This window comes from Diceros bicornis, chromosome 4 (genome assembly GCF_020826845.1).
Source record: "Diceros bicornis minor isolate mBicDic1 chromosome 4, mDicBic1.mat.cur, whole genome shotgun sequence".
Classification (NCBI taxonomy): Eukaryota; Metazoa; Chordata; class Mammalia; order Perissodactyla; family Rhinocerotidae; genus Diceros; species Diceros bicornis.
The window spans coordinates 35676924-35749012 of NC_080743.1; the positions used below are offsets into that span (position 1 = coordinate 35676924).

General features: G+C 37.3%; 1 protein-coding gene across 1 annotated transcript; it reads left to right on the top strand.

Moving 5' to 3' along the window:
• The first annotated feature begins 18157 nt into the window (after positions 1 to 18157).
• VCAM1 (vascular cell adhesion molecule 1) lies at positions 18158 to 36191 on the top strand. Its single transcript, XM_058537165.1, has 9 exons — positions 18158 to 18307; positions 18861 to 19136; positions 21378 to 21698; positions 22958 to 23224; positions 26557 to 26832; positions 28741 to 29061; positions 29954 to 30220; positions 31672 to 31938; positions 35266 to 36191. The coding sequence occupies exons 1-9, from the start codon at positions 18244 to 18246 to the stop codon at positions 35424 to 35426; spliced, it is 2220 nt and encodes a 739-aa protein (XP_058393148.1). The 5' UTR covers positions 18158 to 18243; the 3' UTR covers positions 35427 to 36191.
• The last annotated feature ends 35898 nt before the right edge of the window (positions 36192 to 72089 follow it).

Below are 72089 nucleotides of genomic sequence, written 5' to 3' on the forward strand. Positions count from 1 at the left end.
TCAGGTAGTTTTCTTATACACATGCACTGATCAGCACTATGCTGAATACTCAAGAGCGTCCCTCTTCAGATCTCTGGGTTCTTCCTCTGGATGAAACTTTCTTGTCTCCAGTACTCTGCCCTAGAAACTCTAACCACCTTGGTCTCCTGGACTCTCTGCTCTGTCTCAGGGAATTTGCTGAGCTCTGCTTGGGTTGCCTCTCCCTGTGTCAAGGCCTGAAAACTCTCTCAAATCAGTAGTAGGCGGCAATCATAGGGTTTACCTTGTTTGTTTTCCATTTTTCAAGGGTTACTATCACTCATTGTCTGATTCCAATTTCTTGAAAACCATTGTTTCCTATACTTTCTCCAGTTTTTTGTTTCAGACAAGAGAGTAAGTCTGGTCCTTGTTACTCCATCTTTGTTGGAAGGAGAAGTCCCTGTGACTCAATCTTCCTTGGTAAATATTTATCCCTCTAACAAATAGAATGCAGTAGAGATAAGACTCCTGAGGGACAATCCTCCATGAGTCTCTTGCATTTCATCACATCTTCCAAGCAGAGACATTGACCATATGTTTTTCCAAGCTAATTTTTGAAGAATATTTTTATAATGAACTGAATTAGAAAATAGAATAATATCTCCCTTTGGAGCAAAGGGCACGTTTTGCTTAAAGTCCTGGAAAATAGAGATAGAGTCTTTCCACAGTAAAGGATAAGCATGCTTACTGTCTAGTAAAATATGTATGGGTTTCCTAAGTTCAATGATCCTCTCCTGTAATGCAACCCAGTATGTGAGACGTTGTCACTTGACCCTCTTTGCATCACCTTTTGGGAACTGGAGGTCAACATATCGGTGGAAGAATATGCTTAGTCTCTGTCTACTGCTATTGCTGCAAGTAATAAATTATCCTTTGTCTCTGATCTAGGAATCTTGTGCCTTTTGCCAGCATCGGTGAAACTGCTATAGCCTAATTTGTTAGTTTGAAAGTAAAATAAAATCTCATACCCTTCATAGTTCTAGACAGATGAGATGGAACATGCTAGGTTAAAAAGCAATATGACTTCTGCCTGGCTTTCTCTCTTGAGGCACACACCTTGCGAGTCCTGAGTCAATGTTACATGTCTGGCTACCTTAAACTCCAGCCTTTGAGCCATACTCCTAAGTGGAGCAGAGATGAGCTGTCCCCATAGCCCTGCCTAGTTTGCAGATTACAGGGCAAATAAATGCTATTGTTATTTTAAACCACTAAGTTTTGGGGTGATTTATTATGCAGTACTAGACAACTTAAACACTATGTCTTTCATAGCGTCCTTCTGGATTTCTTATTCTTTTTGCTAGAGCCCTTTCTCCAAAAGGTTTTTAAAGAGGTTCTTGGGTAGTAAACTTCTGAGACCTTACAGGCATAAAAAGATATTTGTCTTTCTACCACATTTAAAAATAGCCTAGTTGGTTGTGAAAGTATAAGCCTGAAGTTCTTTTCCTTCACCACAATATCTACTGTTTTCTTTCATCTACGTTACTGTTGTAAACTCTGATGTCAGTTTTATATTTATTTCTTTACAGATGATCTACAGTTTGTCCCAGCAACATATTAGATGTTTTTCTGTTGCCTCAATGGCTCCTAAAGATGACAAGGGAGGGCTACAACATGACCAACACCTGTTCTTATTATTTTGGAGTATCATTCATCTACCTTATTCTTCTCTTTATGTCCATAAATTGTAACAGTATTTCCTTAGACACCAAAAGGGAAAAAACCTCCCTGGGCCTTTAATTTCTAACACTGGCTTGTGAATGGTAAGAACAACTGGCAGCGTCCAGCCTGGCCAACGCATTTCTGTGTGTCTCCGAGATGAATTTTCCAGTGCCCAGCAATACTAGGCCACAGGAAATCCAGGCAAACGATATAGACAGAATTTTATTCTTATTTGGACATTATAATAGAGTTTAAACTCCCACAAATGACTACAATTAAATTCAACCACTTAACACGTGGATACCAGAAATAGTGGGGCCTTAAAATCATTTGTTTTTTGAGCAACTGACAATTCAATATCTGTATCTTTCTTGGAAGTCACAGAGCACGCTGGTCATATAATTACTACAGAAATGCTCCTAAGTCAAGTAGAAAGAAAGAGAGAGAACAGGAGATGTCAATGCTCTTATTTCTTAATGCTCTTTTTGTAAACTATTTTTTGAAGATATTTTGGAAGATAAACCTCTTGAGGGCAGACCAGATACTATGCTCCTTCATTGCCTTTCAAGAACTGGGAGACTGAGTAATCAAGACTGAGCAAAGAATAAGAAGAATGTCTGCAACACTTTAAACTTCCCAAAGAAGTTACCAGGTAGAAGGGGACAAGTTCAGTGACTGATCTTCCTGACAAAATGACCTATGAAAGCTTGATGACCCTTGACATCTCATGGAACCAAGGAGTCAGCAAAACAAGGTGAAAATGTTAAAGGGGGAATACAAGAAACACAAAGAAAGATGACAAGTTAAACATAATCCACAGAATAAGAAGTGTCAGAAGCCTCCTCCGCGGTACACCTACAAACACCTGCCCTTTTGTTAATACATAAAAGAGAGCATCTCACTGTAACTTCTTCCCTTCCTTGGTGGTGGGGAGGAAACGAGATGACTAGGCAGTGTGAGGGTGCCTGGTGGGAGAGATTTTACTGGGCAGCTCTCTGGACAATGCATCCCACACGCTGTATTTTACCTTAATCGGTCTTTTATCTGTTACCGCCGGCCCATCTCAGTTATTCAGCTCTTCCAACTCCACCTCCTTCCTCCTTTATTGCTCCATTCACAGAATCTCACAGACGCTAATAAATTAAAGTAGACATATTCACTGAAGAATCCACGTGTGTGTTGGGAATGAATGGTGGAGGAACTATCTTGACCTGGAAACTTCTGATTTGAGCCAACTTTCAAAGAGAGAAGAGAATAATCAGCCACTTGTGAGATTCTTTCTTTAATTATATGAGATCTTATTCAAATTTTCAATCTACAGTCACAGATCTCTGAGGACATTTGATGTTTATGACCTGGCACCAGTGGAGTACCCTCCATGCTCACAAATAGCTCACCCATTTGCCCTGGCCTTAAATCCCGCCAAAAAGGGGAGAGCCTTTTATTTTAAGCATTTCTTTCTATTTAGTAACAAAAAAAATAGATAGAAAAGTTAGAGTGAATAAGACAACGGGATACAAAAAAAGAGTATAAATGAGTTATTCATATCAGTTTCACTAGTGGGAAAAATTGCTATAGTTAATGAATAAGGATCAGAGGAAGGGAAATTCTTCAACGAAGAGTTGAAAGAAAGAGATGAAGAGTTTGGAGCAGGATGCAACAATTATTTTCTTAACAAATACCATTTATATAATATGTTTTTTTCCCTTTCTGGACGTCAGATGCAGAGGATTGAGTTAATGATTCCCTCAGTTCAGGGCACGTTATCATCACTAGTCAAAGCAAGACCTCTCTTTTATTTTTTAATTTTTTCCATTTTATGTCTATTCCTCATTCTTATTCTCTCTCTCCACAGGTAGCCATTCTAATGTATTAAACTTATATCTTTTTGTTCACATGTGTTCTTGCAAAATGCAAATGGTTTTGTTACCTTTAATTTACATAAATAATATCATGTTATATATTTCTATCTATTTTTAAATTTTCCTTTACTCAGGACCATGTATTTAAGATTCATCTATGTTACTATGATAAATAGTTTTCCCTGTGCACTCTCCCAGTGATGTGCACCTAGATTGCCTCTGGTTACCTCACCCCAAAGGATGCTGAAGTCAATATCCATGTATACAGCCCTTAAGGACCTGTGTGAGAATCTCTTTGGACTCTATAATTCTACTCCAGGAATAGAATTGCTGAGAATAAGGTTAAAATATACTTAAAACACTCTAGTTTGGGGATTTTTTTTTTTTGCCACTTTTTCTTATACGTGAGGTTGGTATTATTGTTATCATCACAATCTAACAGTTGAATAAATGGAGGGATCAGACGTTGAAAGAGATGTCCACAGTCACTCAATGAGTAAAGAGTGGACCTTTCTCTTTTGACTACAGGGTTCTTCTCTGTTCTTCGTACCACATCACAGTGTCTGCACAAACTTGTCCTATCCTGAAACTGGAAAGTGGATTAGATTTGTCACATTACATGTCCTGTGGGCTGTCTAACCATTCTCTCCCTTGTGAATATAGTATAAATAGCAACTCGTAGAGCTAAGTTAGTGATGTGGGATATACAAGCTCCCTGTTGACTGATGGCAGCGCTAGTGATCTCGTTTAACTGTTTTCTTGTGTACTAGAAATAATACCTCTGTATTAAAATCAGGGACAATCAAATGCATGCAACTTGCTGGCACAGGCCTTAAGATGAATTTCCAAAAAGATGACCGACTCTTGAAGATCTGTCAAGGAAAGGGCAATAAAGCTTTTAATTGGTACCCCTTGTATGTGAGGCATATGGAAGGCCTGACACCATAAGCTTTTGAAAAGGGAGATTAGGTTTAAATGTGCTGAGAAAAGAAAATAGAATAAAGCCACCTTATGATAGATTACTCAAAAATATTTTATAAATACTTAATGATAAATAATCTGAGTGTTAGAACAATCGTATTATGTAATTTACTCAGTCTTTATGTATGTACTATTTGTTTTTAACCTTATTCAGCACAAGGCCCCCACATTCTTCTGATGCTGTCACATGGCAGCCCCAGTGGCCACACTGCAATACCTCTCTTATCAATGCGAGGTTCTCAGTCCCCAGGAAAGCCTGATATAGTCATTCCAGACATTCTTACACAGACATGTCTATCTTTTACAGGGCTTTGAACTTGGGTGCTAAATCAAAGAATGCTCTTACGAGGGAGAATGCATCCTATAATTCACAATGGAAATTCACTTCATCAAGAGCAATGACTGAATCTCAACTTGGGGAGAGAGAGGAGACTCCTCGCAGAGTCTCCTGGGATGCAGGTATTTGTGTTTGGGGAGTGGGAGGTTTTAAACATTATAAGCCTTTATCTAAGAGATTCTTATCCCCTTCCCCAGTGGTTTTTGATCCATCCACCTACCACCTAAGCCTACGACTTTTAGGACAATTTCCTCCGTACTTTTTGGATAGTCAGCCCCTACAGATAATAACAGTGTCACCAGTCACTTGAACAAATGTCTTCTGTAGAGCCTGTAAACTAAGCATTAGGAAACTGGGTTCAGTGATGAGCCAGATTGGAATTTCAGAAGAAAGATTCTCTTAGGTTCCCTCAATTGCTATGACATTTTTATTTTTCAAAAGTACCTTGACATATTAGTCCACTGCAAAAGCAGTGAGCTAATTTTAGGCCAGGGGCCTGGGTTGTAATTGTGCTTTCTGCTGTAAACTGTGTTATATATTGGGGAACGTGATGGCTCTTCAGGGCTTTAGTGGTCTAGTTGGACTAGACAAATGCCAAGATCTTGTCCAGTTCATAAGTTATTAAGCTATTAAACCTAGACAAAAAGGCAAACTACAATAAGAACTCAGAATATTATGCCTCTGATTGCCCTAATTTTCTAATTTTTTGAATCAGGAACATAAAATACTGTTTCCTTCCATCTTGACACTTCTCTCTATGATTTAATATTCTCTGGAGCACAACTATTAATACGTATGGAGTCTCTGTACTAAGAAGCAGGTTGGGCCACAGGAATGTGTTTCTGGTCCCCTTTGTTGGATAGCCTAGGAAGCAAAGTGGGTTTCCTTAGGAAGGACTTTTTGGAGAACAGTGGTTTTCATACTTAGCAGCATCAGAATCCCACCGATTACTGGGCCCACCCCCAGAGTTGTTGACTCAGTAGATCGGGGACAGCGTCTGAACATTTGTATTTCTAACAAGTTTCCAGGTGACGCTGATGCTCCTGGTCTGGGGACCACGCTTGGAGAACCACTGTTATAGAACATCATTTGCCCAGTGTTGAGGCAGTGATCTGAATCTCTCCATGTCAACCTTGTCCCCAGGTTACAGTATGTGATGGGCAGCCTTTGTGATGATGCCACAACCTTCTATTTCAGATTCCAAAAGATCCTGTTTTCCAGTAATAATCACCACACACACCCACACACACACACACACACACACACACACCAGCAACACAGAAAATAGAGAATAGGGCAAACTTACATACAGTCGCTCAATTTCCCCATTCTTCTTCTCTTCACGGCTCAAAACTGTACACAATCTAGTTCACATAATGTCCTAAAATAATAAAAAGATTGGTGTATTTTGGATAGTGTACTATCAGGTTTCAGCAGAATCTAATAGTGAAAGATCACAGATCAGAGTTCAGATACGACCTCCCATTCTCTCTGGAGTAGTTGATATTTACTGAGCATTTTCTGTTTAGCCATCCCTGGCGGTCCAGCGGTTAAGATTCAGCCCTCTTGCCTCCACAGCCCAGGTTCATTTCCCAGTCAGGGAACCACACCACCTGTCTGTCAGTTGTCATACTGTGGTAGCTGCATGTCGCTGTGATGCTGAAAGCTATGCCACCGGTATTTCAAATACCAGCAGGGTCGCCCATGGTGGACATGTTTCAGTGGAGCTTCCAGATGAAGACAGACTAGGAAGAAGGACCTGGCCACCCACTTCCAAAAAGATTGGCCATGAAAACCCTGTGAACAGCAGCAGAGCATTGTCTGATATAGTCTTGTCTGAATGCGAGAGGATGGCACAAAAAGAGTGGGCGGTGTTCTGCTCTGCTGTACACAGAGTCGCTAGGAGTCAGAATTGACTCAACAGCACTAACAACAACAAATTTTCTGTTTACCATGAAATGTGTTATTATCTCGTGTAAGTCTTAAAACATTCCTATTAGATGGCTATTATTTTTATCCCCATTTTGTAGATGGGGAAACCAAGATCTAGAAAGGCAAAGTAACTGTCCTGAGGTTGTCCAAAAGCAAGTGGTGGGGCCAGCCCCAGTGGCCTACTGGTGAAGCTCAGCACACTCTGCTGAGATGGCCCGGATTTGGTTCCTGGGCACAGACCTACAGACTAGTCTGTTGGCGGCCATGCAGTGGTGGCGGCTCACATAAGAAATAGAGCAAGATTGGCAGCAGATGTTAGCTCAGGACGAATCTTCCTTAGCAAAAAAAAAAGAAGTGGTGGAACTAGGATTTGCTGTGCCATCCTGTCTCCCACTATATAATACTGGAAAATTATGAAACGGCCTCTTTACTGTTTACAATCTGTAAAATGGGCCTACCTCCCAGGGATAATGCAGGAATGAATAAGATAATAGACTTATTAAGTGCCATGGAGAAAGAATATGTTGTGGCTACAAGATGTTACTTTTTGAAATATTTTAGATGTTACTCTCCTTTTTTACAACAAATCAAATGCTATATTCTATAAATTTATTATTATCTGTTTTACTCTCTTTGCACTTCTGAACCTCAAAGAATTATTTTTTGTCCTTTTCCTCAAAATGGTGATGTGTTCCTTTTTCCTGCTGACATTCAATGGAACTACTCAAAAAGTATTTTATTTTTAACTTGTAACCCTAAAGGCAGATGTTCTGGTGTCACCAGAGATTAGTGGAAAGAGAATCTTCTCAGGATTTGAGCTCCAGCCCTGGCTCTGCTGCTGTCACTGTGATTCTGGTGGTCATTGATTGCTGCATTTACATCTGATGGAGTTGGGCTTGATCAGAGGGACTCAAATTTTTCCCCACCACGGTATAGGATGGATGATTTTCACTTACACAAAGCCAGATTTGGGTGAAACCCATAAATATTTTCCAGGGATGCAAAACAAATATGATTACAGACATTTCTTACTAAGTGCAACAACTATAATAATTAACAGAATGTCAGTTATCTTACTCACCATGTCATAGATAAGATAGACTGAGGGTTATGAGCAATTCACAGCAAGCTGGCTGTAACTCCACCTCTTTACTCCCAATCAAGAAAGCACTTCAGAATGCAAGTGAGTAAGCATGATGACCATCACAGGAAATACCTGAAATCTAATCCATTTTAAAAAAACAAATCATTTCCAAATAGCATCGCTTTCACCTGATCACCATCTGTGGCTGAGAACTACAGGACTAGATGATTTTCAGTTCTCTTTCAACACAAACATCTCATTTATGGTCTTGGAACTTTCATCCAATAGATCTTCACAGTGGTCTTTCTGGATTCACTGCTTTGAGGATGACCTACACAGCACAATTACTTCTAAGTTTTGTCCAGTTTGCTAATCTGAAAAAAAGAGTGTTGTAGCAATTCCTTGAAAAAACTTAAGAATAGCCCTGAGAAGAAAATAAAATTGCTGACTCCATCATTTCTCCCCCAGAGTCCTGAGACTCATGGAACATGTCAGGTTGCCCGGTGCCTGACATGAAGCTTATGAAGATTATTGTCATCTGATCAAAGATGGCCTGAGCCCTGGGATGGAGGAAATCATAGAGCCCCTAATTCTTAGGTGCCCAAACCCTTCAAATGGGAAGTCCTCTAGGTCGAAGCTGTCTACTTTCATTTTTACATTCAGCATTCCTCCCTATTTATTTATTCCCCTTTGGGATTTATTTATTTTCCCTTTGGGATTCTTAAAAGCCTGCCTAGGAAATTTTGAGAAAATATATTTAATCTCCATAAGGACAACACAATATTTGTGTTACAATTTCTTGTTACAAATGTCACTCACTTAGCATTTACCCTATCTATCCTGGCACAAAGTCTTCAAAAACAGGATATTCTCCTTAAGTCCTATTTTAGCTATAACACGGCAAATCGCAAGCAAGCTTTTCTAATTTTTTATATGGATATCTTGGAATTTCCACAGCTTGTTCTGAGCCAACAAAAATATACAGAGATGGAAAGCAGGGAATTTTTGAATTCCGTTGATTTACTTCACAACATTACTTTTTGGAAAATACATCTGCTTAGCGTATTAGTGGTAGTGAATTTTAAGTGTGATTTGGAAATGGAAAGTTGGTTTCTGCGAAATCAGAAGGAAAAATAGTAAAAATAGTTTACAGCTGACGATACCACAACCCAGGAAAGGGTGGTGCCTAAGTTACCTACAAAGCTTTGCTCGACAGCCATCATACAGGAAGACCGAAAAAGCTCTCAGGTTGAGCTAAATTGATACTGTTTTGAAAGTAGGCAGTGTGCTGCAGCAGAAAGAACACTAACGGTGGAATCAGGAAACTTCACATCTAGTCCTAGTTTTCCTGTTACCTAGCTGTGTACCTTCAAGTAGGTCAGTTAACCTCTCTGACCCTCAGTTTCCTCCTCCATCTAATAGAGATCAAAATACTCGCCCTGCGTACTTCCTAGAATTGTTAGGAGGTTCACGTGAGAAAAATTTATTAAAGAATTTAAACAATTATAAAGCACTTCACAAATCTGAGATATCTTTATAATATCTTTCAACAATTCAGTTAATCTTTGAACATGAGATATTTAAATGGCATGGGGTGGCAAGATTAATTGGGGCATTTTAGCTAGCCAAGACTTGGTGTGTATATCATTAGTACTTGTTTACACCCTCGGAAGTCTATCCAAATATCTCTTTGGAGCAACGTCAGCAAATATTAACGATTCTGCTATGTGATTTAAGGAAAGACTACAAGTTATTCCTGTTAAGACCACCTTCCTCTATTCTGCTCTTCTTCCAAAGTTCAATGAGCTCCTGGAAATACCACCCCTCCCCTGCACATCGTAGTCTTACCACTACAAATTGCCTATGAAGCCACACCCAGAGGATGATGATAATTAGGTCTTATCCTAGGCCTTCCTTTAAGAGACCATCAGGATGAATCCTGTCTTTCCTTATATCCTTCTTGACAAATCCAAACTTCTGGACTCATTACGAATACCTCTCTGCACGTTCATTAGTCTGAGCTAATTCTGGGTCTTCCAAGACTTTCATTGTGCCCTCTAGAGTTTAAGATCAATCATCTGCAAAGTCTCTGATAGTCTCTACCTTCGCTAAGCCTTTCCTTCATCTTTTTATTCTAATGGAAGCTTGGCTTGGTTTGATAACACTCTTTCCACTGGAGCCCTGTTAGATGGTGACCCCACATGCCACTGAGCCTGGAGGTTAGATTAGGGGCCCTCTTTCTTCTCTTGCTGGTTCCAAACATTTCTCTTCTCCACTACTGCCCAAAGCCCATCTTCTTTAACCTCCTGATACCTTCTGGTGACTCTACTTAATTCATTAATGATTTTGACACCTGGTTCAAATTCTTCCTTTCCACCATTCCTATCTTTATTCTTAGTAACTTGAATATCCTCACAGACCTGGCCTCTGAATTCCTTGACCTCCTTGCTTGTCATAATCATTTCCTCTACCCAGCCCTCGTCATTCCCTCTCATAGTCATTCTCTAAAACTTGTCATTGCTCATAATATTACTCACTGAAATCTTGATATCAAGATTCCCCTTTTCTGACCACCACCTCCTTACGTTTTTCCAATTCATTTACTCTGCTACACTTATAAATGAACAGTTCTTTGACTCTGTTCTATTGTCCCTCTATACCATGTTCCAGACTCACCTTCACCTCCTGTGCCCCTCTTTTCCTTCATTGTTCTCATCTAGAAAACTCCCAACTTTGGTTAACCCAACATTACACCACGCAGAACCTGCACTGCTGTAGCTAAAGTTGGCTGAGGCCAAGCCAGGGAGGCTTTTAGGTGTGTGACTTAAGATATTTATTTATTTATTTTTAAATAGTCTGAGGAAAGGGGAGAGGGGAGGAGCAGCTTCTGAAAGAAACTCACCATCCTCTCGTTCAAACACTGTATACTTTCCCCTGGTATTTTCTTTGCTTCCCTGTCCTTTCTATCTTAACTTCCCTCTGCTATTCCATTGGCTCTTCAGGTTTGTTTATTTAGTTCCACTAGAATGTAAACTCCATGAAAAGTAGGGATATTGTTTGCTTTGTCACCACTGTATTTCTGAGTGCCTAGAACAGTGCTTGGCACATAGGAGGCACTCAATAAATATTCATTTTGTCATCAATCTTAGCTGTGGAGGGGAACTAGACATATCCATGTCCAGGGGCTCAAATAGAAACATTGGGACATACAGAGTAAATCCAAGAGCTCAGCACCTCTGCCAACAGCAGAAAGTCTGTTTAAAGTATAGAAAACAATAGCAATGACCTAAAGACATGAAATAGGATTTGCATTTCTAGGAACAAAAGAATATGTTCCTTGCAAAAGGATCTATGTTGGTTTGCTTAGAGTCATAGTGCCTGGACCAGCAGATATTTGGCCAATTTGTGTGATTCTTTAGCTACTCATGATTAGCCCAGAAATCATGATGAAGGGACCTTAGAAGTTAAGACTCATGCCCTAGACTGCCCTTTTATGTACAGAATAGAGGTAAGAATCCAGGTGTCCTTACTCCTGACTATTTCTTTTTGCTTCATGGTACCCCACAAATGTCAAAATATCTTTTAAACAGTTTAACAGTGCAGTGCTGAGCTACGGTCCTTGGAATGGCTCTAGGTTCCAAAATAAAACCTTATATGTTGTTTATGAAAATTAGAACTTTAATTTAGCATGTAAATTTATAAATCATCAAATTTTAAAGGGAGATTTCCAAAGGTGTTGTGTTTTGGGGGGGAAATGTCTATGTTTTAGTCAAATGGCAGAAAAGTTTTTTTATTTGATTTCTAAACAAAACTCTGATCATTGTAAATTATGAGATCATTCACAAATTAAATAAGCAATTTATTAGTAGATATAACACGTTTTGATTGAGGGTCATTTTCTCTCATGATATTTGCCTCTTTTTTCTTTCTCATGTATTTATTTGTCCCTATTTCCCACAAGCTCATAAAATGTCCTTTCCAAGTCTCCTCTCACAATGTAAACAGATGTTTTGCAATCATTCTGGAATGGGAGGGGACCTGAATATTTTCATCTCCTCAATTCCTTAGTGTTGCTCATGTTGCAAATGAAGAATGGAGTTGGAGGCGGGATTTGGGGGCGGGAAGTGTGGTGGGGGATGGTCTTATGGGGTGGCTTCCAGGAAGATCCCACTTAGGGCTGGCTGGATGCAACTACAAAAACATGGGTGGAAAGTGGATTTTGACGCTCAGGAGCTCCATTAATTTTCCTTCTAAGCTCTGACAAGGGGTAAAGGGAATTCCTTCTTTGGAGTTAGAGTCTTAGAGTTAGAGACTTGGGCAGACCTGGGTAGAGTGAATCTGGACAAGGCATTCCCATGCTGTCTGCCATCCCTCTCCTTCTTGTATACTTGGAGCAGATGCTGAATGGTCAGTATATGTTGTTCCAGTATTTAAATGTCAAAAATGGCCCTAAGGTGGTATTAAGAAGCTTATAGTCATCAAATTGAGAAGTGGGTGTAGTCTCCTGGATCATCTGTCATATTCATAGTGTGAGATTGGAGTTAGAGCTCATGAGCTTCTGGATCCTCTAAGTGGCATCAACGGGAAGGTGCGTCTCTCCCACACGCACTGAGACTGAGGCAACTTGGTGTAGTGCACCAAAGAGTGAGAAGAGCTGGGTTTAAGACCCAGTTCACAGTCTGTGTGATCTTGCTAAATGAAACTTCTCTGAGGCTCAGTTTCCTGATCAACACTGTGAAGATAAAAACAGCCACCTTACATCTCCCATAGGGTTGCTGTGAGGTTCACAGGCAATAATCTTAAGGCACTTTGGAAAACACTACACAAATGTGAAGTGTTATTAACAACTGAAAGAAATGTTCTGAACTATTGCCTCACTAATTATCTATTAGACAGCACCCAGCAGTTCAGAAAGCATGCGATTGTTTATTTCACATCACTTCACAGGCACTTGGGGCAGACAGAGCATCAGACCAGGGAATATGTAAAAATGGGCAAGACTTCTATACCCCAAGTGTTAAAATCTGTTGAGAAAGTAAAGCCCAGGCTGGAAATAGTAAGTAATGGAACAATTTCAAGGCAAGATGTTTTTTGTTTGTTTGTTTGTTTTGTTTTGTTTTTTGTGAGGAAGATTAGACCTGAGCTAACATCTGTTGCCAATCCTCCTCTTTTTGCTGAGGAAGATTGGCCCTGGGCTAACATCCGTGCCCATCTTCCTCTACTTTATATGTGGGACGCCTGCCACGGCATGGCTTGGTAAGCAACGTGTAGGTCTGCGCCCAGGATCAGAACCTGCGAACCCCGGGCTGCCGAAGTGGAGCCTGTGAACTTAACCACTACGCCCCCGGGCCGGCCCCTCAAGGTGTTTTTTAAGAAGGCCAGAGATGGAGATTACCAGAGAGTAAGGGAAGGTCATCCCAAACAGGAGAACTGAAATACACAAAGGCACCTTTGTCCATACGAAATGCTGAACTTAAATACATGGGATAGTCAAAGCATAAATGATTGCATTCTGGATTCTGTTAAATATATTTACAAAACGGAAAGGAAGAATAGTTTTTATACTGGCAGTCTCTTCCTATTATTATTTTAGGTAATAATTCAGTGCCAGATTAAAAATTCAGTAAATCACTCATTTCAGGTACATGTGTTTTACTAAATAGACACTTTTCCTCTTAATGATAAGTAACATTTTTCTCAAAATACAGAAAGTCACAATAAATCCATAGTGAAGTAGGCTTTTAACCAATGATCCTTCCTGTAGTTTGCTTTCCAGAAAATTTCAAATTCATATTAGCTTGCTAAAATACATTTTATTTCCTAATTACAGACAAAAGATAAATAAATGGCTGTTCTGTGAGTCACAACTTGAATTATGTGACAGTTCTTTCTTGATACTGTGCAATTCTTCTTCATTTTGATACAGGAACTGAGTCCATGTCTTTATTTACATATATATTCCCACTGCTAGCATGGTGTCTGTACAGCGGGGTCTCAACAAACATTTTGTGAACTGAACTGGATTAGGCAACTATGATTGACACTGCTAATTGCCTACCCATCACCCATCTTCCTTTTTTATTCTGAACAGAATCCTGGTTTATTTGGGGCAGTTAAAATATTCAATCTCCCACTTTTTCAATGAGATGTAAGTGGAAGTTGCCACCTGGGATTTCTTGGAAAGCTCTTTAAAAGGGGATAAACTCCACTGGCTTTGTCCTCTTGCCCTTCGCTTTTCCCTTCTTTTCCTTCCTGAAATACAGATGTAATGTTTGAGATGGAGCAGCCATCTTAGGATCTTGAGGGTTAGCCATATGCTAAGGATGACAGAACCAGAAACTAGAATCAATCTTGGTCCTCGATGTTTACTTCACATAGCTGATCCAGCTTTGAACTGCATACCCCTGGACCTCACATTATTATGTCCCTAGTAAAAGATTTCTATTACACACAGCCAAATGGAGACATAGACATACATCTTTTGACTCTATCTAAAGTAGTAATTCTCAAGGGGAGGAATTGACATTTTAGAACCTACTGAAGTGGTTTGTCACTTCCCCCACACCATTCTGATACGCCCTCCAAAAAAGGAATTGCTTTTCTTCTCACCTGGGTGAGAATCACTCTCACAATGAGCCACTGTTACTACCGGAAATGTCGCTCCTCTTAGATGTGTTAGGTCACTCAAGAAAAAAAGTTAGGAAACAGCTTCAGGGAGGCCTGTGATAAATTGACTACTTAGAAGTCATGAAAGAGTTGGAGTTGCTACAAACTCAGTAGTTAGTAAACAGGCTGAAAGAAGTATGCCTGATGCATCTCAGAGAAGCATCAGGAGATGCTTAGGATTTTCACATGGACAATGAGAAGACTGATGAAATTAGTCTAGAAAGAATGAATAGCACTGCCCACAATGATAGACTCTTAACATGGGAGGGCACCTTAGTGGCCATCCAATTGGATGTTTCATATAAGGCAAAACTTGACCTCTATCACATTGTTGGGAGATGTCATCTAACCTTGCTTGACCACTGCTAGTGACTAGGAGTTGGTGAATTTACAAGGTGACCCATTCCATTGTTGAAAAGATTTAATAACTGGAAAGTCCTTCTTTACAATGAACTAAGTATGGTTGTATCTTAATATTATTATGTGCCATTTATATAGCACTTTATGTATTTATTTAAAGAGATTTCACACAATCACTTTATTTGATAGTCATAAAAATCATGTGAATCACTTGAAATGGTACTATTATCACTATTTGAGCGTGTGTGAACAAGTGCAGAGAGGCTATCTGTACTTGTGCAAGGTTTTACAATTCCTAGATGGAGTAGCTGGATTTGAACTCGGGGCTATTGGACTATGAGTCAAGCTCTCTTTCAAATTGTTATTATTTGTTCATTCAATATTGATTTACTGAGCCCCTACTATCTACTGGTCACTATGTTAAATGCTGAAGATTTAATGGTGAACAGGACACACACATTCCTGGCCCTCCTAGAGTTAATCATTTAGTAACTGCCTACCAATGAGACCTATTTTAGCCCTTGGTATAACACAGAGCAACAAGTATAATCCTTCCTCTGCCCATCAGTCATTCAGTTATCACATAGCTTCATAGGTGTCTCTTACCCAAACAAAACATCCTGTTCCTTCAACAGCTCCTATTATGTCAGGGATTTTGGAGCTGTCTACCATCCTCATCACTTTCCTCTAGACACTCTATTTTTTCAATCTCTCTCATAAGAAATGGCATCTTGAATCAGACACCTTTGCTCCCAATATGGTCTTGGAGACCATGGCCTCGGGTGATTAGAAGGTTGAATTCTATGAGTGCAACTTGAGCTTATTGCATATATTTTGGTTTCCCATGGCAATGTTGGCTCATTTTCACTTTATAGATAACTAAAACCACCAGAGGGTCTTCCTATGGATTATGGTCAAGTCAACTCTCCTCCATATTGTACTCAAGTATTTGATGTTTTACATTCAAATGCTAGACTTTAATGCATTCCCGTTAAATTTCACTTCGTCTTCTGGACCATTATTACATTTTTTGAGATCTTCCTTATCTTGATGCTGTTGTCTCTAAGGTTCACTATCTTTCCCGGTCTTACATTATGAAAAAATTAGATAATCATGTCTTCTATGTTACTGACAAAAATGTTGAACTGAACAATTTCAAAGACAATAGAAAGTAACGATCTATGCAGGCAGATTAGTCCCAATCTGTTAACCTTACACTTGCGACTCTATTCACTCATTTGTTCCACAAATCTTAATGAATGCCTTATTCTGGGATAGATGTTAAGATGAAAAAATGAAATCATCTGAGTTTGTAAGTTAAGAAAGATAGACATGTTAACAGATAAATTCAGCATGACAGCCCCTCTGCTGCCAGTATGCATTAGTGTAGAGAGGCCACAGAAGAGAGTACAATTAATTTAACTTTAGAGAAGCAGGTAGAACCTCAAATGGCATCCAACTCAAAGATACAGTGAAGAACTTTATCAAACATTTTGCTGGAACTACTATGAACCAATTCAATAGATTAGGCATTTCTCCAGTGTTCCAAACTTGAAATCAGATCCAAACTCGGAGCTGATGTTATTTACCATGACTTGGTTTTTGTGATCCCATTTTGGATTCTATTGTCTTTGCACCTTGGAGAAATGCAATAAAACTCCATAAGCCCCTTTAGATATCTTCTAAAGTTCAGCAGTCAACATAAATGGTTCTGATCATCTCCTATGACACCAACACTGTAAAGGAGCTCTGGGTTACTTGTTTACCAGCTAGTTTTGCCTGAAGCCATTTTTCTGATCTCTAGATATTTGGTGGGTGAAGTCACGCTTGTACATCATCACAGCCCTAGAATAGCTTCTCCCACTTCTTTTTCTCCCCTTGTTTTTTAGTGGGAGCCTCATCAGTCTGCAGGAGGAGGTCCAGAGGTCTCCCCAGCCATGTAGGGACAGGTGTAGATTCCAAACTTCAGTTATGGCCTTCATCATATAGTACAGAGCTGTTTATTGTACACATCCTCATGAATCTGTGAGCTTTGGGATTTTCTTGTAGAATCCAACATTTTTCTCATGCAGAATTTACATATCATTTCTAGTGTTTGGGAAGTTTCTTTTCCAAATTTTAATTTATACTTATTATTGCACTTTTTTTGTATCCACTAAGTGCAAAATCATGCATTAGGTATTGGAAAGGCAGAGGTGGTGATGAATAAGAACTGATCCTGGCCATGAAAGCAAGTGATGATCCAGTGGGGGCAGTAGACCTGTCTGTGTATATTATAAGGAAGTGGCTATTCCGGTTTCTTTTTGATGGGCAAGCATTTTGCAAAGACTTGAGCTATGTGTGTGCAAGGCTAAAACAGCCATTTTAAAACAGCTTTCAAAAAGTAATTTCACTATGGGAAAAAAGAGCATAAAATTAGTTATCATCATTTCCCATATAACAAAAACAAATTATTTTTCATGTTTTAACTGTGTCTGTGGTAAAATCTCACAGTCCAAGAGATTTACCACTTCAGATGAATTCCATGCATTTGCATTTAAGTCTGCAAAAGACTTCCAATTATCCAGCAATTGAACCAAAGGGTTGGCAAATTTTCTGAAACAAAACAGAGAAATGATTTCTCCTGTTTTGGTAGCATTCCTTTACTTTCCACTCAATAAAATCATTTCAGAAAGTTGATGTTTGTTGTCAAAAGAAGAATTTTTATGAGTAAAATGTATAAAACTAAGTTATTTTGTCTCCCTTTTTGAAAATAACTCATCAAAAGATAAGACCTTTTTCTTTTTCTTGTAAGAGAACATTTAGTCCCTATTTTGGAGTTGCAAATATATCTTAATCAGTTCACATGACATAGTGGTTATTTAGCCACTTCAAAAACCAAAGTATAATTTACTATTTTCTCTCTTTCTCTCTCTTTTCCCCCATTGGATTCAGAAAGCCTTATTCTGCTATGAGTATTACTTTATAACTTTCTTGCAAAGATATCATTTTGGAGTGAAAATCAGGAAAAGCTTTAATTTTATACCTTTGGAAGTGTTCCATTTTCCTAGGGCGGAGAGAGTAGTTTCAGTACTGAGAGCAACTGAAGGGGTTAACACTGGACTTGGCTGGGTGTCAGTTAAAGTTTTTTTTCTGGCTCTGCTCCGGGTTTCCCCTTGGAGGGATTTCCCTCCGCCTCCACGCTGCTGCAACAAGACCCTTTATAAAGAGCAAGCAGACTTTCTATTTCACTCCTCACTGAGCCTCACTGGCTTTAGGAGCTAAAGACTCTTCCCAGGCACTTCAGGTGGGACGGAAGAAAGGGTTTTGGAACCATTATTTTCTCATCACAGAAGCAACTTAAAATGCATAGGAAGATGGTCATGATCTTTGGAGCCTCAAATATACTTTGGATGGTGTTTGCAGCTTGTAAGTTCTTCTTGATCTGTTCCAAATGCTCACATTCCATTTTAGCCCTGATTTTGGCTTCAATCCGTTTTGCTATGGTAGAGAAGAAAGGCACTAGGATTTTTAAACAGTGGGAAATTTTAATTTAACCTAACTTTTAGTGTGCTGTTGTATATTGCTGTATACCATTATATTGTCATAGTTGGAGCTGCAAATTGATGTTTTGTGGATACCTTTTTTCCAATGTCAAATGAGTAATTGGATTCTATCTCTAGTAAGATCTCTCTCTTTAGTTTCCGGTACTTAATAAGGAGATCAAATTTAGCAAATAACAAAACAACTCTGATAAATGGGCATCAGGGTTGGAACTGAGAGTTCTCCCAAGTGAAGATGGTTCCAACACCTTCTTTGGCCTTGACGCCAATGCTTTTTGGCTGCCTTGCAGTTAGTTCGAAGCAGTTTAGGAAAGAGATCAGCCAGATCGTATTTTAGACATTATACTAGAACAGAGAAGATGGAGTAGAATACTAAAAAAACCAGAAGTAAGTTTGCTTTTCTCTTTTTGCCTTCACAGCTCAAGCTTTTAAAATTGAGATCTTCCCTGAATCTAAAATTACAGCTCAGATTGGTGACACCGTTTCCCTGACTTGCAGCACGACAGGCTGTGAGTTCCCATCTTTCTCTTGGAGAACCCAGATAGATAGTCCACTGAATGCAAAGGTGAGAAATGAGGGGACCAGTTCCACGCTGACCATGGATCCTGTTGGTTTCGAGAATGAACACTCTTACCTGTGCACAGCGACTTGTCCATCTGGTAAAAAGGAAAAAGGAATCCAGGTGGAGATCTACTGTGAGTACTTTAGAGAATCTTTGATTTTCTCTCAATTTGCTTTAAAGTTTTTTAAAAAGGATATTTTTTAAAGAAAAAATTTTAAAAGGATATTCACGTCCAGATTCTTGGCTAGAGGATATATTGTACTAAGAAAGCCAGAGACAGCTGAGTCTAGCACTCAGGAACCCAAATCTTGGCTTCTATTTCTAACTCTGCCACAAACATGGTGACCATGGATAAGACTCAATCTCTCTGGGCTTTGATTTTCTTACCCATAAAATAAAGATCTCTAAGGTTCTTTTTATTTAATTTGTTTTTTAATTTCTATTTGACTATATCCTTTCATGTTTACTTGGCCATGTGTCTAAATGATTTATGGGAATTCCATCCTTCAGGGATTTTTCCATTTATTTATTCTTATGCAATTTAATGCTTGAAATCAGTTTAAGTAGGAGAGCTATAATTTAGTAGCAGGCTTTTGTACAAAACTTTTCCCCATAGATATAAGAAAAGTATCTGCAAACATTTCACTCATTTGACTTTGCTATAGATAAATTTAGGAATCTGTGTGTGTGTGTGCCATTAAGCCTTAATGCTCAACTGCTCAATCTCAAGAATATTTGTATAATGAATAAGATTTGCCTCGTGAATATGAATGAATATCCCCAGTTTTACCATTCTACCAAAATGCATCCCAATCCGTTCTCAACCCAGCAAATAAAGTTAGCGAGAGGAGGAAAAAAACTCAATAAATCACTTGCCTTTGGTTACTGATGACCACTCTTTCAAAAAACTGGAATCTTTTATGGTCATCTTTTCATGAAGACCTCATTTGATTATCTTACAATTATGTTGGTTCTCTTCTGCTGTGGTGGAGCTCAGTTTTGCCCAGTAACTTTAATTGATTCTTCAACAAGCCCCATGTGTTGCTAATACTGCCAAGAAACTGTGCCTGGTCGGCTGCTTTCAATTAGGCTGGCTGTACATGCATACTTTATGTCTGTGCAGCCTCCTGAGCTCCTGGAAAGGCCCCCTTATGTAAATACAGGGAAAAGTAGCAAGTTCTTATATTACCTGACAGCAAACTGTGTGGATTATGGGCACATTTCTTACAGAATATGAGGGGCAGAAATTATTGGTGGAAAAATGTAAAATACTATGTTTTTTCACATAGCAAAGCATTTCCAGTTCCTTTGCCTTTGCTCACAAGTACCAAATAGTTGAAGATTTAAAAAAGAGAAATGAAAACACTTCTGGCTTTAATTATCTTGCCTAAGATTTTTCTTCAAGAATGTCTGTCTCTCATTATGTCTAACAGTCCTGTCTTCATTCCACGTTCTATTGTAATATTCTTTAGAGTTGGGACATTTGTGTTCTTATTATACGGAGTGTTGAATCCAGCCAAGGTATTATCATCATGATAATTTGTAATGAAAAGGTAGCCCTTGCAAAGCAGGCAATGGCTGACTGAAATAGGGCATTTTCTTGGCACCAGAAGGTTCAAGTGGAGTACTGGTTAAGACATTGAGTTAGGCATTTCAGGAGGCAAATCTGCCTTCGAGAATTTGAAAATTGCACAGGTATGCCTTTCTGGTGGATGAATTCTTGTCAGAGGCACCGTTTTCAGAAGCTAATTATTTAAAGTTGTTCTTTTTGGTTCTTAGCATACCTTGCCCAATAACTATTTTTGCAATGACATACTGAGCCACAGGTTCCTTATCTGTAAAATGGAAATATATCTGCCCTGACTAAAATAAGAGAATGTGGTATAACATAATACAAATCTACAGTAGCTATACAGAATAATAGAAATCCTGAGTTTAAATCTCAGTCTTACCATTTACTAGCTGTGTGACCTTAGGCAAATTAGGCAAATGTGCTAAGTTTATGTTTTCATATCTGTGAAACGTAGTCTTTATCTCTTAGGGTTATTGTGAGGGTGAAATAAGATCGTTTATGTTAAATGAATAGCACAGTAATGGGCACATATGAGTATTCAATAAACCTTGATTTCTTCTCCCTTTTTTTACTCCAACACGCAACCCTCAGTACATGCAGGATAAGAACTGAAGAACTCTCTAAAAGGTGATTGATTCTGATTCGTGAGCCCACTCAGAACCAGGGAAGACTATTTAAACAATGATTCAAGACTGTATTAATGAAAACATTAGACTTGGCTTGCATTGCATTAAGTCAGTAAGGGACCGTATACAACAGGAGCAAAAAGCTCACTCACATGTATTCATTTGACCTTTGCAGCTTTCCCTGAGGACCCAGAGATCCGTTTGAGTGGCCTTCCAGAGGTTGGGAAACCAGTCACAGTCACGTGTTTGGTCCCAAATGTTTACCCATTTGACAGGCTGGAGATGCATTTACTGAAGGGCGACCATCTCATGAAGAATCACGACTTTCCGGAACCTATGGACAAAAAGTCCCTGGAAACCAAGAGTTTGGAAGTAACCTTTACTCCTACCAATGAAGATATTGGAAAAACTCTTGTTTGCCAAGCTAAATTACACATTTATGAAATTGATGCTAAGCCCAAAGAAAGGGAAACTACAAAAAAACTGGAAGTCTACAGTAAGTACTCTTGTGGTGTAGCCTAGTCTTTATGGGAACTTAGTCTTGGATGTATACAGCAATAAACTTAGCCGCTAAAGTCAAGAATAAACTTGTTTGTAGTTTTTACTCCATTTTTATTTGTTAAGAAAATAATATTTGTCAACAGCAAAATTCAATGAAAAAAGCACTGGATTTGGATGAGAAGACTTGAGCTTAAGTTCTGCCTCCACTAACTGTGTGAACTTGGGTCACTTAATATCTCTATTTCCCAATCTATCAAAGGGGAATAATAATACCACCTGATTGGGTAGTAAGAAATAGGCTCAAATGATAAAGTGTTTTTAATCATGTTTTGTAAACTCTTATAATATGCCTTGAAATATCAAGGTATAGAGATTTTACAAGGTGAGCGCTTATCCTGTGTGTGCACATACAGATGTGCATTGGGCGGGAGGGTGCAGATGAGGTTTGATTGCCTCCCCACTCCCTGAGATGGCCAGGGGATTTGAGGCAGTCTTGTAGTCCTAGAGTTGTGTAGGAGTGGACTCACTGTTCTCTGTTCTAGACTAAGATGCTATGTTCTGCTCCACACCATGTTTAAAAGTAGTATCACCAACTATAGCATGTTCTGCTGAAAGAGAATGAGATGGAAAGGCTTTTATCAATATTTTGAAAAGAATAGTCAAGATAGGGGATATTTTTCCTAGAGAATATAAAACTTGGAAAAGAGAGCTATAATTAAGTACTTGAAAGATAGTCATATGGAAGAGGGATTTGATTTATTCTGTAACAGCAGAAGAATGAACTATGACCAATGTGTAAAAGTTAGTTATAAAGAGGAATATTTTTAGCTTAACAGGGAGAAAATGTTCTAATAATTAGAGGTGTCCAAAAATCAAATGGAAGTTTTGTAAGGTAGTGGATTGCCTCACTCCGTAAGTGTTGAGCCGACTTGGATGAGTGCTTGGCAAGGATGCTAAGATGGGACTTCCACCTTATCTGGGATATTGAACCACCTTACCCAAAGGATCTTTCTTAATTTTTGAGTATCTATGGCCATCTGAAAACAACAAACATCAAAAAGAGCAACTCAATCAAATTAGTCAAAAACTGGATTGACTAAGTTTTATGATTCTCCAATTCTTTATACTAGTTTGGCAGAGTAAGTTTGTCAGATTTGTAAAAACACATATATACAGTCTGTGAGAGAAATACATTATCCTTATTGGATCAAGATGATGCTTAGCAATTATTAATACTGAGCCCTGCCTTTTCAGTCTCACCCAAGAACACAGTTATCTCTGTGAATCCCTCCACAAGGCTGCAAGAAGGTGATTCCGTGACAATGACGTGTTTCAGCGAAGGTCTACCAGCTCCACAGATTCTCTGGAGCAAGACACTAGATAATGGGAATCTACAGGTTCTTTCTGAAAATGCAACTCTCACTTTAATTGCTATGAGGATGGAAGATTCTGGAATTTATGTGTGTGAAGGAGTTAATCTGGCTGGAAGAGACAGAACGCAGGTGGAATTACTTGTTCAAGGTAAGTAGAATGTGAAAAAGGAATGATAAAGATACTGTCATTGGGATTTGAGCAATAGTGAAACAGCTTCAATGCCAAAATTGCTTCCTTAAGTTTTATTGATGACCCATCTGATTGTCATGTATTTTAGCACAATTATATATTCATCTCACTCATAATTCTTGGAAGTCTTTCTTCCCAGAGCTTCCATGGCTCTGCTTTTCTTATTCTTTTCCATCTTGCATCATTCCTTCACTGCCTCATTCCTGGGTGTTCTCTCTTCCTTCTGCACCTTAAATATTAGTATTCTCAGATTACCACATCTCGTCCTCTTCTCTTTTCACACTAGACTCCCAAGATTTGGACTACAATATACTGCTTACTCCCAATCTCAGGTTCACGTTGCATATCACCAAATCCTGACAGTTCTGCCTCATAACGATCCCTAAAATCTCTTTTCTTCAACCCTCTTGCTATTGCTTTAGTTTGTCTTCTGTCACTTGGACCCTTGCAAGGTGTTCTTAAATAACAACATTCATTGAACACCAGCTATATTCCAGGTACTTTACATACGTTACCCATAATCTTCAAGACATAACTAAAAAGCATTTTATATCTATTTTACAGATGAGTGAGTGGTGTCTCACAGAGATTAATAATGGCTCTATTGATTGTACACCTAATATTTGCTAGGAATTCTACTTCCCACTTTATATATGTTATTTCGTTAATCTTTACCACAACCTTATGTGGTGAATAAAAGTTAGGGCTCAGCATAGTTCATAATTTGCCTAGAGTCAAATAGCCCATAATAGCATTTACTATGCTTAACACAGGCTCATTTTAATCCAAAACTCCATGACTTTTCAACTATAGTTAATTGTCTTTAAATGGTAACGCTGCTATCATTCTGTCCCAAGATAATCGGTCATATGCACTGTTACCAGAGTTATCTACCTTAGACAAAAAAAGGAGCTCATTTTATATGACTTCAACCAAACTCCAACTGCATGTAAATTAAAATTCACATTTCTTAAAATAGTCGCATAAAACTCCTCACAATCTGGTCAGAAACTACCTTTGCAGCTTCGTTGGTGACCCTGTACCTCTGTTCCCACTGTTCCTTCTGCCTGGACTTCCCTTCCTTCACTTAGCAAAGTCTTAGCCGTCCTTTAAGACAAAGCTCATGTCAGCCTCCCAATTCCAGTTTGTGTTAGGCAAATACTTAATACTTCTTACTGACATGTCTGTACTTCTGTTCAGTTCAACACATATTAAGAGCCCTTGTCTAAGGATCCAAGAATTGTGCTTAGTGCTGGGGGTACAGACATGAAACAGTTATGGTCACTGCCATAGATAATTGAAATACTCTTCAGTAAGAGCCAAAATAATGTATCTGTTTAAATGTATCTTTTCATTAAACTCCTTAAAGTCAGGAACTACGTGTGTGTGTGTGTGTGTGTGTGTGTGTGTGTGTGTGTCTGTTTTAATATTTAGGTGCCTGCTACATAATAGATGCCCAGTAAATGTTGAATGAATACAATGTAAACATAAGCAACACAGATTTTTAAAATATGAAAACATAGAGTTTAAACTTGGATGATTAAAAAAGTAAAATTCACACTCACCATCAGTAGATTAACTCAGTTAGTTTAGCATTCTCAGGTGACCAGGAAAGGTATTACACTAATAAAAACACGTAAAGCTAATCACACGTCCTGGAATGACTCCACCTCATAATAAGCTGAATCCCATTTCAATGTAAAAAGGAAATGTGTTCTGGAGTTAGGGAGGGTTGTTTTGCACTTTGCATCACAGGATACTAACAACCTTAAGTACAGAAGAGAGAATTGAACTTGGACCTTTCAGTTACCTAAAAGTTACTCCCACAGGAGCCACAAGTTCCCATGGTAACGTATGCAGTCACTGTAAAGAATGATCTGGGAACTGTTCACAGGCAGAAGTGGATCTGTTTTTAAAGTTCCCCATTCCCACGCTAGCATATAAGAATTCAAAAACTCTGGTTATTGCTCTGAATGATTTCTCTCTTTGAAAATCTAATAGTATATCAATTTATTGAGGTAATTTGAGGAAAGCTTTCTTTAGAAGATACTGCAATGTCACAATTAGACAACCCGAACTGAGAAAAATAACTTCTGGAACAGATGAAAACTCTGTAAAATGTAATGTATTTGGATTATTTATATGTTGAGATTTCTTTCTTCCATCTCCAGCCTGTTATTTACAAGCACAGTTTTAGTGATTTTCTTTGGAGCCTCGTCTGTCGCTTTCAGAGTTGCCCAACTACTCCCAGTCTCTTCAGGGGAACAGGGAGTGGACTCGAAATTCCCTTTCTCTCTAAACAGCAGTCATGCCTCAGCAGCCTGTGTGCCCAGCAAGGATAGCACTGGCAGCCAAAGAGCTTTCCTGGATATTTGAGACGTAGGAGTTTGCCCTCACATCTCCGTTTTCAGCCTCTGAATTAATTGTAAAGTATTTTTATATTACATCAACAAATTTTAGATTGTATATCATTTCAGTGCTTAGGTTTTGCCTTTTCTTTCAATGTGATTCTGTGTGACTGTCAATGGTGTGATTTTATGTCGTTGGTACAGAAGCTTTAAGCATTGGTCTATTATGGGGATTGTATCTAATTAGAAGACATATCTGGAAGCTTTGTTCAGTACCTCTCGTCTATCTGGTTTTACCTCCACATGAGGATGATTTGATTTAGTTGTTCAAGCAACTGAAAAGCTGGGATCTTGAATTAGACCCACCTGGCTTCAAGTCCTAATTTTGCCATTTGCAAGCTGGATAAATTTATTCAGCATTTCTGAACCTAAATTTCCTCAAGGAAGAAGAAAAGGAGGAGGAGAGGAAGAAGAGGAAAATAAGGAGAAGCAGCAGCAGGAGAAAGTGAAAGAGGAGAAGGATTAATAGTACCAGTTCATGAAGTTGTTGTGAGGATTAAAAGAGATAATATATGTAATGTGGTTTACGTAATGCTTGACACCCTGGAACCTCTTAAATTATTTAAGCTGTTGTCCACTATTACAGGGATTTGATAAAGTACATTTGAGCAGAGACTGAATCATTGATATGAAAAGATGCCAATCTTTGTCTGGACAAATTTTTATCCATATTCATTCTGTTAAATGAATGAAGCAATGGACTGTTACGGGTTGATTCTTAAAAGATGTGGTCTCATTGCTGTTGGTCCCAAAGTGGAAAGGAATAATTTCTTCTTGGCACAGACATTAGCTGAAAGGAGATAGAAAAAAAGACCATATATTGGAATGTGGGAAAGAAGAAAAGAATCTTATCTTCTTTTCATTTTGTTCTTTTTCCCCCAGAGAAACTGTTTACTGTTGAGGTCTCCCCGGGACCCCGGATTGCTGCTCAGATTGGCGACTCAGTCGTGTTGACATGTCGTGTCACGGGCTGCGAGTCCCCATCTTTCTCTTGGAGAACCCAGATAGACAGCCCTCTGAGTGGGAAAGTGAGGAGTGAGGGGACCACATCCATGCTGACCCTGAGCCCTGTGAGTTTTGAGAACGAACATTCTTACCTGTGCATCGTGACCTGTGGGCGTAAGAAACTGGAAAAGGAAATTAAGGTGGACCTCTACTGTAAGTGGTTTTCAGAATTGTTTACTGATTTTCTCTTTCATTTCCATTGGAAGAAATAGAATATAACTGTGTGATATACAATGAGATCCATGTATTTAGAACGAGAACTTAGCATTGTGAATGGTTCCTAAATCTCTGAACCAGAATTTTTGATGCAACTTAATTGGCCTACATCTTAAGTATATATTACATATGTACACAGCATCCACAATCGTTAGTGTCTTGTCAATGCTCTCTCATCATGCACATGAACACGCTACTTGCTCCCTGCTTCCCAGCCCCTCTGTGTGTCTGTGGGGTGTACAGAGGTGACGGTGAGCAAGGAGTGTGGATCAGTGCCTGTTCAGACAACTGCATGTGGGGACTGCTGCTCAACTGCTTGAACTGGGGGTGAGGCCCGAGGCTACTGTTTTGAAGTCACATTTGGAAAGCTGATTGGGAGGATGGGAAACAGTGGGGCAACGGGGAGCAGGAGAAAGCCAAAAATGAAGACAGGGAGTCATACTGGTCATAGCAGACGGTCAGTGGCAACAGCTCAGGTGAAAAGCAGAACCGAGAGATAGCACTAGATCTCCATGTTGGTTTACACTACAGGCACACACTCCCCTTCTCCTTGCTGTTCTTGCCACCTTAATAAAAATGCTTTACAATCAAAAATCTCTATGAGCTTGGCATTGCTGTAGTTCCTCAGTTTATAATGAATGAGGAACGAAATATGCAAAGTGACCACAAAGTTATTTCTTTGAGAGGATTACTCTGCCTTGTTTTATTCAGCAAAATTCAAGAGAACATATTGTAGAGATTTTCCACCAGAAAACCTGCCCAAACTTGTGTTAGCCCTCAGGATTTTGTTCAGAATAAGTTAGGGTACCCTATGTCTGTAAAGGGATTTGAATCTCTCAAAAGAAGGGTAAATTTTATTGTTATCATATTACCCAGAGTCCAGGATCTGCTGATGTAGGCACATTCTGAATAGAAATGAGAACCAGCGGTGAAGACTTATTGCAAAATAGGAATATTTGAGAATGTATCACTTTAACAACATTTTGCTTAAGGGAAAACATTTTTTAGCTTTGGTCTTGCCCTTGATAACTATTTTAGTCTCATTTTCATTGATTTGCATAAGATGTATTATAAATGTTATTTAGAATCTACGTCTTTTATAGTTTTTTGTTAACTACAAGTGTTGTGTGAGAAATATTTAAAACTTGCTGCCTAAACTTGGCCACTGGACATTAAAATGTCTAAATTGAGAACTTCCCCATGAGTCTTATTTGATACCAAGAGACTGCACACCTCTGTGAAACACAGTCTGGGCTCTGAGCTCAGAGAAATACAGGTTCTGATCTCAACTCAGCAACTTATTAGATATGATGCCTAATGAAAATCTCTTAGCCTTTATAAGTTTTATAAGTTTTCCTAGCTGTAGAATACATTCTTGGTAAGTCTTTCTAGCTGTAAAATAAGTTATATAAAAATCATTTTATCGGGCTGTTTTGAAGACTAAAATAATGAATATTAAGGGACTAGCATATGGTAAATATTCAATACATCACGGCAAATATTTAAAACATTTTAAATGTATAGTTACTAAAAAAGATGGTGGAAGCTGAAGTGTCCTTCAAAAAGATCAGTCCACGTCTGTCAGCAAGATTGCATCACTAAGAAGAGAAAAACGCAGAATATAATGTTTTTGATGACTTGATGTGCTAAGTATTTTTTGTTTGCAGCGTTATTTATATTTAGTATCATAAATATTATACTTTATGTCATTTTTTATATATCAATGATCATTCTATCCCAGGTGACTTAAAGCTGTCATTTTGAGACTTTTGCATTTAATAGAGATTAGTTCTGTTTTTCTGTTGAATGTCACGTATAAACATCATTTTTGCTTGATATTTGCAGCATTCCCTAGAGATCCGGAAATTGAGATGAGTGATCTGCTAGTGGATGGAAACTCAGTCACTGTAAGCTGCAAAGTTCCTGATGTGTATCCATTTGACCGGCTGGAGATTGAATTACTTAAGGGGGAGAGTATTATGAAGAATAAAAATTTTTTGGATGACGAGGATAATAAATCCCTAGAGACCAAGAGTTTGGAAATGGTCTTCATCCCCTCCACTGAAGATACTGGAAAAGTTCTTGTTTGTCAGGCTAAGTTACATATTGATGAAATGGAATTTGAACCCAAACAAAGGCAGAGTACACAGACACTTTATGTTAATGGTAAGTACATGTGTGCTGTATCCACAATTTAATATGGATTCCTTTATCATGTTTTCCAGGCAATAGTTAACATAAGGTTAATAGTTAAAACCTCTGGGGTAAAAATAAACAACTGAAAAGAAATTTCAAAATAATGATTATTATGACAAACCACCCCCAACACTTAAAACAATAACCACTTATTAGCTTATGATTCTCTGAGTTGGCAGTTTGGGAAGAAGTCGGATGGGCAGTTCATCTGCTCCATGTGGTATCTGATGAATTCATTCATGCATTTTCAGTCAGTTGGCAGGTCAGCGGGGGATAGCTGGTCCCAGATGGCCTCACTCACTCCATGTCTGGAGCCTTCTGTGGGATGTCTGGGCCTCCCTTTCTCCATGTGATGTCTTACCCTCAAGGAAGATATCCTAAGTTTAGTCACCAGAGCACAGTGTTTCAAGAGAGTGATAATGAAAGCAGCAGCCTCTTAACGCTTGGGCTTGGAAGTCCTACAGTATTACTTCTCCCATGTTATATTGGTCAAAGTAAGCCACAAGGCTAGCCTAGATTCAAGGGGTGGAAAAAAAGACTCTTCTCAGGGGAGATTCAAATAATTTGTGGTCATGTTTAATGTACCATAAATGTCAATACACGCTATCATTGACCATCCATTCTTTGGTAGCAAGAGAGTTTCTACAGAACTTATTTCCATTAGAAAACATCCTTGATGTGTCCATATTCTACTCTCTATCATTCTATATCTGCTAAAGTAAATGAGAAACTTCCTATGATAAAGTTATCAAAGTTTAAAAACTATTCTCATTCACTGAATCCATAGCCCAGCAACATTAGTACAACTCTTTGGAACTCAGAGTATGAGGGATCAAGTTAACAAATGTCTCTACCTTTTCAGTTGCCCCCAGGGATACAACCATCTTGGTCAGCCCCTCCTCCATCCTGGAGGAAGGTAGTTCTGTGAATATGACATGCTCTAGCAGTGGCCTTCCAGCTCCGAAAATCCTGTGGTGGAGGCTGCAAAACGATAGGGATCCACAGCTTCTTTCTGAGAATACAACTCTGACCTTAATTTCAACAAAAATTGAAGATTCTGGTATTTATGTGTGTGAAGGGATTAACCAGGCTGGAACAAGCAGAAAAGAAGTGGAATTAATTATTCAAGGTGAGCAGAGTGTGATTAATGTATTGTTATTGCTAGTATTATTTCAATTGTGCTACTGGTTTTGAACAACATCCTCTTTGAAAATAAAATTTTTACTAAAAAAATGTATTGAGAGTTTTGAAGAGCTTGTGATGTTTCCTATGCATGGAAAACTTCTGGAATGGTATTTTCTCGTGAACCATTCCAAGTCACTTAGCCTGAAATTCTTTTAACCTCAAGTGGAATGCTAGCTCTAGGAATTGTGCCAGGACTTCCAGTTACTTATGAGGCAATGATTATGGTGTTGAAGCAAGGATAGGAAGATTTAGATATGTATTTGGAAATTATTTAGGATTAGAGCCACCATATCTGGCTGAATTGGACCCTGAGTGGTATTCTTTCAAGGTGCCTGCTAGTATTCGCTCAGAAGCCTAAGTAGATGTTTAAATCTTTTGTTCTGAGATTAAGAGTAGCAGTGACCACGCCCTCTGGTTCATCAGCCTGATGGCATAAAACCACTAGGGTGGATTAAGTTATCAAATCCAGAACCCCTCTCTCTAGAATGGAGAGCCAAGACTGAGAACAAAACAATTCTTGGTTGACAGGTTGAAGCCATAGGCAGTTTTGGGCAAACTGATGAAGTGATCAGTTTGGATTTTCCCCCATTCCTTCTCTTTTGGGGTTCCAGGTCCTTTTCTTCTCTGAGGCTGTCATTTCCTCTCTTACCCCTTGGTATTATTTCCACTAAAGTATTAGTGAATTTTTTGTTACCTCATCTCAATGAGAATTTGAATTTTAAAGGAAGAACCTTGGAAGGACAATTGACAACCTTAAAGAAAGCCCTTAGGATGGATGGCATGGTACTGTAGCCCTGGGGGGAAAGAATCTCAAATCAAGTCACAAAACAGATTAACTGAACGGAATTGCACTTGTAAAATGGTGATATGATACTTCTTTCTATGAATTGTATAGTAATAAAGATGTTGTATGTCAAGTACTTAGCTCAGTGCCTGGCACTTAGTAAATGGTACTTGTGGTTGTTAAGGAGAGTAAAAAAGCCATTTCTGCACAGCTTAATTTCTTGATCTGGGAGGATTCAGCTCAAAACTCAGAAGCCTGTAAAAGTTGTACTTCAAGGAAAAATTTTGCACAACAGTGTGAAAAAAAGACATTTTATTTTTCACATTTGAATTCTATAGTTGTTTATTAAACACCAGTTCTTTGTCTAGGCTAGGTAGAAAATTATATTGAGGGACATGAGAGAAGCACAAGACATGTCTTCTTTTATTAAAAACGTGATCATTTACAACAATCCAGTCAATGCTTGCCTTCTTTACTTACCCTTCTAAACATTTAATGCAAACAGTAAGCACAAATAGCCCCTTGACAGCTCTTGTTGCTGTTGTTAAATTAATATGGAATTGGTTTATATTTCACTCCAATCAGAGGTGCCTTTTCAATTCTCTTTACAGTTGCTCCAAAAGACATACAACTTACAGCTTTTCCTTCTGAGAGCGTCAAGGAAGGAGACACTGTCATTATCTCCTGTACATGTGGAAATGTTCCCCAGACTTGGATAATCCTGAAGAAAAAAGCAAAGACAGGAGATACAGTACTAAAGTCTACAGATGGTGCATATACCATCCACAAGGCCCAGTTAGAGGATGCAGGAGTGTACGAATGTGAATCTAAAAATGAAGTTGGCTTGCAGTTAAGAAGTATAACACTTGATGTTAAAGGTTAGTTAGTTTTTAGGTTTTGTTTTTGTTTTTTTATTATATATTATAATAAGTCAGATTGTAAAGAATTTATAGGGTTAGATGAATTGGCAAATTAGATGAGTTGGCAAAATGAAGCTGAGTTCCATGTTGATTGTGGTTATTTCTTAATATTTCCTAAAATAATCATGCACAGCTGCTTTGTCCTATGGAGTTTAGCCAGGAAGTTGACATTAATCACTGGTGTGTGTAGAATTCTTGTTTTTTCAAAGTCATCATTTCATCATTGGTCTCTGGGGTCTTGCATTTCCTAAGTGTTTAAACATATTTTCAAAACTTTTTCCTGGGGGTTATGAGGAAACTAAAGAAGTAGGATTGGCACATGGAAAAAGAAGGGTTCTATCCAGACCCTTTTCCTTCCTACCAGAAGAGAACACCATTCTCTGAACATGGAGTAACTGCATATTTTCTAGATCGACTCTTTTCAGGATAATAATCAGGAGTGGCAGTCTTGATGCTCAGCAACATAAAAGAATCTCTGGGCTACAGAACTGCCTTCTTAAAAATCCAAGCCCCTTGTCCATCCTACCCTATTCTAAAGGAGAGAGAGAGGGCCGGGCCAGTGGCCTCAGTGGCAAAACTTCAGGGGCCCCTTCATCTCCTAACTCCTCTTGTGAACCCACAGTAGGATCTGTTGGTATTATTGGTGTAAGCAGAATATGTCAGCCTTCACTAATCAGTCTGCCACTCCTTGTGTGCTAATGATCTTTCATTGTGTATTGGAAGCCATACTTGGAGTGAACAAGACAGCAAACAAATGGCAACTCTTAAGAGCCTCTGGCACTTGGCCATCAGAGTTAGCAACCACTTGCCGATATAAAAAAAATTTAAACCTAAGTCAGAAAATGAGTAAAAATTTTACTCATCTGGCCAAATTTCTCAAGATTGCAAGCCTTACATTTGTTTTTTATCTTCACAGTACCTCCTTGAAACATGACAATATCAATACATCCATCTAGAAATGTTAAAGAAGGGGAAAATATCACAATTACATGTAAAACTTTTAGTCATCCGCCTGCAGTTATTATCCTGAAAAGAGTTGATCTGGCCAATGAAGTTATTATGTGTTCAAAGAATGGAACGTTTACCTTGTATCATGTCACTCAAAATGACACGGGGGTGTATGTAATCAGCGCTTCCAATGAGGTTGGGGATGATTCTGGACAGTTTGAGATCTCAATTATGAGTAGGTTGAAATTCATTCATTCCTATTTTCTTTAATCCTTGATGTCTCCACCTTTAACTAAGCCTAATCCCAGGAAATTGAACTCCTAACATTTTTGTAATTCTGTTTGTAGTTAACGATTCTCTTTTAAAGTCATATCAAAGCTGCTTCTCCACTTATTAACTCTTTCTCTCTCACACATTGTTGTCTTTTCTAATTACTTTACTAAATTAGTCTTACATAGTTGCCAATTTTCACTCATTACTTAAATAAACAATCAAAGAATATTAGGCACTAAGCTAGTAATTCAGGCCCCCAAACTCAATATGGTTTAAAATAACTACATATGAATGGAGTTAAAATTTGACATCTTTCCTGGGTGTTTTGAACTAGTCCTTTGTGTTTAGCTCAGTTTTAAAATTTATTTCATTTTGTTTTGTTTTGGCTTGAATGTATTCCAATGATAGAAATGGTTGGGAGTCTTTAGAATTTCCAGTGTTTATCCAGCTAATAGAAAATTGTATTTGAAGGTTGTCCTGGTAACCGACTCAGCAGCAAGTTTGTGTTTTACTGCAGATGTCTGAGGGGAAAACCTAAAGCAAAAGATAATATTTATTAGATTGAGAAGATAGCAATGGGAGCAGAAATACCATTGCCCAGCATATCATCAATATTGGTGCCTCACCATGATTATGATAATGGAAATTCCATTAAAATATTGCCTGTATACTATGACTAGTTCTACTCTAGCAGGAGAAAGTAGAAAAATGAGGCAATTATCATTACACTTACGATGAAGTAAACATAAGTAAAATTTACAAACTTCAATAATTTGAAAAAATCGACTTCCCATCACCTGACCCTAGTGATTCTTTCTACTTGGTCGACCTCCAGTGATTAGAAACCTCTAAAGAGAATGTAGTCATCACTAAAATCAGATCACTCATTTCTTCCAGGACTGAGACTACATATATGCCACTTAAAGAAACTGAATACTTGTGAGGTCATACGACGCTGTACAAACATAAGTATAAATGGAGATGAGTCTCTAGTAAATGCTATGCTGTCTTCTTTAGATGTTTCTGTGAGGTTAAGTTGTTAAATAGTATTGCAGCTGTCAGATGATTTTTGGTAGATTAGTAAGAGTACTAATTTTAAACTTCTTGTATACTATTACCTTCTGTACCCAAGTTACAACTAAATGACAAAATGACAGGCTGTAGAAAAAAAAATATGTATTACTATTCAAAAAAATGTTTATTGAGCGCCAAATACTCCAAGCAGTGAGCCAGGTACTGGCTATTCAACAGTGGCCCAAAAAGAAAATAGATTCATGTCCTTATGTAATTTACAGTCTGGAGGAGGAAACCAAATTTAATAGCTAATCATACAAATATTTAATTATAAGCTGTGATAAGAGCTATGAATGGGTAGCGGGTTATAAAAGTAAGTTAGGATGGAGATGTGGGTCAGAGAATGCCTCTCTGAGTAAGTAACATTTAAGCTAAAACATGATACTATCCAAAGAACTTCAGTTTATCGATACATGATATAAGTGCTGAAGAGGAATAACATATATTAAGATGCCCTATTTCAGAGATACAAAATATGAAGTTTTCTATATATCTCTGAAAATCCATTGGCAAAAATTCTTTCCCTCACTTTTTTATATATGGGGGTTTGACTATCAAGGTTATACTCTAGATGTTGCAAGGATTTTCTTAGAGAACTGGTTAGTCATTTCAACTCATGGTGATCCAAGTCCTAGTTCTTTATTAGATATTTGTATTTCCCAAAGCAAACACGCCTCTCCAACTACAGCTCTTGTAAATGAACCCTAAAAAGTTACCCCCTTCCTTCCATTCTACAATTGAACCTGAATCTAAGTTTGTGGAAGTCAACAACTGTCATCTTGAGACCAATCGTGTCCATAGCAAATACCACCTGATTATTTGGATAAGTCAGAGAAATATGCATTTTGGGTCCTGTTGGTGCTTATCAGTGCTTTGATTCACTTCTCTTTAGAGAACTAGTTGTACTGTTAAAATAAAATATGTAATTATTATTATTAAACAATTTTTTTTGTACTAGACATTAATTGCATCCATTTTGTTATTTTCCAGGAAGAGAAAATAACAAGGACTATTTTTCTCCTGAACTTCTCGTGCTGTATTGTGCATCCTCCTTAATAATACCCGCCATTGGAATGATCATTTACTTTGCAAGAAAAGCCAATATGAAAGGGTCATACAGTCTTGTAGAAGCACAGAAATCAAAAGTGTAACTAATGTTTGAAACGTTCAACCAGAGACACTATTTATCAGTCCAAATCCTTAATATTACTCATCATTCCATGAGGAAAACAACAAGCTGAAAGTCTAGATTTCCCTAAATGTAGTGAACTCTTGGAAGGAAATGGCTACCTACGCCACTTGCTGTGAACAAGAAGCCAAAGGAAAACTTTCTGCCCAAGAAATAGGCACTACCATTGAGAAGTGATGGCTGGAGTCGTTCCTTGATGTGTATATACAATCACATGATCTGTACATATGTAAAATAAAATTATGCCATAGCAAGATTGCATGGAATCGCAACAGTCTATAGTCAGATGCCTAAAATAATTAAACAGTGTTGCTTGGACTGACTATTGTAACTTAATACATCTTAGGAAAATTTAACATTAATATTGACTGGCAGCTGACCTATGTCATCTTTCTTATATTTTATTTCCTTTAACAAAATTTAATTCCTATAAAGTTCACTGAAAATAATTTCATGGTTTGTAAAGATCCAAGGGTTTCATATTTTTATAGGTAAATGATAAACCAAGAGGGCACTGGTTAACTTTCAGGTACTAAACACTTGAACCTGTGGTATAATGGTTGGCTGGATTTCTCTGGATGGTACTGACATGGTACGGAGACCTGTTAACGATTTTTGTTCATCAGACTGTTATGTGACTTCCCTAATGTGGCCTAAAAATGCAACTCCTTTTAATTTTCTTTTATTTGTAAATGTTTAGTCTTTTTGTATAGTAAAGTGATAATTTCTGGAACTGGAAGAGTTGTGTGTTTGTTGATTATAAACGACCTCCTTTAACCATGCTGTAGCTCTTTGGGGAATGCCATGTTCCAAGAATGAAAAGTTCAAACCCACAGAAATAATGAGCAGCATTTGAAGTGTGATCCTCAGACCACTTTTATCAGAATTATCATGGGACCATGGTAAAAATTTAGATTTCCTGGTGGCATTCTAAACTACTGATTTGAAATATGTGGTATTGTGTCCTTGGATTTGCAATTTAAAAGATTTTAAATGTAGCATAGACAAGAGTAGTGAATGCAGATGAGCATGCACGTGTTAAAGGGCAACAAATGAACACCTAGGTACCACGTACCACTGAGACCAAGAGCTAGAGCATTACTGTTCTTCAAAGCCTCCTAGATGCCACTCACTGAGCAGGAACCAATATCTTAAATTACGTATTAACCATTCCCTTGCTTTCTGTGGAGATTTTATTCCTATATAAGTAGCCCTAAGTAGAACATTATTTAGATTTGCCAGGTTTTGAATTTTATATAAATATAATCAAATGGTATATTTGCCTGTGACTTTATCCTTTCACTCAAAACTATGTTTTGGCATAATTCATACATGTTGTATATAGCTGTAGGTCATTCATTTTTTATTACTCTGTTGTATTCCATTTTAAGATTTTGCCACAATTTATTTATCTGTTCTACTATTGATGGATGTTTGGGCTGTTTCCAGGTTTTTTTTTGTTGTGAACAAAGCTTCCATAAACATTATTTTACATGTTCCTGGCTAACATATGTAAGAAACCTAGGGTGCAACAATTTCTCTAGAGTCTATACATTCTCCTGAAATTGTAGGGTTGTGGGAAATGTACATGTTCAAGTTTATAGGGAAAGCCAAACTATTTGCTGAAGTGGCTGAAATAATTTATACTCCCACCAGCAGTGAATAAGAGTTGCCACTGTTAAACAGCTTGCCAAAATTTGACATTGTTTACCCTTTAAAAATTTGCCTTCCTCATGGGTGTAAAATGATTTCTCATAATGGTTTAAATTTGTATTTCTCTGATTACCATGGAAGTTGAACATCTTTTCATACATTTAAGGACCTTTTGTGTTAGGATCATTTGAACTGGCTCTTCTGTGAAATATCTGTACATTTCTTTTGCTGTTTTTCTGGTGGCTGGTTATCTTTTTCTTATTGATTCTTGGGAGATTTAAAAATATATATATATTCTGGATACCAGTCCTTTGTTGGCTTTATGTTTTGCAAACAACATTACCCAGTTTGTGACCCATATACGTCATTACTCTGTTTGTGACCTGTATTCTCAGCCCTTTTTTGATATCTTTTGATGAATATAATTTAATTTCTTTTTTTTTTGGTGAGGAAGGTCAGCACTGAGCTAACATCTGTTGTCAATCTTCCTCTTTTTTCCTTGAGGAAGATTGTCCCTGAGCTAACATCTGTACCCATCTTTCTCTATTTTGTATGTGGGACACTGCCACAGCATGGCTTGATGAACAGTGTGTATGTCTGTGCCTGGGATCAGAACTCGCGAACTCTGGACTGCCAAAGTGAACCACATGAACTTAACCACTATGCCACTGGGCTGGCCTCTATTTAATTTTAAATATAGTCAAATTTATCAATCTTTCCATTCTGGCTTGTGTTTTGTATCATAAGAAATCTGTTTCTATCTCAAGGTAGAAAATTCCATTATGCTGTTTCAAAAAAGTTTTGTAGTTTGCTTTTAAGTTTTGGGGTATTTTTTTTTTCACATGGGATTGATTTCTGTATACAATGCAAGGTAGGCATCCAATTTCTTCTTTTTAAGATGATAAAACAATTGTCCCTACCCCATAGACACCTACACCATTTGTTGAAAAACTCATTATTTCCTCCCTCAGCTCTGTAATATTACTTTTGTCTTACATCAAATGTCTTTGTGGATCTGTTTCTGGGATCTCTATACTGTTCTCTTAAGATATTTGTCCATTCTTGTGCCAATAATATACCGTTAATTCATACTGATAGGGCAAGTCTCTTCTATTTATTTATTTATTTTGTGAGGAAGATAAGCCCTGAGCTAACATCCATGCCGATCCTCCTCTTTTTGCTGAGGAAGACTGGCCCTGAGCTAACATCTATTGCCAATCCTCCTCCTTTTTTTCCCGTTTTCTCCCCAAAGCCCCAGTGTAGATAGTTGTATGTCATAGTTGCACATCCTTCTAGTTGCTGTATGTGGGATGCTGCCTCAGCATGGCCGGACAAGCGGTACATCAGTGTGCACCTGGATCCGAACCCAGGCTGCCAGTAGTGGAGTGCGGGCAATTAACAGCTAAGCCACGGGGCCAGCTCCCCTTCTATTTAATTTTTTTCAAATATATCTTGGTTTTTCTAGTATTTATACTAGAAATACTAGTATAATTTTCTAGTACTTCCATATAAATTTTAAAGTCATTTTGTCAAGCTCCACAAAAAATATTGTTGAGATTTTTGACTAAAATGGTATTGAATCTATAGATCACTTTGGATAGACTTGACATTTTTAAAGTATTGAGTCTTCCAATCCATGAGCAAAGTATAGTTCTTACATGTTTACATTATCCTTGATATCTTGTAGAACAATTTTACTATTTTCTTCACTTCATAAATGACTTATTCCTCTTTTTTTAGATTTATTTCTAGGGCATTTATGTTTTTTATATTATTATTCATGGTATTCTTGAAATTATATTTGTTGAGGTATAATTTTCATACAATTAAATTCATTAACTACCATCACAATCAAGAAATAAGCCATTTCCATCACTTCAAAAAGTTTCCTCACGCCCCTTGAAGTAAATCTCCTCCCCCCTCTCCCATCACCTTTGGCCTTGGTAGACATTTATCTGCTTTCTATCACAATAGTCTTGCCTCTTCTAGAATTTTATGTAAATGGAATTGTGCCCCAGCAGACAGTCTTTTATGTCTGGCTTCCTTCAATTGGCTCAATGTTCCTGAGATTCATCTATGTCATTACATATATCAGTGGTGTGTTCTTTTTTATTGCTGCTTTAGGACATTACACAGATTTTGATAGATTGTGTTTATCACAAGTATCCACACTGCTACCAGGAGATTTTAGATTGATATAAAAAAATGCAAATAGAAAAAATAGTTATGCTTTCTGATTTCAAACTATATTACAAAGCCATAGTAATCAAAACAGTAAGGTATTGGCTTAAAAACAGACACATAGATCAGTGGAACAGAACAGAGATCCCTGAAATAAACCCATGCATATATGGTCAATTATTTTACAACAAAGGAGCCAAGAATACACAAGGGGGAAAAGACAGTCTCTTCAATAAATTGTGTTGTGAAGATTGGACAGCCACACACAAAAGAATGAAACTGGACCACTCTCTTACATCATGCACAAAAATTTACTCAAAAGGGATTGAAGACTTGAATGTAAGACCTGAAACCATAAAACTCCTAGAAGAAAACATAGGTGGTAAGCTCCTTGACATTGGTCTTAGTGATTTTTGGATTTGACAACAAATGCAAAGGCAACAAAGGTAAAAAATAAATAAGTAAAAATAAATACATCAAACTAAAAAGATTCTACACAACAAAGGAAACCATCAACAGAGTGAAAAGACTATCAAATGGGAGAAAATATTGGCAAGTCATATATCTGATAAGGGGTTAATATACAAAATATATGAAGAACTCAACTCAATAGCAAAAAAAACAAACAATCTAATTCAAAAATGGGCAGGGGATCTGAATAGACATTTTTCCAAAGAAGACCTACAGATGGCCAACAGGTACATGAAAAGGTGCTCAGCATCACTAATCATCAGGGAAATGCAAGTTAAAACCACAATGAGATACCACCCACTCCTGTTAGAATGGCTGTCATCAAAAAGACAAGAGATAACAAGCGTTGGCAAGAAGGTGGAGAAAAGGGAACCCTGTGCACTGTTAGTGGGAATGTGAACTGGTGCAGCCACTATGGGACCCAACATGGAGGTTCCTCAAAAAATTAAAAATAGAGCTACCATATGATCCAGTAATTCCGCTTCTGAGTATTTATCTAAAGAAAATAAGAACACTAACTCAAAAAGATACATGCACTCCCATGTTCATTGCATTTTTATTTATAATAAAGACATGGAAGCAACCTGAATGTCTATAAATGGATTTAAAAAACTCATTATATATATGAATACTCCATGTATACAATGGAGTATTATTCAGCCATTAAAATGAAGGAAATCTTGCCATTTGCAACAACATGGATAGAACGTGAGAGACTTATGCTCAAATGAAACAAGCCAGACAGAGAAAGACAAATACTGCATGATCTCACTTATACATGGAATCTAAAAAAAAAGCAAAACCAAAAAATATCCAAACTTATAAATACAGAGAACAGATTGGTGGTTGCCAGAGGCAAGAGGGGTAGGGTATGAGGGTGGGGAGTGGGCAAAATGAGTGAAAGTCGTGAAAAGGTACAAACTTCCAGTTATAAAATAAATAAATCGTGGGGATATAATGTACAACTTGGTGACTATAGTTAATAATACTGTTTTGTCTATTTGAAAGTTGCTAAGAGAGTAGATCTTAAAAGTTCTTACCACAAGAAAAAAAAAATTGTAACTGTGTGTGGTAAGGGATGAACTAGACCATGGTCATCGTTTCACAATATATGGAAATATTGAATCATTATGTTGTACATCTGAAAGTAATATAATGTTATATGTCAATTATATCTCAATAAAAAAGAAAGATATCTGGGGCCGGCCCAGTGGCGCAAGCGGTTAAGTGCGCGCACTCCGCTGCGGCGGCCTGAGGTTCACCGGTTCTAATCCCGGGCACGCACCAAAGCACCGCTGGTCAGGCCATGCTGTGGCAGCGTCTCATATAAAGTGGAGGAAGATGGACATGGATGTTAGCTCAGGGCCAATCTTCCCCAGCAAAAAAAGGAGGATTGGCAGATGTTAGCTCAGGGCCAATCTTCCTCACACACACACAAAAGAAGAATAGTTAATGTACTTTTTTTTTTTTTTTTTTGTGAGGAGATCAGCCCTGAGCTAACATCCGCCAATCCTCCTCCTTTTTTGCTGAGGAAGACGGCCCTGGGCTAACATCGGTACCTATCTTCCTCCACTTTATATGGGACGCCGCCACAGCATGGCTTACCAAGCAGTGCGTCGGTGCGCGCCCGGGATCCAAACCAGCGAACCCCGGGCCGCCGCAGCGGAGCGCGCGCACTTAACCGCTTGCGCCACCGGGCCGGCCCCCTAGTTAATGTACTTTTTTAAACTTCAAAGGTAGTTTCTTGAACTATGACTACATGAAACAACATAGGTGAATCTCACAAAAAAGCATATTGAGTGAAAGTAACCATTTACAAAAGAAGACACACTATATGATTTCATTCGTATATAGTTCAAAAGTATGCAAAACTAATACATGGTGTTAGAAGTCAGGATATTAGTTACTCTTTGGGTGACAGTGACTGGAAAGGAGCACAATAGGACTTTTTGGGTTCTATTTGTGTTCTGTTGCTTGATCTAGGTGGTGGTAATTTTAATAAAATTTACATTAAAAAGGTAGATGCTTGAAAATCAAAGGCCTAGAGGGAAGGAAGGCATAGGATTTAAGCGTTGGGAAGAGAACAAAGAGAGAACAGATGATCTTGCTCACCCCACTCCCCACCTTTCATCCGTCCTGGGCAATAGGAAGGAGAGGGATGTGATAAGATCTTATAGGAAATGGAGTATGACCTGTGCTGATCAGGATAACCTGGCTTGAAGAGGCCACAGGGGAAGGAGAGACTTCAGCATGGAGAGACAGGTAAAGACAAGGAAGCCCCTCGAAGCCGAGCTGACGTCTACATAGAGACTACCCTTGCTATTCACTAGAGTCCATCCTGTCACCTTCGCAGAGAAGTCAGATGAGCTCTCCTCATCACTACCTAGAAAAAGCCTTCTAATAAACAGCTGCCTATAAACTTTGTTCATTTTCCAGAAAGATGCCTGTCCATGACCAGAGACTTCACTGGGCCCCAGCCCTTGTCAATAGCCCAGGGCACTTATAAAGTCATTTTAGAAATAGAGTTGGATTCTCTAGCTCCAGAAGTTCGATGCTGGAATAAGGGGAAAAATAATGAATCATTCTCCCCTAGAGATCGGAGAGATCCCCACCTCCTTTTCCTCATCTTGGTTACAAGAACCTTTAAAGGGAAGTAGCAGAATAGAGATTGAAGATGGGTAAAGGAAGACAGGCAAGTCTTACACTTTGACAGTAGCAGCCGGATCTTTGGGAAGAAGAGAATTTCTTATTTGACTCTCCTGGTCTCTGAAGTGGGTGTGGTTTGTACTGGACACTACTATTAACTTTTTCTGACTGACTGGTATTACAGTGAAGGTACCTGCCAGGGCTTTCCCTCTCAAGTAGGTATCCTTTGTATTGTCTATAAGTATGAACATGAAACTAACTCATTCATTTGCCTAATATTGTAGTGAGAAGAAAACAGATGGCTGATTTGGGGAGGCACACAAGGACTTTCAGGATATTAGTGAACATTCATTTCCTTCATAATATGTTTCATAGTCTGATTTTCTTAGAAATGGGTTCAAATCTTGTTACAGACTTGTGGTAGTATTGGTTCCCAACTACCAGAACATTTTTTTAATTTATGAGACTGGCAGGTTTGCCATCTCCTGCTCTGATACTGTGATAGTCAAACCAAGACTAATAAACAGGTTGGAAAAAATTCATGACAGTCCACCTCTTACAACCGTTGCCATCATCTTTCCTGAACTGGGTAAATCAGGTAGGAAAAATATGAAATAGAACTGAAGATTGTTTACAAATAAAAGAAAGCGGTACAGGCCCACAAAACTTCTGATGAAAAGCAGATTCTTTTTTTATCTGCTTTCCATATTGTATCCCCAGATGCCTCTTTTGCTCTGCTAATTGCAGATTTTGGGAAAATGCTAATACCAACGGAAGCGACCATTAAAATTACCTTATGCATCAATCACCTTATACATTAAGGAGCTTCAGTTTTCTTGTGCGTAAAATTAAGAGTTTCTATTAGTAAACTTTAAGGTCCTTTCCAACTCTCAAGCACAATGGTTCTATGAAAATTTACACATGTCTTGGGTAATTTTTTTTCACTTATTTTAGGGAATTTCTTTTTGTATTTAGCCAAAAAAAAGGCCTGGGGATCTTCTTTTTATCCCTTGCTTAATCGACTTTAAGAGTTTGAGAAAAAAATTTAAACATTTAAATTAATCCCAACATTAGGAAGTAGTTTCTGCAAGATTTCATAATAGTTACCCTTCCCTACAAAGAGGAGAGGGACATCTGTAATGTCTTTTGAAACGTCTTTTATTTTAACCATAATGATATTGAAAATTTCACTTCTCAAAAAAATGTCTGCAGTGGCTTTTCAGGCTTTGCTGCTCTTGAAGAACATGGTTTCTCTCAAAAGAGACTGATCTGTAAGGCGCGCTTGAGAAGATTCTAACGAATTGAGTGGAACCAAAGTCTGGGTTTTTTTTAGTGAAGGACATTGCTGTCTGGAGACAGCATTTTATTGTTTTTGGTTCTTTCTTCATTGGCAGGAACTCTTAGGGGCATTCTGGAGCAAAAATCCAAGTTGATCCAGCGATCGAAAAAGCAATGTTTCAGTCTTGAAAAGAAAAAGAATAAGGAGAAGACTAACTGCGCAAAGGAGGCACAGGGAATGAGTTCTCTATTGAGTTGTCTTGTGAAGATTTTCAACCGACTTTCTCAACTCAAAGTTTCAGTCTGTGTAAAAGGATGTTTAAAATCACGATTTGTAATTAAGGATGTTATTACTATCTTTCTTTAATCCAATTTCCATACAATTAAAATTCATTCCATTACCAGGACGTTTAATGTTTTCCTGCTGAAAATCTAACAAGAAGTGATATTAAATATAGGACTTTGAATGTGTGGTAAAAATGAACATTATTACTTTGGCTTGAGGTCATATTTGGTATTTAGAAATTTAGGAATATTCACGTGAAGCCCACTCAAAAAGCGGCAGACTCAAGGAGTTGCTTTTGATTGGAGTTTCTGTCATTGCCTTGCCAAGGTTTGCAGACATTTTCTACATTACCATGAAAATAACTTTATGCTCCCAGGCAGAAAACCCAACAGACAAGTTCATCTTCCCTTGTTGACAATCTCATAAGGCCCTGCTTCTCCTTATGTGTTTGAGTTCTTCTTGAGTGGTCTAGTCATTTTAGAGTTAACTCTTATGTTACACACTTGCATAGTCTATGGCCATTTAGCAGAGTCCTGGCAGTATTTCCCAAACTCTCTTCATCATGAGAATTTCATTGGGTACTCACTAAAAATACAGAGTCCTGGGCCTTATCCCAGACCTACTGAGTTAGAATCAATTAGGTAGGGCCTGGAAATCTAAAAGTTTAATAAACACCCCTGATGATTCTTATGTCTGTATTTGGGAAACATTGTTTTAATAAAAGTAAGTATTTATTCAGTGAGGTTTCATCCCTAGAGGTCATTGACTGAGCCTTGAATTTTTGCAGGATTTCTCTTGTCTGCAACCATCTCTTCTCATCTTTTCTGGAACTTTGGTCTAACATTCAAACACTTTTTCCTGTCTTCAGCCTCCTTTCTCTACTAGCTCCTATAAGAGTCTAATCTTTTCCACTTTAAAAAATAATCTAACAAAAATTTTTCTTAATCCTGCACTTCCTACTAGTTACACCCCTATTTCACCTTTCTTTTCATGGGAAGATTCTAGAAGGGAATAGCCATATAGTTCACTGATTCTCAATCATCATGCAACAAACTCTTGTCTAGCTTCTGAGTCTGCTCCTACTAAAGTCAGTAATAATCTCTTAACTGATATAATGGGAATAATTTTGAAATATGAAGCCAGCATATTTTTATTTCTGATAATCTCTAAAATTGCTACTTGTCCCAAGGCTTCCCCGCTAACCCATTCATTGTTTTGTGGAGGCAGAGAGAACCCAGGTGAGAAAGACAGAATCATTGCTCAGTTTTAAATTTCAAGCCGGATTTATTTCAATCCGTAGGAAGACAATGGTTTTAGAAGGCAGACTATATAGAGAAAGTAAAGCACTTTCTACATTCCAAAAATTCCCCTAACATAGCAAGAGCATAGAGGTCTAATATAATAAGCTATAGTATGGAGAAGACAAAGAATGTAAGGTAAGCCTCTGACACACAGATGGAGAAAAAGCTGTTCTAAGGCTGAGAGGAGGAGCCAAGAAAGAGAAGGAATGGCAGGATATTAGACACAAACCTCCTTGCCACTCTCTGCTTTGGGGTCAAATATTATGGGAGGAGCACTGCAGCAGAATCATCCAAATAAGTTTGGGGAGAAGTATAAGAGCTAAAATCTCCCTTCCCCAAAGCTTCTCAGAGAAGACCTGGGCTCAGCATTTTCTAATGAGGTGCAGGAACAGAAAAGCAGCATTGGAGAAGAGGACTGAGGAAATCAGTGAACCAGAAGTGGTTTGGAACTGGAATTAGGAAACCACCAAGTATGGGAACATTAGGACCATACACAATGGCAAGGTCTACAGTTCTCAGTAGTTAGTGCCTAAAAAAGACCAGGCAGGACAAGCTACACCAGCTACAGGACAGAGGAGGTCATCGAGCAGAGGCCAGAAAGGACCAGCCAACAGCATGGGGACCGCAAGACTCCTACTGCCTCCACATGCCCTGTAACACCTGAGAGGAGGACAAGAGGGCAGGGGAGAAGAGGGCAGCCTGAACGGTTAAGCAAATATGAGCCTATTTTAAACTAAAAAGAAATGCTTTCGATTAATTAAACTTTGTTTTTTTTCTGATGTTGACTCAAGGGCAACAGCAAATCAATATTAGACAATAAAGTTACCTTTTTTTGGTACATATGAATTACTGTGTGAAAGTTTCAGCCTTACTATGGTACTATATGGAATGGACAATCTTCTGTCACTTTTGATTCTATTTTCAGCATCGACAGTTGATCACTCCTAAATTCTTGAGTCTCTCTCTTTTAGTTTCCCTTACATCACATTGTCTTGGTTTTTCTCCTACTTCTCTGGCCCTTCCTTCTCATTTTTCTACACAATCTTCTTTCACATGTGCTTTGAATGTTGTTGTACGATGGATTCCATACTGACTCCTTTCTCATTTTATATACTCTCCCTCAATGACCTCATCCTTCTTATGGTCTATATGATCATGACTTCAAAGGTACATTCCAAGACTCAACCTACTTCCTGAGGAATATTGGTCATCTTCAGTAATATCTCATAAGCTCCTCATTTATATTTCTTTATATTTCTGTCTTATTGTTCTATCAGTTATTGAGAGAGCAGTATTGAAATTTCCAACTATAATTTTGGATTTGTCTATTTCTACTTTTAGTTCTATCAAGTTTTGCTTCAGGTACTTTTAAGCTCTTTTATTAGGTACAAAATTGTTTAGAATTATTATATGATCTTGATGAATTGACATTCATTATGTAAAAACTCTCTTATTCTCTTGTAATAATTTTTGCTTTGAAGTCTAATTTTTCTCATAGGAATATAGCCACCTCAGGTGTCTTTTAATTTGTACTAGCATAGCATATGTAGATAGTACTAGTTATATTTTTTGTATCCTTTTTTTTTATCCTTTTACTGTCAACCTATTTGTGTATTTATGTTTAGAGTGGATTTACTGCATACAGTTGGGTCTTGCTTTGCCAACATGACAATCCCTCCCTTCTAATTGGAATGTTTAGACTGTTTGCCTTTATTGTTATTGATATGGTTAGGTTTAAATCTACCATTATATCATTTGTTTTTTATGTGTCCCATCTGGGTTTTTTAATTTTAATTTTATTGTAGTAAGAACACTTAACATGAAATCTACCCTCTTAGATTTTTAAGTATACAATACAATATTGTTAACTGTAGGCACAATGTTGTACAGCAGATCTTTAGAACTTATTCATCCTTCATTACTGAAACTTTATGCTCATTGGTTAGCAACTCCCTATTTCCCCCTCACTTTTGCCCCTGGCAATGACTGTTCTGCTCTCTGCTTCTTTGATTTTTGACTATTTTAGCTACCTCATATAAGTGGAGTCGTGAAGTAATTGTCCTGCTGTGATTGGCTTATTTCACTCAGCATAACATTGCCAAGGCTCATGCATGTTGCCACAAATTGCAGGATTTCCTTCTTTTTAAAGGCTGAATAATATTCCACTGTATGCATATATCATACTTTCTATATCCATCCTTCCATCAATGGACATTTAGATTGTTTCCACGTCTTGGCTATTGTGAATAGTGCTGCAATGAACAAGGGGGTGCTAATGTCTCTTCAAGATTCTGATTTCAATTCTTTTGGATAAATATCCAGAAGTGGGGTTTCTGAATCATATGGCAGTGCTATTTTTAATTTTTTGAGAAACTTCTACACTGTTTTCCATAGCGGCTACCCCATTTTGCATTCCCATTGACAGTGTACATGGGTTCCTATTTTTCCACATTTCACCAACACTTGTTGTCTTTTGTTTTTTTGATAATAGTCATTCTTACAAGTGTGAGTTGGTATCTCATTGTGGTTTGATTTGCATTTCCCTGATGATTAGTGACGTTGAGTATCTTTTCGTACACCTATTGGCCCTTTGATGTCTTCTTTGGAGAAATGTCTATTCAAGTCCTTTGCCTACTTTTTAATTGGGTTGTTAATTTTCTTGCTCTCTTTTGCATTGATTGTGTATATTTTTTATAATTCCACTTTATCATCTTTGTTGGCTCAATAGTTATTATTCTATGTTTTTGTTTTTAGTAGTTGCTATAGGGTTTATGGTATACATCATTAATTTATCACAGTTTACTGTTATACCACTTCACATATAAGAACTTTATAACAGTATATTTTCTTTTCTCCCTTCCAGCCTTTGTACTAATAGGTCATTTTTATTCTACAAGTGTAATAACCTACACGATACATTGTTGTTATTTTTACTTTAAACAGTCAATTATCTTTTAAATATATTTGAAAATTAAGAAAAAATTTTACATTTAACCATGTATTTACCATTTCCAGCCCTTATCATTCTTTTCTATAGATTTATATTTTCCTTTGATACCATTTTCCTTCTGTTTAAAAACCTTCCTTTAACATTTCTCATGGTACACGTTTGCTATCGATGAATTCTTTCAGTATTTTATATCTAAGAAAGTCTTTTTTTGGTCTGTCTTTCATTTTGAAAGACATATTTATTGGTATAGAATTCTAGGTTAACAAGTTTCTTTTTCAGTCTTTTAAAAGTGCTCCACTATCTTCTGAATTACAGTGTTTTCCAACGAGAAATCTGCTTATCTTTGTTCTTTTAATGTAATGCCTTTTTTATCTCTACTTGCTTTCAAGATATTTTTATCACTTGTTTTAAGAAACTTGATTATGATACACCTTCACATAGTTTTCTTTGTGATTTTTTTTTTTTTGTCTACAAACTACCCTCAGCTGGAGAAAGGACCACCCAATAAGAGCAAGGGGAACAATTCTTGGAGTTCAACAGGACAAAGAAGAGTTGGTACTCACGCCAACAAGTACACTGACTTTCCATTTATGAAAGGGATATAATGTCTCATTAAAATGAATCTTTTTGAGTAAAAACCATGTAGATAATCATACAGTGAGTGTATTGTCCCAGTGAGTGAAGATGTGTCCCAGATCATGAAGGTGGTATGTACAGAACTGAAGTTTGTAAAAGCTGAACTTGAGAATGATTCTCCCTAGTATTGTATATGGAAACTAGTATATATAACACATAATTCTTTATTGGACTGCTCAATTTTGATCAACACATAATATTTATTCACTTTTATTTGCTGTTATTATTACTTACTGTTATGGTGATGACTTTCAACCACCCTTTCCTGAGTGGGTTCTGAGACAAGAAGTTTATAAGAGCTAAGAAGGATAGAGTAATAGCAAGGCATTATTTGTATTAGGTTGAACTATATGAAATTGCCAGTCAAAAACTGTCCAATATTAGCAATCCACGTGGTTTAACTTGTACGTTAGTGTTAGGTTTATCTGTTGTGTAACACACCACTCCAAAATTCTATGGTTTAAAACAACAACCATTTTATCACGTCTACTGATTCTTGGGCTGACTAGGGTCAGCTGGGTGGGTTTGGGTTCTTCTGCTCCAGGCACCATTGCTAGCTGGTCAGTTTTCCAGGGGCTGGACTAGACTGGAACGTTCAGGACAATTCACCCACAGGGCTGGCAGTTAGCACTGGTTGTCAGCTGGGAGCTCAGCTGTGGCTGTCGACACAGAGCCTTGGTTCTTCGCTTTGGAATGTGAGTTTCTCACAACATGGCCTGGGCTGGGAAGTTGCAGACTATTATTTCCACTGCACTCTACTTGTCAAAGCCAATTCACAAGGCCAGCCCAGATCTTGAGGGTTGGGGGTGGGAGGTAGCTCCACATCTTGATGTGTATGGGACCATGTGTCTACAGAGTGAAGAAGAAATGTGAGAGACCATCTTTGGAGACCAGCTACCACAGAAAACATTTCTCTGATGAATATAAAAGAGATGAGTCAGGGCAGTTCTACTCAAACAAGGACACAATGTAACACCATGGATGCTATTAATTCCTTAGCGTGTATCAATAAAAATTATAATGCTCAAAATGATACTGTGACATGAAAATGTCCAAAAGCCTTGACCCCTAATCTAAGAGGAGTGGTAAGATGTGTGCCCACACAGCCATAATGCAAGTAAAATTTGATGCGTTGGTAGAGATGCGAACTGAGAGCAGGAAAGCACTAGCTCTGGCCGGGCGAGATTGAAGGAATCAAGTGTGGCTCCATGAAGGAGGTGCCTTTCAAGCTATGTCATGAATCAATGGATAGGAGGGAGACAAGTCGCTATGAGGAAGGGCAGAGACATACAAAGTGAAGGGGAAAGAGTGAGTTTAGGTATGGAGGGAGCAAAAGTCTTAGACTTCTATTGTAGACACGAGTAAATTGGCACATTTGGCAGAAACATGGGGGAGTGTAAAAGAGAACAATGAGAGCTAAGGTTGGAACAGTGAGTTGTAATGAATTGTGGAAGGCCTTGAATGCGGGACTTGGGAGTTTGGGTTTTGTTCAAGAATATGAGCCATTGAAAAGGACTAAGAGGATCAGGGCAGTGCTTAAGGAAGTTGACACCTCAGGTTTGTCTGATCTTTTCTATCCAAACCTTCATCTTCTGTTTATTCCTAGAGCCTCTTTTCCCAGCTTCCTGCCTTTTGTGGTAATTACCTCTCTGTTATTTAGTTCCAGGGCTGCCACATTAGTGAGAAATAGGAAAACCACTTTTCTTATGCTGTCCACGGATACAAAAGAATATTATCTAGCTATTAAAATAACATTTTCAAAAATATTATTGAGAGCCAGCCCTGATGGCCTAGCGGTTAAAGTTTGGCGTGCTCTGCTTGGGGGGCCCACGCTTGGTTCCTGGTTGCAGAACCACACCGCTTGTCTGTCAGTAGTCATGCTGTGGCAGCAGCTCACATAGAAGATCTAGAAGGACTTGCAACTAAAATATACAACTATTTACTGGGTCTTTGGGGAGGAAAAAAAAATAGGAAGACTGGCGTCAGATGTTAGCTCAGAGTGAATCTTTCCCAGCAAAAAAAAAAAAAAAAGAGGAAAATAAGAAACCTATTCACATTATTTTAAAAAAAAATATTATTGAGCTGTTAAAATGATATTTTCAAAAAAATATTTATTGGCATGAGGAAATACCTATGTTCCAATATTGAAATAATAAAATAATAGACTAATAAAAACACAATAAAAATCGTATATAAAATTTGAAAGCATCAGAAAAATCTGAACGTTGTGTGTCTATATGCACGCACATCCACGGAGAGGAAAAGAAATCAAAGTTTTGATAGTGGTATTATGGGTATTCTTATTTTCTTATTTGTACCATTCTCCATTTTCCAAGTTAGAATGCATTACAGTTATAGTCCGAAAAGTTATTTTCTAGTGTGTTAACCATAGCAAGTAAGTCTCCAAACAACAACCAAGTAAAAATAGCATCCTACCTGGACTTGAGACTTGGAATTCTCAAAGACCTATAAATATTCAGGGCTTTGAGATCCAGACCTGGGGGGAGGCAGTGGCTTTGCCTTTCTGAGTATTTGAGTGTTTGTTCTGAAGAGAATAAAAAGGAGAGGAAAGTACTTGAACACCTTTCACCACTAAGTTGCCTCTGGAATTTCTAAATAAGGCCCCGGAGGGAGGGAAGATGACATGAAGAGGCTGCACACCATCATTTCACACTCTCACAGGGCTTGGAGTTGGGAAGGACCTGGCCATAAAAAGCCACACTGAAGGGAAATACTGAGGTTTAAACCTCCAGCTACGGTCATAATTTCACCAGCTCTCCAGCCCAGCACTGGTGCCTGATGCAAATTTTGACTTTATGCCTCAAGATTCATTTGTTCAATCTTTTCCAGTTTTGCATAGTTTACTACTGTGGGAATCTGATAGCACTTAAGCAGATTAAGAAGGATTTAAGGAAATCCCGGGAAAGGAGACAAAATGCCATATCATTACATATATTTTAAATTATTGTATTTGAGCAACTGGATTTATTCATTCATTTGATTTGCTCAGAACTTTGCAGCCAAGTAGCTATGAAATTTTGTATACGTCCTTGACATAATTAAATTATTTCACTACACGTCTCTTCCAGGTTCACCCTTGCTAACCAAAGTCTGCTTTTTGGCCCTTCTTGAACATGGGCTCCTCTAGGATTTATACGAATAACAGTGGTCCTAGTTTTTCAAACTCTTCAGAAAAAAAAAGAGACTTTAGGAGGCTTTAAAAAGTTTTGTAGCTTTACTAGGAAGAGAAGGAGGAATGTGATTAATAGTAACAGAAATTCTAGAGGACCAGATCTTTCTTTTTCCTGTTTCCTTTTGAAGAAATATATTCTCAGGATCTTAGAATAATTACAGCACAAACCTGCTTGTTTCTTTTTAATCAGTAAGTGAGGTTAAGGCCAACATTAATGAAAAGCATAGGGAGAATAAGGGCCTTGAAAGTTTTCTCTCGGCAGTGGTCCCATTGCTTCAGGGTGTCTCTGGTTTTCCGGCTGATCAAAGCTGGGGAGAAAGTCTGTTTGATGTCTCTGATACATTTTTAACGGGACCTGGTAAAAAGAACTGATAGGTCATATTTATTGAGAATTTATGGCATGCCTGTCCTGGATTAAGAGCTTTGCACAGATTATTTTATTTAATATTCACAATAATCCAGCTACGTACTGTTAACTAACCGATAGGAAAACTAAATTAGAATACTTAAGTAATTTCCTGAGGTCAGTGATGGGTAGAGCTATGGTTGACCATGGTTTGTCTGATTCTAGAACCTGCACTGTTATTCTCTGTGCTGTACTACCTTTAATTCAAGCTCATTACATAGACTTCCACAGGCTTAGACATCTTTGAAGGACAGATGGCAAGTAATCTTAAAAAAGAAATTTATCTTAGGTCCTCAGATTGTTATGGGAAGGAAGAAATCCTGATAATGTTGTTCAGATAAGTTTTTGCTGCGTGTTTGTCTGAAGAGCATAAGAATCCCAGATTACTTTTCCTAAATATCCAGGATTGTTCACTGGACACTTTTATCTTCCTTCTCTTGAATTTAAAAGAAACATATGGGTTACTATGTTTAAACTGCCATCTGCCATCATGAGCAAATTCTTCAGGAAATTGCTTTGGACCTAAAGTATAGCACATGTTTGATCTTTATGTATATTTGTGCTTTTTGAATTTGAAACTTTGAAATAAAGAGATAAAAAGGTAGCAAGAAGGAAAATGGAAAAGCAAAAGAAAAAAAAGGAATTATTTTACAAGGAAAATGAGTGCTTTGCAGTGTTCTGTAGTAGTGAGAATTAAGCAAGAAAGAATGAAAGCTGCCAAAATAGACCAAGCCTAACACCTAATTGGTGGTATTGCACTAAGCAAGCAGAAAAGACAATAAGAGAGAGAGAGTACAGAAAATCTAGTTAATGTATGTTAAGCTGAAACTGATCATTTTAGAAAGGAGAAATTTTTAGCCCAAATTTTTGTGTGGTAGGTTGAATGACTCTCCACCCCCCAAAAAAAGTCCTTGTCCTCATCCCCAGAATCTGTGATTATGCTAACTTACATGGTAAAGGCTTTTTGCAGATATGATGAAGGATCTTGAGATGGGAGATTATCCTGGATTACTGAAGTGGGTCCAATGTAATCACAAGGGTCCTTATAAGAGGGAGAAAGGAGGGAGAGTCAGAACAGGAGATGCGACAGCAGAAGCAGAGGTTGGAGTGACACACTTTGCAGATGGAGGAAGGGGCCACAAATCAAGGAATACAGGTGGCTTCTAGAAGCTGGAAAAGGCAAGAAATTGGATTCTCACCAGAAACTATACAGCCCTGCAGACACCTTGATTTTAGCCCTCTAAGACTCATTTTGCACTTCTTACCTCTAGACTGTAAGATAATAAATTTGTGTTGTTTTAAGCCATGTAGTTTGTAATAATTTGCTACAGTAACAATAGAAAACTAATATTTATGACTCAGAGAATTCTAAGGATTCATAATCGGGAAAAAAATCATTAATTCCTTTAGTCATTTTTTCTCTCGCCCCTAATATCTAGTCCACCACCAAAACCCAACTACTCTTCCTCATTTCCTGAGCATCTCTCCTTTCCATTCTGTGCCTGTTAGCCCTTGTCCCTCACACTTGAATGACTGTAGACAGTGGTCTCCTGATTATTGCTCCCACTCATCCCCGCTAACTGAAGTGTGCCCCATACCCACCACTGGGCTAACATTTATAAATGTCTCTGCCCCAGACTTTGTTGGATCCATGTTACCTACAGATAAAGCCCCACCTCTTCACAATGGCATCTAAAGCCATCTATCTCTCAATTTTTTTTGCATCTTCTCCCACTATGACACAACATTAACTGTTCAGTCCCACCTCCATGCCTATACTCATATTGGGATCTCTGCCTGGAATACTTTTCTCCCTCTTAGTCATCTCAACATCCCACTGGGGTCAGGGTGAAGTGGGGGAGCATGGAGAAAAGAGTGTCTTGGTGGAGGAATCCCTGTTTGGGGAAAAGTTGATATCTTTTTTTTCATATAAATAGTAAACTATCGTATGCCTGAAAATGGGAATAGGGGAAAGAAATGTAATCATTAATGAAAGAGTAAAATGCAGAATTCCAAATTAAAAGGGGGAAAAATGAGGAAAAGGAAAGAAATAGCTCTATAAAATAAATCATAACCACAAATAAGAGGGAAGAGTTAAAGTAAGTTATGCCAGCCATTACTCTAAATGTTCCAGACTGCTAAGTCAAACAAACAAAGTGCAGCAATATCTTGTTTGTAGAAAACTGATTTAAAACAGAGATGAATAAAGGTTAAAAATAAAGAGGTGAGTAAGCTAGGATGTGAGTAGGCAGTTCACAGAAGAGCAAAGAAAAATGACCAAAATACATAAAAAGAAGCTCAAACTCACTGGTAGTCAGGGAAATGCTAATCAAATAACAATGATGCATCACAATATTTCTATTGGATCGGTAACTGTTGAAAATAGCTATAAAGCTATTGCTGGTAAGGATGTTGGAGTAAAAGGAACATTCATCTTTTGAGGATCAAAATGTGATACAACCCTTTTGGATAGCAAACTAGCAATATCTATTAAAATTAAAAATATGTATATTCTTCTACCCAACAATCCCATTCTTGGGAATCTATTCCACAGAAATAAAAGGTCTCGGGCTATAAAGTCACATGAACAATGATGTTTATTGCAACATTGTTCATAGCAACAAAACACGAAAAATAAACTGAATAACCATCAATAGTAGATGAAAAATTACAAAACACCATAAAAGGAGTACTATGTAGTCATTAAAAAGATGGAATTACAAATTAGAAATGCAAAGAGAACATGATAAAAATACAATTACAGTGGAAGACATTAGTATACCACTCTTAGAATTGGTCATCTATAATAGATAAAACGTTAGTAAAGTCATAGAGGAGTTGAACAACTTTGTTGAAATAGATAGAAAGAAAGAAACTGCATCCCTCAAATACAGCGGATATATTTAGTAGAATATTTACTAAATTGGCCATATGTTTTGCCAAAAGGAAACCTTAATTTCAAATTCATAGGGCACAATTTCTTTACATAATCCAATATGATTTGAAATAAATATTAAAACATGAACAAAAAATTAGTTACTTGGAAATTAACACTGATGTTCCTAGATAGTTTTTGAATCAAACAGAGACCAAAAATGAAAAGATAACCAACCTATCTAGAGAGGAGTGAAAAAGAGACATTCTACCAAAACCCAGCAGGACATGATAAATGCTGTAGTCAGAGGAAATGTATATATATTAAACACCTTCATTATTAAGGAAAGAAAATATAAATAAAACCAAAGAAGCAAAGAAAGAACTTAATACCCATTTTAAGAATTTAAGAAAGAAAAAGAAACTAAGAAGATGGAATTAATAAAAAAAGATTTTAAATAATGAAAGAAAAAACAAAAAAAAATGTAGAAAGCTATTTATTTATAAAGAACAATAAAAATAGAGAAGGCCCTTATAGGTCTTGTTAAGGGAAAAAGAGAAACTGCAAAATTATGAAAGATGAAAATGAGAATGGAGATTTAAATATAAATACAGAAGAGATTTAAATCATTTTAAGAGAATACTACATGCAATCTTCAACAACAAGTTGCTTTTCTTTTTAACTGGAGGAAATGGATGATTTTGTATCAAAATACAAATTATAAATTTGACTCAAGAAAAGGTTGGAAATGTGATTCAAGTCCTGCCATTGAAAAAGTCATCAGGATCAGATGGGTTCTTGGCTGAGTTCTAAATACCTGTAAAGAACAAATAATTCCAATGTTATTTAAATCAGTTGTCCTCAAATCTGGCTGCAAATGAGAATCATCTGCGACATTTTTAAGTGACTCAATGCCCAGGCCTCACCTCAGACTAATTAAACCAAAAACTCAGAAGCAAGCATCTGTAGATGTTAAATCTCCTTAAGTGTTTCCAATACACAGCTAAGAGTGTGAACAAAAATTTAAATTGTTCTAGGTCATAGAAAAAATCCAATTCATTTTCTAAAGCCAATAAATGTGGTTTAATAACAAAACCTTGGGGCCGGCCCCATGGCTTGGCGGTTAAGTGAGCACGCTCTGATGCTGGCGGCCCGGGTTCGGATCCCGGGCGTGCACCGACGTACCACTTGTCCGGCCATGCTGAGGCCTCGTCCCACATGCAGCAACTGGAGGGATGCGCAGCTATGACATACAACTATCCACTGGGGCTTTGGGGGAAAAATAAATAAATAAAATTATAAAAATAATAATAATAATAATAACAAAACCTAATAATTACTACAAAAAAAGAAAATTACAGGTCAATCTCACTTATTAATAAAAATGTAAAATGTCTAAATAGAATGTTAGAAAATAGAATTCAGTAATGTATCTAAAGAATACTCTATGACCAAATATGATATATTCCAAGAATTTAAGAATTCAACAATGGCTCAAAATCAGGAAAGCTAACAACATAATCCATTAATCAATATTTTAAATGAGAAGAAAATAGAACCAACAAGGTAGTTGTCGAAAAGGCAGTTCATGATGCTTACTGTTATTATTAACAAAGACCCCAAGTGCAATAGAATTGATGAAAACAAATAGAATGAAAATAATTTACCAAAACTCACCAAGATAGATTTTACCCTATGTAGTGAAATACTAAAACATTTTTAATTAAAATTATGACCTAGGCAGGCATACACCTTGCCACCATTATAAGTAGACATTGTCTTAATGTTATACATAATGCAAAACAACAAGAATATGAAATAACTGGTTTGAAAAAGAAGAAATCAAGTTATCTGCTTTTGCTGATGGTATGATTAAAACTCTAGAACACCCAACAAATCTAAGTAACCACCACCACAATAGCAAGCAATAATGACAAAGTAGTCGGATAGAAGATAAATATTCAAATATCAGAACTTTTCTTTTTTTGAATAATAAGGGCCTAGAAATGGAAATGAGAAAGCAAATTTTCCCAATATTGACAAACACTGCAAAATAACTAGGGATAAAATTACCAGTATGGTTTATAAAGAAAGAAAGATTACAAAATCTTACGGAAAGATATAAAACAAAATAGGAAGAATTGAAAAGTATACAATAAACAAAGTCAACAGATAAACAATATATTTGTAAAGAGTTTTTGCAATGCTAAGGTTGGGTGGAGAATAAATAGCAATAATACACAAAGAGCTTATAAACTGACAAGAAGAAACAAGCAGCCGAACAGGCAAATGGGTAAATCGTGCGACAGTTCACACAAAGAAAAAATTCACAGAAGTGAAAATCGAAAAGATCAAAAAATATATGAAAATACGTGCAAACTCAATAGCAAGGATAATGCAAATGTGTTATAATGAGGTACCACTCTAAATATATAAGCCCGTCAAAGAATAAAATGAGACACAAAATATCTATTGCTAGAGGAGATGTGAGAAAAGCAGTCCTCCCGTACACTGCTGGGAGAAATGTGTATTACAACCTTTGGGAAATGGAATCTAGAAACATCTATTATTTAAAAATACTAATAACTTCACTCTGGGGACTCTCAACCATAGAAATAAAGGCATTAGAGAGGGCATATATGCTAGGATATTTGTTGCAGAAGTATTCAATGGTGGAAAAGCTTAAAAAAGATTGATGTGTTCTCATTTACCCATTCAGAAAGTATGTCTTTACTGAACTTCTGCTAGCTGCTTTGTTCTGCACTAGACACTATAAAATAGAATAAAGAGCTCTCACTTTCAGAGAACTCTGGTTGCAGCGAGGAGCCAAGGCATACAGACACGGTTACCCAACAGCACCGAACAGGATAGAAATATCCTATAGCAAAGACAGAGGCCCATATAAGCAAAGGCAAGGGGTGAGAAAGGGTTATGGTGAGCAGAAAGGGCAGGATGCGTTCCAGGGATGGGGAGTGATCCCACCAGAGAAGAGAATCACATTCCAACTAGTTAAAAAAAAAAAATCATTAACTCTTGTCTAATCCTGGTGAATTGAGGTAGACTGTCAAACAGCATAGAATAGGGAGATCATGGACCTTGTTAAAATTCTAAAGCTTTTAAAATAAAAGTGGAACAGTAATAACCAGAATTTGCAAAGGGAAAGATAGTTAAGCCAAATTAAATTAGTTTTCATTTCTCACGAAACGTCTAAATAAGAGGAATGTGATAGACATGATGAAATCAGAATTTTGGCAAGGGTTTGATAAAGTTTCTTTAATATTTTGGGGCAGATGTGGAACAATTAGAATAACTGATTAAATGACTACACATTTTGTACTGGTGAATGGGTCAGCTATCTAGAGGAAGTTTCTTTTTTTCCTTTTTTTTAAAGCTTCAGTACATGGTGTGTCTCCTAGCTGTTAGTTTTTAGTTCTCTATGTGAGCTGCCACCACAGTATGACAACTGACAGGCGGGTGGTGTGGTTCCATTACCGGAAAACAAACCTGGGCCACAGCAGTGAGAGAGCCAAATCTTAACCAGTAGACCACAAGGACTGGCTCTAGAGGAAGTTTCATATGTAGGGGAATTTTATCTGTGATAGACACTGATGTGGCTCAATCAGTTGTGTGTGAAAAGGAATTTGTTACTAATACTGAAAAATAAATTAACACAGATTCAAGGTTTTCCCTCTGATAATGTCTCTCTCATTGGCATACAGATAGTTTAAGTGAATGCAAGGGGCATGAGAGTTATAATTAGCAAGAGAATTGTGTATAACCCTCAAACACTCATAACACATCTGCATGTACTCCGGCAATATGTTGTGTATCTGAGCTTTGCTGCAAAGAAGCTAGGTGAAGATGCTGCCCTGTGGTAAGAAGCATGGCATCCTCTGGTCCCAGCTTTGTATCTTTGGATCTGAGATGAGGCTAAAACTGAAGCAAAAAGTAGCTAAGACACTAATTCCAGATCAACGATTTTAAAAGATCCCAATCTGCGTCATGGAAAAGACTAGGAAAAAATTAATAGTAAATCATATAAAATCCTAATCTACTCCAAACTAGTCAAGACATATTGGGGACATCGTTTTTCTGTCTACCATCAGTTGCAAAAGGGGCAGTAATTAAATGAAGGTAATTTAGAGGAAATCCACCAGCTGGAGATAGTGACTAAAGGAACTAGGATGTTTAGATTAAAAAGAAGACTTAGGGATATAAAATCTGCCATCAAATATTTGAAGTACTACTATAAAGAATGGCAAAATAATAGAAAGAACATAGGGCTTTTAACTCAGATAAGGGTTGTACTGTTATGGACTTTGAGATTCCTATTTAAACCTGAGATTCTAGGAATTCTGTAGTATGATTTTATAATAAATCACAAGGGCTAAGTTTGGAATGCCCAGGGCACACCCCTCTGATATCAAAGCCAAAGAACAGAACAGAGACCAAATTACCGGGGCCAGTGCCAGCAGGGCTTCCTGTGGCAGTAATTCTAAGGAGGGCATCCAGAGGACAAGCCAAAGGGTTAGTTAACAAACAGGAAATCTGGGAAAATGCCATGATGATGAGAAGACAGAACTCCAAAAAAACTATGAAAGAGGCAATTAGAGAATCAAAAAAAAAACCAAGATGGCACAATCAGAGGGACTGGAGTGGAAGGGAAGTAAAATAATGGAGCTGGCGGTTGGGGTGGGATGACAGAGTGATGGAGCAAGAGTCAGGTTAGGACAAGGATTACTTCAGGTCAAATCTTGTGACCGCCATATTAAGGATGATTTGTGCTCAGCACAGAGTAAATACTCAATAAACATGAGATATTATTATGTACAACTTTATCCTGATCAGCTGTGTTGAAATCAAGTATTTAAAATGACCAGGACACGCTAAATCAGGACCAGATCATAGAGGGCCTTGAATGTCACCCTAACAACTATGGAATATTATTCTGTAGGCAAAAAGAAACACAAAGTTATTTGAACTGGGATGTGCTTTAGGAACATACTCAGCATTGTGAAGAATAGGTAGGAATTACAAGAGAGGAGGCAGAGCCATTAGGTAAGGCTTCTTGCAAAAATAAAAAGGAAGTCATGGTGGCCTCAACTAGAGGATGGTGGGTTGGGAGTGGGGGATATGAGAAACAGGCTAGAATGGGAATCTAAGGATGCACTGCCTAATTGAATCACAGAGCTGGCTGTGTATAGAGTCAACATGGTCAATAAAAAGATATACCATGATATAGTTACCCTAATCTAGGATATGACAGAGCAGGTTGAGAATAACCAACTCCATTAAACACTACTCACTCTAACTGATCTCAAGCCAAGGGAGACTCTTCAGTAACCATGAAGTTTCAAGCACTTGAAATATAAGGCTTTGGTTCTTTTCATGGTTCCTTTCTTCATTCAAGTGCATTCAGGAAGAAAGTTAAATTTAAAATTCTAATTGAATCTGAGCTGATCAGAGTTCACCCACCAGAGAGGTAAGGAAAAGAGAGGGAAATAGGTTCTCATGGAAGCTAAAGGAAAAGGGATTTTCAAGGATGGAGTGATCCAGTTTCAACTGCTGTAGAGTAGTAACGTAAGGACTGAAAAATGGCCAATTAGAATCAAGGAATAGGGCCTACAGATGTATATACTTATGCCAAGATCATGACAAATAATGTGAACATTTTAACACATGGTAATAAATAACATCTTGTAATCATTATTGAGATTTGGACAGTGGAATTCAAAATTAGAATATAATAGAGGAAGGATATTTTAAACATTGGAAAAGACAACTTAATAGGGAAGAAATATTTGTTAAGAAGATATACATCTAAGTAGACACCCATGGACTTAAAGGCAGAAGGATTTTGGAGAACATTTGGATGAGTACAAAGTGGATAATAACTGATTTAATGAATGCTGTGTTAGTCCCTGACACACTCTTAACAAAAGTAACAAGCTGATATGAGACTAATTCATTCATTCTCTCTTGTATTTACTCATCAAACTGTGTGTGGTGTTAAGGAATAAAAGAGTCCCTTCCTTTAGGTCACTCAAAACCTACCAGAGATTCCAGAGAAAGTATCCCAGAGATGGTGACACCTTGGTTGTGTCTTGAAAGATGGCTAAGTGTTATCCAAATGAAAGAGGCTAGAAGAGCCCCCTAAGCAGGAGTCCCAAGTTAAAAGAAATGGATTGGGTAAAGCAAGGCTGTAATAGTGAGGCCTCTGGTTGCAGATGATAGAAAACCAATTCAATCTGATAAAAGAGGAATTCTTTGAAGCTACACTGGCAAGAGTAGGGCTAGATCATTGGGCCCGCAAACTCGGGACTCAGCTTTCCACCTTTCACCTCCGCTCCGCTCCATGGGCCAAATTCCTACTCTCAGATGAGATTCTCCATAAGATAGAGGCCTGGTTGATGGAAGCTCTGGACTCAGTGGCTTATTGTCTTCTGACCTGAGAGACACTCTCTTCCCTTACCTTTGGTTTGAAAATTCCTAGGGAAGGAATCTAATTAATCCAGATTAATACTTCCCTTCCTACTATTCTAAAACAGGGAGGCAGGGCCTTCTCATCTGATATATAACTATGACAGGAAATGTATCTGGTCTCTGAGGGATTCATGAGCAGGCCTCTCTGTTTATGTCTATTCCAATGGCACATTCAGGGAATTATAAGTGATTTGCTATGACTGGATCTTAGGGAAGACTGAAAGCACATAATCCAGTTAAGAAGTTATTTCAGTAATACAATTTAAAAATGTGAGGGCTTGTACTAAGACAGTAGTAGTTCAGACAGGGACGAAAGGATGGTTATGAGAAAATTTAGAAAGTAGATTTAATAGAACTTGGTAATAGATTCAATGTGAAAAACGAGGAAAGAGTTACAATAAAGGAAAATTCCAAGAGTCTCAGATTTGGGCCTTGACAAAGGGAAGATAGGGATAGCAGTCACTAAAATAGGAATTAAATAGGATTTAATGACAGGAATTAGGGATTACATATATAAATAAAGATATCTGTTACATAGAGTTAGGAAAGAAACCAGCACTGAAGATATAAAACTGGAAGTCATTGGCACAAAGATGGTGGTAGAAGTTAGAGAAATATATGAGGTCACCGAGATAATATACTATAAATATTAAGAAGAAAAGAAGCTAAAACCCTAAGAACACCAACATTTAATCAGGAAGGTTGGTAGAGTAAATGAATCCCGCAAAGAAGAATAAAATGAAGTAGTTAGAAAACCAGAGAGGTAAGAATATAATCAGTGAACCATAAGAGGAAAATTTCAAGAAGAGAAAGTGGTCGTTGATGCCATATGCTACAGTGACATCGAGTAAAACAACGACTGAAGAGTGACCATTGCATTTGGCAACTCAGAGGTCGTAGAGGAGCTTTGCCAAAGTGATTTCAAGGGAGTCAAGAGAACGATGCTTCATAACAGTGATTTGAGGAGTAAAAGAGAGGTAACGAAGTGGAACTAGCAAGTTTGCTTTAACCTTTTAGAAAGTTTGTTTATGAGAATGTCATTTAATGAGCTCAGAACCAACACGATCGAGTCGGTTTTCATTTCTCTTGGGTTAAAAAACTAGGATTGAAATTGCTGGGTCATAGAGTAGGTGTATGTTTAACTTGATAAGAAACTGTTTCCAAAGTAGTCATATATCATTTCACCCTGCCACCACCAAAGTAGAAGAGTTCCTCTTGCTCCACATCCTTGTCAGCACTTGGTATTGTTGGTCTTTTTAATTTTAGTAGATAGGGAGTGGCATATCGTATCGGTTTTGATTTGCATTTCCCTGAAGACTAATGATGTTGAGAGCCTTTTATGTGTCTACTAGTCATTCATATATATTCTCTTTTGTGAATTGTCTCTTCAAATCTTCTGCCCTTTTTAAAAACCAGATTGTTATTATTATTATTGTTATTGTTAGTATGGGAGTTCTGTATATGACCTAGAAACAAATCTTTTGTGAGATACACATATTGCAAATATTTTCCCCTAGTCTGTGGCTTACATTTTTGTTTTCTTATCAATATTTCATCGAGAGCAGAAGTTCTTAATATTCATAAATTTGCAACACATATATTTTACATTATGGTTAGTGCTTTCAGAGTTCTAAGAAATCTCTGTGTACCTGAAAGTCATGAAGATGTTTTCGTATTTTTTTCTAGAAGCTTTATAGTTTTATTTTTTTAGTTTAATCCCATCATTCATTTCAAATTAATATTTATGTATCACATGACATAGCAGTTGAGATTCATTTTTCCATACAAATATCCTGTTGGCACAGCAACATTTGTTGAGACTTTCCTTTCTCCATTGAATTATCTCGGTGCCTTGTCAAAAATCAACTGACTTTTTAAAATGTATCTGTTTAGGGGCCAGCACTGTGGTATAGTGGTTAAGTTCCCCACGTTCTGCTTTGGTGGCCCGGGTTCATGGGTTTGGATCCCGGGCGCGGACCTACCACTCATCAGCCATGCTGAGGTGATGACTCACATACAAAATAGAGGAAGACTGGCACAGATGTTAGCTCAGGGTGAATCTTCCTCATAAAAAAAATTAAAAAAAATAAAATGTATATGTTTTTCTTTGGTCTCTCTATACAATTCCATTGATCTATTTATCTATACTTTTGTCAATACCTTACTACTTTGATTACTGTCGCTTTTTAATAAGTTAATAAGTTTTGGAGTCAGTGTAAGAACTGCAATTTTATTCTTCTTTTTAAAGATTATGTTCTAGGTCCTTTGCATTCTCATATAAATTTTTGAATTAGATTATCAGTTTCCGTAAAAAACAAAAAAGCCTGCTTAGAATTTAAATAGAATTGCCTTGGATCTATACATCAATCTGGGGAAAACTGACATCTTAACAACAGGAAGTCTTCCAATTCGTGTCCCGTCAAATCCAGCAACATGTAAAAACAAATCTGTTTGTCTATTTCTCTGTTTAGTTCTGTCAATTTTTGCTTCATGTATTTTGAAACTCTGCTATTAGGAACATACACGTGTAGGATCATTAGATCTTCACGATGAATTGATCATTTTATCGTTATGAAATAACTTCATCTCTGATGATACATCTTGTCTTGAAGACTCCTTTCTTTGATATGAATTGCAGACTGGTGTGACTATGTCCTGCTTACTGTTTTTACTGCATATTTCTCCACTCTTTTATTTTCAACCTATGTCTTTATATTTAAAGTGCATCCCTTTTAAACTGTATGTAGTTGGGTCTTGCTTTTTTTATCTAGCCTTCAATCTGTGCTTTTTAACTATATTAGTTCATTTATTGTTGATGTGATTATTGATACGATTTGGTTTAAATCTATCGTCTTGCTCTTTGTTTTCTATTTGTCTGCTTTGATTTGTGGGGTTTTTTTCCTTCTGTCTCCTCTTCAGTTGAGTATTGTTTAGAATTTCATTCCATCTCCTCTATTTAGGTTTTTAATTACCTCTTTGTATTATTATATTTAGTGCTTTCTCTAGGGATTATAATATGCATGCTTAACTTGTTACAATCTATTTAGAATTAATATTATACTATTAGATGTGTAATGTAAGAACCTTACGTCAGCACAATTTCACTTATCCCCTCCTGTCACTGGTGCTATTATTGTTACACATTTTACTTCCTCGTATGTTTTAAACCCAAAATACATTTTTATTATTTTTGCTTTAGTCAATTAACTTTTTTAAAAATTAAGAAAAGATAGACCTTTATACTTACACATATATTTACAATTTCCAGTTCTTTTCCTTCCTTCCTTTCAATCAAGATTTCCATTTTATATCATTTCCTTTCAGGATGAAAAGCTTCCTTTGACATTTCTTGTAATGCAGAGATTCTGACAACATATTTACTCTGTTCTTGATTATTTAGAAATGTCTTTACTTGCTTTCATTTTTTAATATTCTTTAAAAATTTTTATTGTAGTAAAATATATATATAACAAAATTTGCCATTTTAACCGTCTTAAGTGTACAGTTCAGTGATATTAATTCTATTCATAATGTGCAACCATCACTATCATCTATTTCCCAAACTTTTCCATCACCCCCAAAAAATCTGTAGCCAATGATTATGCAAAATCTTCCCATTCACTCTTTTCCTAGCCCTGGGTAACCTCTAATCTCCTTTCTGTCCCTGTGAATTTATCTATTCTAGATACTTCATGTAAGTGGAACCATACAATATTTGTTCTTTTTGCCGGGATTATTTCACTTAACACGTTCAAGGTTCATCCATGTTGTAGCATATATCAGAATTTCATTCCTTTTTATGCTGAATAATATTCCATTGTATGTATATAATCACACTTTGTTTATTCATTCTTCTATTGATAGACACTTGGGTTGTTTACAGTTTTTGGCTGTTATAAATAATGCTAAAATTAGTACTGGTGTACAAATACCTATTTGAGTCCATGCTTTCAATTCTTTGAGGTATATACCAAAGAGTGGAATTGCTGGATCATAGTCTACATTTAGCCTTCTGAGAAAAGGCCAAGCTATTTTCCACAGCAGATACGCCATTTTGCATTCCCGCCAGCAATGTACAAGGGTTCCAGTTCTCCGCATTCTCTCCAACACTTATTATTTTCCTTTTTTTTTTTTTTTTAATTATAGCCATCCTAAAAGGTGGTTTTCGTGGTTTTGATTTGCATTTCCCTGATGACTAATGATGTTGAGCATCTTTTCATGTGCTTACTGGCCACTTGTACATGTTCTTGAAATATGTCATTTCAGGTCCTTCGCCTATTTTAAAATTTGATTGTCTCTTTTTTGTTGAGTTGTAGGAGTTTTTTATATATTCTGGATATGAATACCTGTATCAGATATATGATTTGAAAATACCTTCTCCTGTTCTGTAGGATATCTTTTCACTTTCTTGATCATGTCCTTTGACACACAAAAGTTTTTTATTTTGATGAAGCAATTTACCTATTTTTCTTTTGTTGCTCGTGTCTTTTGGTGTCATATCTATGAATCTATTGCCAAATTCAAGTTCATGAAGATTTACTTCTATGTTTCCTTCTAAGAGTTTTGTAGTTTTAGCTTTTACACGTAGGTCATTGACTCATTTTGAGTTAATTTTGTATGTGGCAGGAGTAAGGCAGGAGTCCAACTGCATTCTTTTACATGTGGTAACTCAGTTGTCCCTGTACCGTTTGTTGAAGAGACTACTCTTTCCCCATGTGTATTGTTGGTGCTTTTGTCAAAGATTGGTTGACTATATATGCATGAGTTTATTTCTGGGCTTTCTATTCTGTTCCATTGGTCTATGAGTCTGTTTTTATGCCAATACCACACTGTTTTGGTGACTCTAGCTTTGTAATATACTTTGAAATCAGATAGTGTTATGCCTCCAGCTTTATTTTTCTTGTTCAAGATTGCTTTAGCTATCCTGTGTCTTTTCTGGTTCCATAGTTTCCCCTCAATTCTAACTGCTCTGGCAGTCCCAATCTCCTGATCTGACTTCAGGTCAATAAGATTGCAGCCTTATGCTTGAGTTCTAACCACACTACATTTTATGGACTGGGGAATGACTCCAGGAAGAAAGCCCTACAAACATATATATCACTCAGCATGGTTCTCATCTTTTAAGGATCAAATCTTCAACTTCTTACAGCTTTTGGTTGCTTTGCAATACCTTTATTCTGTTGTTTTTTATAGTTTGTCCAGAGTGTATAAGTGTTATTTGCACAAAAGTTGATCTTATGCAAGCAACTCTGCCATTACCAGAACCAAACTCCATCTGAAGAGTTTGAGTTTTTGTTATTGTTTTTTGTTTTTGATGTGAACAGAGGATCTTAAATAGATGCTGGTCACTGATGAGTATATCAGACCAGGACTTTTTTGAAACATCTGCCTCTTGAGGTTAAGAATTAAGGCTCTGCAGTAAATCAGGCATAATTTTGAATCTTGATTCTCTCTTTTACTAACTTTAGACAAATTAGTTAACGTTTCTCAGCTTAATTTTCTTGTTATAAAATAAAAAGGATAACATTGTCTATTCAGAGTGGTTCAGACAATCTTAGTAAAGCATTTAGCCAATGTATCAATAAGTGTTATTTATAATCCCCTTTCTCCTTTTCATCTACAGTTCAAGTGCTCAAATAGTTTCTCAAATTTCCAGACTTCTGCCCAATAAAACAAGGAAAAAGTTTCTTTTGTCTGAACAAATATTAAATATATTAACAGATTTTTCATTATTTGAAATTTTTTACTGTTAGCATTGTTTGTTATTAGATTAGAGAATCTTTACTCTCTATGGGGATCATTCCAATCATCAGCATGCACACATGCTTTAAGTAATTTTCAATATTATAAAGAAATATATATATATTTTAAATTCTCTCTAATGACACTTCCCCATACAATTTTGGCTCCATGTCTCTGCTTTCCTCACAGCAAAATTCACTGAAAGAGTTATCTATATTTTTGCTATCTCCACTTCCTCACCTCCTTTTGTCTTTTAACTCACTCCATTGAGGCCTTTGCCCCCACCTTCCACTGACTGCTCTCCTTAAGGTCACCAGTGACCTCAAGTTGCAAAATACAATGGTCAATTCTCATCTTATTTGACCTTTCAGCTCCCTCCTTCTCCTGGAGACACTCTCTCCCCTTAACCTTCCAGACAACACACTCTCCTGGTTTTCCTCCTGCCTCTCTGGACCCTTTCCCTCTCCATGGCTTTAAACGTCCCTCATACTCTCTCCATCTGCTGATTATTGAAGTGGTCCAACACTGCTCTGTCCTTAGTCAGCTTCTCTTGATACACTTACTTTCTAAGCAATCTCAATTAGTTCTATGGTTTTAAATCCCATCTGTGTTCTGATGACTCCCAAATTTATAGCCGTTATATTTATTATATCTATAGTCCAAACCTCCTTCCTGAGCTCCAGACTGTGGTATACAACTACCTGGTTGCTGTGTCCACTTGCATATTTAACAAACATCTCAAATTTAACATATCCAAAACACAACTGTTAATTTCCTGATCATCTCCCACCCTTCCTCTTCCTTTGTGCCCCTAAACCTGCTCCTCCCTTAGCAGTCCACAACTTAGTAGACACCTCCCACCTTTCCTCTTCCTTTTTGCCCCTCAACCTGCTCCTCCCTTAGCAGTCCACAACTTAGTAGATGACACCATCAACCTCAGAAATCTCATTGACCTTTCTTCATATCTCATATGACAAAGCCAATCCATTAGCACATCCTGTTGGCTCTATTCTCAAGATATATCCCAAGTCTGATCATTCATCATCATCACCATCTCCACTCTAGTCCAGGCCACTGTCATCTCACACCTGAACTACTGCAACAATAGCTTCTTAGTAGTATCTCTATTTCCACATTTGTTCTCATAAAAACATCTATTTTCCTCAGAGCAGCCATAAATCAGAGTAAATCAGATCATATCACTCCCTCTCTTAAAGGCTTCCAAGTGCTTCCCAATGCATTTGGAATAAAATCCAAGTCATGCCTTTAAGACTCCAAGTGATCTGTCTCCTCACTGGCTTTCCCATCTCTTCCTCCCTTGATCACTCTACTTCAGCCATTCTTACTCTTCTTAAAATGTGTCAAGATTGTTTCCACGTTGGATCTTTGCGCTTTCTCTTCCTTCTACCCGGAACACTCTTCCTTTGGATCATATCATAATTTGTTTCCTCACTTTTTTCTGAACTCTGCTTAAATTTGACCCCTCTGAGAGGCCTTTCCAATGCTCTCTATCTAAAGTAGGTCTTCACACAATCGTATATTGTTACTCTAACCCTTTACCCTGTTTTATTTTTCTTCATAGCACTTACTACTCCCTGAAGTTTCATTATGTCTTTGCCATTTACTTATATGCTCTCCCACTAGCACATGGGAGTGCTCCTTGAGAACAGGAGTATTGTCCTAAGTTTTTGCTGTATCTCCAGGGCCTAGAATAAGTACTCAATAAAGATTTGTTGATTGTGTGACTATATTAGATATAGTTTTCTCATTTTTGGTCTAATTACATAATGACCAATTAAGATGAGAAAATAGAATATAAAAGAGCTTTCAAATATCTCCATTTTTGCCAAATAGAGTTTTGTTGCATTTTAGATTCTCAACTACTAAACAATATTGGGAAACATCTTGAAGAACCAACCCATTTGACCTAAGGAATAACTATGTATGTATGCAAAATTCTTTTTTGTTTTCTGTAGAGAATGCTAATGTCAAGTAGAAATTCCATGAACTTCTTAGTTGGCTCTTTGCCCTTCAAATGAAAGGATATAGGGATTTTTTGCTTCCTCAGTTCACACTGAACTTCTTGTTTTCAGAAATGCTGAATTCATCCTGAAGTCTGCTCACTGAGCATTACTAGATTAACTGCCTAACGAGTGGATTTATTATAAGACTTCTAGATTTTATTAAATAGGGCTTATCCAGTTCCCTCAGCTTGAAAGCTTCCCATAGGAATCTGTAATCAATTTATCTAAATCTGCATCATTATATAGTCCCTTCTTAAGGGATATATTTAACTTCATTTATATGATTTTGAATTTAATTTAATATTTAAAAACTTTCTGAGGGTATGAATTACTTTTTGCCTATCTTCTTGTTAATATACACATCAGTGTTAATTAATATTGTAAAGGTAGGCAATAGATTTTCTATAATAGTGTGATATTGTTCTAAATATAAGTGCCTAATTCACTATAACTTTGGGGGTAGTAATATTCTTATCTAAGTAAACTATAAAGTAATATGGATGGATAATTGGACTTATAAAGTATTGTTCTGGGTTTACAGTCAGAAAGCCCATAGATCAGATCCTGCTTCTACCTTTTTCTCTCAAAATCTCTCTTGATATTTTGTGTATATCTAGCATATTAACTCTGTTCATATTTTTTAAACACAAAGGGTTATTTTCCTAAAGATAAAAGTGATACATGGTCATTATGTAAAATTTTAGAAAAAATAACAAAGGATGAAGAATGTATTAAATCTTAAATTCCCAAATAACAAGAATTAGCCACTGTTTATTCAATTATCAACCCATACATCTTTTTTTTTTTAAAGACACTGACCTCATCGTTGTTATTTGACTCATTTGGCTTTAATAATTTTATTTATTTGTTTTTTCCCCAAAGCCCCAGTAGATAGTTGTATGTCATAGTTGCACATCCTTCTAGTTGCTGTATGTGGGACGCGGCCTCAGAATGGCCGGAGAAGCAGTGCGTCGGTGCGCGCCCGGGATCCGAACCCGGGCCGCCAGCAGCGGAGCGCACACACTTAACCGCTAAGCCACGGGGCGGGCCCAACCCATACATCTTTATGTTGATGTTAAAATAAGTTTATGTCCTGAATTTTTACTAAAAGTTATACCATATGTCTTTTCCTATGTTAGTAAAAAGAAATTCGGTAAATATTTTTAAAGATTACATAATATTCCATGGCATGTATGCACCATAATACACCTGTATTGTTCCCTAATGTGTGTCACTAATGTTTTACACACAATTACGTATAGCAATGATATCTCATTGTTACTTTATTTTGATTTATATATTTGTAAACATATTTTTATTTTATTTTATTATTTATTTTTTCTTTATAAATGATATTGGTCTTTTCCCCATTTAGCTAACACAAACTTTTTTTTTTTCTTATGGATTTTAGAAGAGCTCTTTTTATCAAGAATATTAACCCTTTTTTCTACAAATATATTTCCTGACAATTTTTAGAATATGTAGAGTATTACTCCCTTTAGTAAAATAGAACACTATATGTCTGTGGGTGGGTGTAGTTGTTACTGGAAGAATAAAATTAGTGAAATGGAAAAATCTTAATTAAGAATTTAACTGAGTTATTATAAGCCAGATTAATTTTAAATTGGTTAGCTAAGGGTACAGCCATTAAAAGGGACATTACTTTTCAATGAATCCTTTTCTTTTCCCACATAGGTATGAAGGAACCCCATTTGAAAGAGATTGAGAATGAGGAGGTTTGAAAACGAAAGAAAGCAATTAACTCTATTCTGTGAAATACTAACTCCAAAGTCAAATATACACCACACAAATTTTGAGGCAGCTAAGACTATATTTCTATTTCTCCCAAATAGTTCACACAATACAGTCTCTGAGAATTAGTATTTTACTCTGAATGTGTGTGTGTGTGTGTGTATGTGTGTGTGTGTGTTTAGCTGAGTACTTACTATACAACCATGAGAATAAACAGGTGTCTTAGTCACATGGTGAGGAAAATCTTGAAGGGAGCTAAATTTGGATGCCCACCTATTCTCTTTCCACCCGGCTTCTTGTGTGGGACTTTGTGTGTCAACAGTTATCACTGATTGTCCTTCTAAGGCCTTCTGGGAATAACTCAATTATAAGACCACCTTCATGATGACACTTTGTGTTTTCTTAAAAAAAAAAATTCCCTGGTGGAGGTTAGAAGAAGGTATTTTCAAGAGAGCTAAAATATGAAGCCTGGAGATTGAGTCTTGCTCATGGATGGAATACCTCTGAAGGTTTCAACGCATTGGTTTTTTTTTCCCCAAACCTTCGGGAAGTCATATTCAGCTTGCAGCATTCTGCACTCCCTTTAACTTCACCATTGCAGTAAAATCTGCAGCCCTTGTGGTGGTACTGTGGAGAACAAGGAGATAGGGTAGTAAAGGGAAATGCAGCCTACTCCACTTTAGCTCTTTGCAGCTCATTTCTGGAGAGCAAAGAGCATCCTGTTGAAGGTTATCTAGGAGTTCCAGAG

What these genes read in the sequence shown, in the direction of transcription:
- VCAM1 (XM_058537165.1), top strand. Translation starts at nt 18,244, where the DNA reads ATGCATAGGAAGATGGTCATGATCTTTGGAGCCTCAAATATACTTTGG. An exon ending in AATTAAGGTGGACCTCTACT is followed by an intron (nt 26,833 to 28,740) that starts GTAAGTGGTTTT and finishes TGATATTTGCAG; the next exon opens with CATTCCCTAGAGATCCGGAA. An exon ending in AGTGGAATTAATTATTCAAG is followed by an intron (nt 30,221 to 31,671) that starts GTGAGCAGAGTG and finishes TTCTCTTTACAG; the next exon opens with TTGCTCCAAAAGACATACAA.